The following is a 72,089-nucleotide window of genomic DNA, read 5'->3' as shown; positions in this document are numbered from 1 at the left end:
TCTTGCGTGTCGTGAGTGATATGAATACGAGACCCAGGAATACCGTGACTCCAGATATACTCTTTGATTGGTAGTTTAACTTGGAGAATTCAGAAAGACTTGGCCTCAACATGAAATGGCTTCGTAAGAAAATAAACGTTATCAAGGATTCATGTGAGAAGAACATACCCTTTCCAAACGATGTTGTGAAGGAGAAGGAGGACAAGATTGCCAAGATGACCGAGGAGTTGAACAAGGAGAGGGCGGCTTTGCAAATCTTGAAGGATGCTGATGAGCGAAAGCCTTTTCTTGCTGATCTCTTGAGCTTTTGAACTTCTGAGAGATGTGAGGTTTATACTTGGGTTTTGATATTTAGATGGTTTTGGATTAACTGATGGTTAAGGATTTTCTTGTAGATTTGATAGATATTTTCTTTTACGAAATATGAACTGAATTTTGATAAATTGCTGAATTCAAATACTGATTGCAAGTATTGCAAATGTTTCGGAGGAATTGAAATACCAATGAAAGAAAATCCTAAATGTTAAATCCCAACGCCACGAGTGTTTCAAACGCCCAATACCTTAAATATCCAATAATTTCAGATAAACGCCTTGGGCCAATTTTCGTGAATTACTGGTAGGGTTCTGCTATCTGTGTTGGTCAATTTGTAGTATCCTCCGGCCACGGATTCAACGACCATGAATGGTCCTTACCAATTGGAGTTCCTTGTAGAATGAAGACCGCGTTGAACTGCTTTGAGAACCAGGTCCCCTTCATGAAACCTGTTGGGATTGGTCGATCGTGCCTTGAATATCTTCTGCTGATTCGGAATTCCCTGTTTGATGGAATTCCACAATTGTGGCTCGTATAGACACTCGCGCGGAAGAGAGTATCCAGCATAGTGTTGATCATGCTTAGCCAAGTCTTCAGCAATAAACCTCTCGATGGAGTGACCGATTTGAAGAAGTTCTGAACCCAACCATTGAGTAAAATATTGCTGAGGTGAAGTTACCCCACTCGTAGCTTTTGATGACTGCTAAATTATTCATGGGGAGAAGTCCCTGGACCATAGTAGCGTATTTGAACATTGGTAATATTGGAGCAAGAGGAGGAATAAGACTTGCATGAGCTCGAAACCTTCTGACAAAGGTGTGCGGATTATCTCCAAGTTCTTGCCTAATTCCCATCAGAGTTTTTACTTCTTCCAGATGCTCAAGCGGTAGTGCATCCTCTGCTTCGTCTTCCGACTCGGAATCCTTGTCGATGACAGGATGTGTTGAAGGTATTGTTGTCCTTTCAACATGAATCCAAGTTCTCCCAAGGATCATGTCGTATCCAGGGTCTTCCCGGATTATGAAAAACTTGGCCTCATTGCAGATCGATCTTTCCGTAACTTTGAGAGTGATGAGGCTGTATGCATTTCTTGAGATTCCTTCGTGGTCCCTGATTGCTATGGGAGCGTGGGTGGCTTCCCGTCGAGTAATACCAGCAGCTCTGAGAGTTTTAAAAGGGATGATGTTGGCGGCGGTACCAACATCGATGAACGCCCTCTTGAACTCATTTCCTTTAATGTGCACTGTGGTGAGCAGTCCCCAGTCATACATTTCTGTGTGGGTGGACGAAGGTCCGGTGGTAGTCTCTTGGATCAGCGGACGTCTTCCGGATACGATGTGGTTTAGTGCAGGAAAGATGTCTTTCCTTTGAGCTTTCGAAAGATACAACAACTCGCAGACATGTTCGATCAGAGATTGGACCGTTTCCTTGAAAAGAGGTTTGGAGATGGTAAAAGTTCTGACTGGGAGGGGTTTTTTGTTCACCCCCTCAGTCCCCAGGTTACGCTCTCCTGATTCGACCTTTTCTTTGAATATGCGCTTCAAAATTTTGCAATCACTCGTGGGATGGCTGACGTATCTGTGAAAGCGACAATACCGAGGATTTTCCATGGCCTCTTCAGTTGGTTCCTTCTTGACATAAGGCAATTTGATTGCACCGTCTTGAATCCAGGCATCGTGTAGTTCATTAACTTCTTCCATTGAACAGGGAAAATCAGGTGCTTCTGGATCTTCCGTATGGTGAGGAGGGATTTTAGAATTCTCCTTCTTGTGTGTCTTTGAAGGGGTGGAGGAAGTCTTCTTGTATTGTGGTTCTAGTTTTCGCTTACTCCCTTCCGCGACAGCATTTATTGAAGGTTGCAGGTTATACTGCTTGTTGATCAGACGCCTACTTCCTCGAGTGTCTTTTGAATCTTCAGTCTTTGTAGACTTTGCTCTTTCCAAAAGGGAGGGTGCGGTGGTTTCCGACCTCTTAGAAGATTCGTGAAGCTCTGAGAAAGTATGGAATCGAAGGTTTTCTAGAAAGGCCCTGTAGACCGGGGTAGCATGCCATTGATGCACAAGTCCACCAGTTGTTTTTCCATGACGTTTGGGTCATGACAATCCAGGGCTTGGATTGTGAACCTTTTCACATAATCATTGGGATTTTCACTGACCCTTTGAAACATTCTTCCAAGGTCGGAGAGGGTGACTTGTTCTGACACGAAGAAGTATTTCCTGTAAAATGCGTTAACCATTTCTCCCCAATTGTTGATGGTCCCTGGTGTGATGCTGTTATACCAGGTGTACGCCATGCCTTTCAGAGATTTTGAGAATTCCTTGAGACGGACGACATGATTATGTTCATGTTCTCCCAAGGCTTCGAGAAAACGAGAGACATGTTCCCGAGCATTGCCTGTTCCATCATACAAGGTGAAAGTTGGAGAAACGTAACTTTTAGGGAGTGGAATCCTCTGCGCAGCGGCAGGATAAGGAGGTTGATGACGAAGAAATCACATTTTCAGGGAGTAAACATCATCAACAATTCAAAGACATGAAAAGAGTGAGAGAAAAATTAGTTGTTGTGGTGAAATTTAAGGAGAAAATGGAAGTTTCAGTGGAAGATTTTCATGTTCAGGAGAAGAAGGCAAATATGAAAGAAGTTAAGGAAGGACGAAGAAAAGATAAGAGGCAGATGCTGCAATTTCTATCACAAACAGAAATTCGCACATATGGTTTGAGCTGGAGCGAATAAGCGATAGGTCACGGGTTCGAATTTCACAAAGACACATATTTTTCATTTTCTTCTCATTTTCATGGGAGAATAAAAGAATAAGAGAAAAACATTGTGCGTTTATTTCGCAAAGAGATTCTTGAACAGTTGGTCAAGAGAACAATATGCACGTTCGTGGTCGCAAGTTCGAACTTCCCTGCGAGCATTGTTTTCTTCTTTTTACAGATAGCGAAAAAATGAATAATTTCACAATATTGTTTCATTAGTTCGCAAACAATAGGTAGCACAGTTGGTCAAGCTTCTCTAGAGTGAGTTGTAATACTCGAGTTCGAATCCCTCATCAAGCTTAATTTTCCGTACATTTTTGAAATCCTAAAGGCGAAGAAATGGAATAAAGTACAACATTGTGTGTTTATTTGGCAAGCAACAAGTAGCGCAGATGGTCAGAGAAGGAGTATGCAAACTAGAGGACATGGGTTCGATTCTCCCTGCGACCAAATAATTTTTTCTTCGCAAATATTCATTTCGCGGAGTTGATATTTGATTACTTCGCACAGTATTTTATTATTTCGCAAGAGAGGGTTAGCATAGTTAGTCAGGAGGCATGAATGCAAGCAGCAGGTCACGGGATCAATTCTTGCTTCTTACATGTTTATTTTTATTATGCGAAATTTATACAGAATTGCCTCTTACACAGTTGGAATTTGATTACTTCGCAAGAACTTTGATTATTTCGCAAAAGAGGCTTAGCACAACTGGTATGGTGCGAGAAAATCCAAGATGCAGATCAAGGGTTCAAGTCTCACTTCTCACACTTCTTTTTCCTGCGCGAAATTCATACATTTCAAGGCATTTATTCACTTCTTTGACAACAACAACGACTCACATGAAAGATAAGTACCACTTCCTTGAACATTTTACTTTATACTAAGAACGAATAAAAAGATTTTTGATTTGATTTACAAAAAAGCGATTCAATCGCACAATTAAAAAGATTTCAAGATTATAAAGATTACTAAGATTTCAAGATTACAAAGACTTCAAAATTACAAAGATTGCGAGATTTCAAAATTACAGAAAACTGATAAAATTTAATTTATATGTTTCTCTAGAATATTTCTTTTACAGAGAATAAAAAGATTTTTGATTTGATTTACAAAATGCGAAACAATCGCAGAATTACAAAGATTTCACAATTACAAAGATTTCAGAATTATAATGTATTAGAACTTCTCTTGAATATTTACTTTGCTTCAAATGATATGATATTATGAGAATGAAAGAATGAATGAAAGAATAAAAGAACAAAGAAACGCGAAAATTTCGCAAGAGACAATCTAAGATCCATAAAAATCTAAGATTAGAATGGGGCGAACCTTTATGGCGTACACCCTAGTTCGCGAATAAAATTTCGCAAGAGGAAAATGTAAGACCTAAAGTACGTCATAGAAGGGGGTACCTGTAGCATGACTCAGGGAAAAGGTTACACCGCCCCTGGAACCTGAGTCATGGAGATTTGGGGTCAATAAAGCCCATCCGGGAGAGGCACCTTGGATTCTCAGCCTAAGCATATGACTTAGGTTGGGTGACTAATGTAATAAGGACTCTCCCAAGGAGTGCAGAATCTGATCAAGGCGCCGAGGTACACGGTTGAGTCAAGAGTGCCAGGGGCGTTTGAAGCGTCCTTGCCATTCTTGACAAGCCTTGGCTTATACTGCACTCGGCCCGAAGAAAACACCACTTAGGGTGCAGTCTCGTAACCATAAGCCCTATAGGTAAAAGGGATAAGAGGCTGCGAAAACAATTGGTTGTTGTTAAGACCGGATGGGAGGAGCTAACCTTGTATGGTAGAAGTACGCCTCCTTGAAGGGGAAACCAGGGGGGAGATAAGGGCGGCACCCTCCATTAGGGAGCTGATAAGTGTCTTAAGACGCAAATGTCATGAGTCTTTTTACTCGCAAGGGTATTAAGGCTTGTCATATTTGTGCAACAATCCTGAAGAGGCAATAATACTAGAGAAAAAGATAAGACGAGATCAATGGGTCATTACATGAAAGTGTGAAGACGTCCTGCGATTTCGTCGCAAGAATATTTAGGCCCGTCATGTTGTCGCAACAATCCTGAAAGAGGCAATAATACAAAAGAAAAAGTTAAGGCAAGATCAATGGGTTTTTGCATGAAAGTACAAAGACGTCCTGCGATTTTGTCGCAATGACAAGAGGTGGCAAAATAAGACCTTTATCTAGGAAGGCAAAATAAGACCACATAAGAAAATGAGTAAGCAAGTAAGCTTGCGAGAATGATTATATATAAGCAAACAAGCTTGCGAATATGTGCATGAAAATGCCGCAGACTTGATATTATGATCATACTGTTATGAGATACTAATAGTGCAGGAAAAAGGAAAGATGAAACACAAATAAGAACTTGTGAGGAACAATAACTACACGAAGAGGAATGCACACACTAAAGCAAAAGCCAGAGAAATGGAGAATGGAGGCAATTTAAAGCTACATCAATTTTAGCGTGCAAAATGAGCTAAGTAACGCAAACATTAGTTATACATTGCAATAGATAAGCATTCTCATCATACAAGCATCATACTCGCATCATAAAAGCATTGCATAAGCATTTCATGGCATAAACATCGCATACACATTTCATAACATAATCATCACATAAACATATATTCGCACAAGTACTTTACAAAACTGTACGGAATAATATTGCAGAACTTCGCAATAATATCGCAGAATTTAGTAGAACTATTCAGAATTTCGCAGGTGTATTCAGAATTTCGCTTGATTATTCAGAATTTTGCAGGAGTATTCAGAATTTTGCATGATTATTCAGAATTTCGCAGAACTATTCAGAATTTTGCAGGAGTATTCAGAATTTCGCAGGATTATTCAGAATTTCGCAGAGTGTGTCTGAATTTTGCAGAATGTGATTATTTCGCAGAATGTGATTATTCCGAATGATATGATTATTTCTCTCAATTATTTCTCACAATTATAAGCAACTTGAAAGATTATACTATCGCATGAGCACAAAACATGAGACAGAGGCAAGATGAGAATGAAGAAACAATTCGCACATTCAACATTTTCTCAAAGATTCTACCCTCATAGATAAAGAACAGAGGCAACTATGGATTACCAAGAAAATATTCTATGTTCTTTATCTCCTCGGAAAGAATCATTTCCAAAGTGGACGTTCACTAATGAACAACAAGAATCCTCACCAAAAATGGAATAATAATTTCGCACGAATAGAGGCAATACTTATTATTCTCATTCAAGGACGAATATTTCTTACATTGCGAGAATTGAATTTTCTTATACTTCATCAAGGATACTTCATGCTTCTTATACTTCTTCAAGGATACTTCATACTTCGCATACTTCAAAAGATGATACTTCTTATTTACTTCGCAACATTCCGGAACTTCACAAAAGAATAGAGGCAAGTACGTACTTTTCAAATCCAGTATTCTTTCGCTCGTTCCTTCATCAACAAAAATCAAAGACTACTCCAAAAACTACAACAATGGATTTTTTCCTGAAGATCGCTCTTCAAGCAATATTCAAAAAAAAGAGGCAAGATGTAGGATCAAAATTTCGCGAAAACGATACGCTCGCGAAATTCTTAACTACGCATTACAAAAATGTCGCAGAGAACTTTGACAAACGATACAATAGGTGATATTAGCTTAAACATAAGAAAAATGTAATAACTTTGCGAAGATTAGAAGATCTGCGAAATTAACATTTGTAAGGGAAATCTTAGCTGCATATGAGCTGTCACCCACTAAGTAGAATCCTATATAAAGAGAAAGGAGAGAGATAATCAGAAAGAGAGACACACTTTACGGGAGGATACATTCTGTAGAGAGAGAAAGTAGAATTGGTTGTATTATTATTATCTCCTTCTTCTTCCTCCTTCAAGAACCTAGAGCTCCAAATACTCATTAATGGAGTCTCCATGTAATCAAGATGTAATTACAAATAATCATAGTAAAACCTAACCCCGTGGATGTAGAAAATTGATCGAACCACGTAAATATTGTGTCTTATTTCTATTTTCATTATCTATATCTTTATTTTCATATCAAATAAGTTTAGATCTAGAAATCATAGTCATGATAATACAAGGGGTGTGTTGTAGGATTTCCTGCAACTACATAATGGCGCTAGAAACAGGGACGAGTAAAGGATTTATCCTTCCTGTAACTTGTTGATTCAAGAAATTTCATGAAGATTAGCTAGTGTTCATATTTTCTAGATCTACAAAATTTAGGTTCAAAACTGGAAATTTTATGGAAGAAATCACATTTTCAGGGAGTAAACATCATCAACAATTCAAAGACATGAAAAGAGTGAGAGAAAAAATTAGTTGTTGTGGTGAAATTTAAGGAGAAAATGGAAGTTTCAGTGGAAGATTTTCATGTTCAGGAGAAGAAGGCAAATGTGAAAGAAGTTAAAGAAAGCCGAAGAAAAGATAAGAGGAAGATGCTGCAATTTCTATCACAAACAGAAATTCGCACATATGGTTTGAGTTGGAGCGAATAAGTGATAGGTCACGGTGTTCGAATTTCACAGAGACACATATTTTTCATTTTCTTCTCATTTGCATGGGAGAATAAAAGAATAAGAGAAAAACATGGTGAGTTTATTTCGCAAAGAGATTCTTGAACAGTTGGTCAAGAGAACAATATGCACATTCGTGGTCGCAAGTTCGAACTTCCCTGCGAGCACTGTTTTCTTCTTTTTACAGATAGAGATAAAATGAATAATTTCACAATATTGTTTCATTAGTTCGCAAACAATAGGTAGCACAGTTGGTCAAGCTTCTCTAGAGTGAGTTGTAATACTCGAGTTCGAATCCCTCATCAAGCTTAATTTTCCGTACATTTTTGAAATCCTAAAGGCGAAGAAATGGAATAAAGTACAACATTGTGTGTTTATTTCGCAAGCAACAAGTAGCGCAGATGGTCAGAGAAGGAGTATGCAAACTAGAGGACATGGGTTCGATTCTCCCTGCGACCAAATAATTTTTTCTTCGCAAATATTCATTTCGCGGAGTTGATATTTGATTACTTCGCACAGTATTTTATTATTTCGCAAGAGAGGGTTAGCATAGTTAGTCAGGAGGCATGAATGCAAGCAGCAGGTCACGGGATCAATTCTTGCTTCTTACATGTTTATTTTTATTATGCGAAATTTATACAGAATTGCCTCTTACACAGTTGGAATTTGATTACTTCGCAAGAACTTTGATTATTTCGCAAAAGAGGCTTAGCACAACTGGTATGGTGCGAGAAAATCCAAGATGCAGATCAAGGGTTCAAGTCTCACTTCTCACACTTCTTTTTCCTGCGCGAAATTCATACATTTCAAGGCATTTATTCACTTCTTTGACAACAACAACGACTCACATGAAAGATAAGTACCACTTCCTTGAACATTTTACTTTATACTAAGAACGAATAAAAAGATTTTTGATTTGATTTACAAAAAAGCGATTCAATCGCACAATTAAAAAGATTTCAAGATTTCAAAGATTATAAAGATTACTAAGATTTCAAGATTACAAAGACTTCAAAATTACAAAGATTGCGAGATATCAAAATTACAGAAAACTGAGAAAATTTAATTTATATGTTTCTCTAGAATATTTCTTTTACAGAGAATAAAAAGATTTTTGATTTGATTTACAAAATGCGAAACAATCGCAGAATTACAAAGATTTCACAATTACAAAGATTTCAGAATTATAATGTATTAGAACTTCTCTTGAATATTTACTTTGCTTCAAATGATATGATATTATGAGAATGAAAGAATGAATGAAAGAATAAAAGAACAAAGAAACGCGAAATTTCGCAAGAGACAATCTAAGATCCATAAAAATCTAAGATTAGAATGGGGCGAACCTTTATGGCGTACACCCTAGTTCGCGAATAAAATTTCGCAAGAGTCAAATGTAAGACCTAAAGTACGTCATAGAAGGGGTACCTTAGCATGACTCAGGGAAAAGGTTACACCGCCCCTGGAACCTGAGTCATGGAGATTTGGGGTCAATAAAGCCCATCCGGGAGAGGCACCTTGGATTCTCAGCCTAAGCATATGACTTAGGTTGGGTGACTAATGTAATAAGGACTCTCCCAAGGAGTGCAGAATCTGATCAAGGCGCCGAGGTACACGGTTGAGTCAAGAGTGCCAGGGCGTTTGAAGCGTCCTTGCCATTCTTGACAAGTCTTGGCTTATACTGCACTCGGCCCGAAGAAAACACCACTTAGGGTGCAGTCTCGTAACCATAATCCCTATAGGTAAAAGGGATAAGAGGCTGCGAAAACAACTGGTTGTTGTTAAGACCGGATGGGAGGAGCTAACCTTGTATGGTAGAAGTACGCCTCTTTGAAGGGGAAACCAGGGGGGAGATAAGGGCGGCACCCTCCATTAGGGAGCTGATAAGTGTCTTAAGACGCAAATGTCATGAGGCTTTTTACTCGCAAGGGTATTAAGGCTTGTCATATTTGTGCAACAATCCTGAAGAGGCAATAATACTAGAGAAAAAGATAAGACGAGATCAATGGGTCATTACATGAAAGTGTGAAGACGTCCTGCGATTTCGTCGCAAGAATATTTAGGCCCGTCATGTTGTCGCAACAATCCTGAAAGAGGCAATAATACAAAAGAAAAAGTTAAGGCAAGATCAATGGGTTTTTGCATGAAAGTACAAGACGTCCTGCGATTTTTCGCAATGACAAGAGGTGGCAAAATAAGACCTTTATCTAGGAAGGCAAAATAAGACCACATAAGAAAATGAGTAAGCAAGTAAGCTTGCGAGAATGATTATATAAGCAAACAAGCTTGCGAATATGTGAAAATGCCGCAGACTTGATATTATGATCATACTGTTATGAGATACTAATAGTGCAGGAAAAAGGAAAGATGAAACACAAATAAGAACTTGTGAGGAACAATAACTACACGAAGAGGAATGCACACACTAAAGCAAAAGCCAGAGAAATGGAGAATGGAGGCAATTTAAAGCTACATCAATTTTAGCGTGCAAAATGAGCTAAGTAACGCAAACATTAGTTATACATTGCAATAGATAAGCATTCTCATCATACAAGCATCATACTCGCATCATAAAAGCATTGCATAAGCATTTCATGGCATAAACATCGCATACACATTTCATAACATAATCATCACATAAACATTATATTCGCACAAGTACTTTACAAAACTGTACGGAATAATATTGCAGAACTTCGCAATAATATCGCAGAATTTAGTAGAACTATTCAGAATTTCGCAGGTGTATTCAGAATTTCGCTTGATTATTCAGAATTTTGCAGGAGTATTCAGAATTTTGCATGATTATTCAGAATTTCGCAGAACTATTCAGAATTTTGCAGGAGTATTCAGAATTTCGCAGGATTATTCAGAATTTCGCAGAGTGTGTCTGAATTTTGCAGAATGTGATTATTTCGCAGAATGTGATTATTCCGAATGATATGATTATTTCTCTCAATTATTTCTCACAATTATAAGCAACTTGAAAAGATTATACTATCGCATGAGCACAAAACATGAGACAGAGGCAAGATGAGAATGAAGAAACAATTCGCACATTCAACATTTTCTCAAAGATTCTACCCTCATAGATAAAGAACAGAGGCAACTATGGATTACCAAGAAAATATTCTATGTTCTTTATCTCCTCGGAAAGAATCATTTCCAAAGTGGACGTTCACTAATGAACAACAAGAATCCTCACCAAAAATGGAATAATAATTTCGCACGAATAGAGGCAACTTATTATTCTCATTCAAGGACGAATATTCTTACATTTCGAGAATTGAATATTTCTTATACTTCATCAAGGATACTTCATGCTTCTTATACTTCTTCAAGGATACTTCATACTTCGCATACTTCAAAAGATGATACTTCTTATTTACTTCGCAACATTCCGGAACTTCACAAAAGAATAGAGGCAAGTACGTACTTTTCAAATCCAGTATTCTTTCGCTCGTTCCTTCATCAACAAAAATCAAAGACTACTCCAAAAAACAACAATGGATTTTTTCCTGAAGATCGCTCTTCAAGCAATATTCAAGAAAAAAGAGGCAAGATGTAGGATCAAAATTTCGCGAAAACGATACGCTCGCGAAATTCTTAACTACGCATTACAAAAATGTCGCAGAGAACTTTGACAAACGATACAATAGGTGATATTAGCTTAAACATAAGAAAAATGTAATAACTTTGCGAAGATTAGAAGATCTGCGAAATTAACATTTGTAAGGGAAATCTTAGCTGCATATGAGCTGTCACCCACTAAGTAGAATCCTATATAAAGAGAAAGGAGAGAGATAATCAGAAAGAGAGACACACTTTACGGGAGGATACATTCTGTAGAGAGAGAAAGTAGAATTGGTTGTATTATTATTATCTCCTTCTTCTTCCTCCTTCAAGAACCTAGAGCTCCAAATACTCATTAATGGAGTCTCCATGTAATCAAGATGTAATTACAAATAATCATAGTAAAACCTAACCCCGTGGATGTAGATCAAATTGATCGAACCACGTAAATATTGTGTCTTATTTTCTATTTTCATTATCTATATCTTTATTTTCATATCAAATAAGTTTAGATCTAGAAATCATAGTCATGATAATACAAGGGGTGTGTTGTAGGATTTCCTGCAACTACATAATGGCGCTAGAAACAGGGACGAGTAAAGGATTTATCCTTCCTGTAACTTGTTGATTCAAGAAATTTTCATGAAGATTAGCTAGTGTTCATATTTTTCTAGATCTACAAAATTTAGGTTCAAAACTGGAAATTTTATGGAAGAAATCACATTTTCAGGGAGTAAACATCATCAACAATTCAAAGACATGAAAAGAGTGAGAGAAAAAATTAGTTGTTGTGGTGAAATTTAAGGAGAAAATGGAAGTTTCAGTGGAAGATTTTCATGTTCAGGAGAAGAAGGCAAATGTGAAAGAAGTTAAAGAAAGCCGAAGAAAAGATAAGAGGAAGATGCTGCAATTTCTATCACAAACAGAAATTCGCACATATGGTTTGAGTTGGAGCGAATAAGTGATAGGTCACGGGTTCGAATTTCACAGAGACACATATTTTTCATTTTCTTCTCATTTGCATGGGAGAATAAAAGAATAAGAGAAAAACATGGTGAGTTTATTTCGCAAAGAGATTCTTGAACAGTTGGTCAAGAGAACAATATGCACATTCGTGGTCGCAAGTTCGAACTTCCCTGCGAGCACTGTTTTCTTCTTTTTACAGATAGAGATAAAATGAATAATTTCACAATATTGTTTCATTAGTTCGCAAACAATAGGTAGCACAGTTGGTCAAGCTTCTCTAGAGTGAGTTGTAATACTCGAGTTCGAATCCCTCATCAAGCTTAATTTTCCGTACATTTTTGAAATCCTAAAGGCGAAGAAATGGAATAAAGTACAACATTGTGTGTTTATTTCGCAAGCAACAAGTAGCGCAGATGGTCAGAGAAGGAGTATGCAAACTAGAGGACATGGGTTCGATTCTCCCTGCGACCAAATAATTTTTTCTTCGCAAATATTCATTTCGCGGAGTTGATATTTGATTACTTCGCACAGTATTTTATTATTTCGCAAGAGAGGGTTAGCATAGTTAGTCAGGAGGCATGAATGCAAGCAGCAGGTCACGGGATCAATTCTTGCTTCTTACATGTTTATTTTTATTATGCGAAATTTATACAGAATTGCCTCTTACACAGTTGGAATTTGATTACTTCGCAAGAACTTTGATTATTTCGCAAAAGAGGCTTAGCACAACTGGTATGGTGCGAGAAAATCCAAGATGCAGATCAAGGGTTCAAGTCTCACTTCTCACACTTCTTTTTCCTGCGCGAAATTCATACATTTCAAGGCATTTATTCACTTCTTTGACAACAACAACGACTCACATGAAAGATAAGTACCACTTCCTTGAACATTTTACTTTATACTAAGAACGAATAAAAAGATTTTTGATTTGATTTACAAAAAAGCGATTCAATCGCACAATTAAAAAGATTTCAAGATTTCAAAGATTATAAAGATTACTAAGATTTCAAGATTACAAAGACTTCAAAATTACAAAGATTGCGAGATATCAAAATTACAGAAAACTGAGAAAATTTAATTTATATGTTTCTCTAGAATATTTCTTTTACAGAGAATAAAAAGATTTTTGATTTGATTTACAAAATGCGAAACAATCGCAGAATTACAAAGATTTCACAATTACAAAGATTTCAGAATTATAATGTATTAGAACTTCTCTTGAATATTTACTTTGCTTCAAATGATATGATATTATGAGAATGAAAGAATGAATGAAAGAATAAAAGAACAAAGAAACGCGAAAATTTCGCAAGAGACAATCTAAGATCCATAAAAATCTAAGATTAGAATGGGGCGAACCTTTATGGCGTACACCCTAGTTCGCGAATAAAATTTCGCAAGAGTCAAATGTAAGACCTAAAGTACGTCATAGAAGAGGGTACCTTAGCATGACTCAGGGAAAAGGTTACACCGCCCCTGGAACCTGAGTCATGGAGATTTGGGGTCAATAAAGCCCATCCGGGAGAGGCACCTTGGATTCTCAGCCTAAGCATATGACTTAGGTTGGGTGACTAATGTAATAAGGACTCTCCCAAGGAGTGCAGAATCTCATCAAGGCGCCGAGGTACACGGTTGAGTCAAGAGTGTCATGGGCGTTTGAAGCGTCCTTGCCATTCTTGACAAGTCTTGGCTTATACTGCACTCGGCCCGAAGAAAACACCACTTAGGGTGCAATCTCGTAACCATAATCCCTATAGGTAAAAGGGATAAGAGGCTGCGAAAACAACTGGTTGTTGTTAAGACCGGATGGGAGGAGCTAACCTTGTATGGTAGAAGTACGCCTCTTTGAAGGGGAAACCAGGGGGGAGATAAGGGCGGCACCCTCCATTAGGGAGCTGATAAGTGTCTTAAGACGCAAATGTCATGAGGCTTTTTACTCGCAAGGGTATTAAGGCTTGTCATATTTGTGCAACAATCCTGAAGAGGCAATAATACTAGAGAAAAAGATAAGACGAGATCAATGGGTCATTACATGAAAGTGTGAAGACGTCCTGCGATTTCGTCGCAAGAATATTTAGGCCCGTCATGTTGTCGCAACAATCCTGAAAGAGGCAATAATACAAAAGAAAAAGTTAAGGCAAGATCAATGGGTTTTTGCATGAAAGTACAAAGACGTCCTGCGATTTTTTCGCAATGACAAGAGGTGGCAAAATAAGACCTTTATCTAGGAAGGCAAAATAAGACCACATAAGAAAATGAGTAAGCAAGTAAGCTTGCGAGAATGATTATATATAAGCAAACAAGCTTGCGAATATGTGCATGAAAATGCCGCAGACTTGATATTATGATCATACTGTTATGAGATACTAATAGTGCAGGAAAAAGGAAAGATGAAACACAAATAAGAACTTGTGAGGAACAATAACTACACGAAGAGGAATGCACACACTAAAGCAAAAGCCAGAGAAATGGAGAATGGAGGCAATTTAAAGCTACATCAATTTTAGCGTGCAAAATGAGCTAAGTAACGCAAACATTAGTTATACATTGCAATAGATAAGCATTCTCATCATACAAGCATCATACTCGCATCATAAAAGCATTGCATAAGCATTTCATGGCATAAACATCGCATACACATTTCATAACATAATCATCACATAAACATTATATTCACACAAGTACTTTACAAAACTGTACGGAATAATATTGCAGAACTTCGCAATAATATCGCAGAATTTAGTAGAACTATTCAGAATTTCGCAGGTGTATTCAGAATTTCGCTTGATTATTCAGAATTTTGCAGGAGTATTCAGAATTTTGCATGATTATTCAGAATTTCGCAGAACTATTCAGAATTTTGCAGGAGTATTCAGAATTTCGCAGGATTATTCAGAATTTCGCAGAGTGTGTCTGAATTTTGCAGAATGTGATTATTTCGCAGAATGTGATTATTCCGAATGATATGATTATTTCTCTCAATTATTTCTCACAATTATAAGCAACTTGAAAAGATTATACTATCGCATGAGCACAAAACATGAGACAGAGGCAAGATGAGAATGAAGAAACAATTCGCACATTCAACATTTTCTCAAAGATTCTACCCTCATAGATAAAGAACAGAGGCAACTATGGATTACCAAGAAAATATTCTATGTTCTTTATCTCCTCGGAAAGAATCATTTCCAAAGTGGACGTTCACTAATGAACAACAAGAATCCTCACCAAAAATGGAATAATAATTTCGCACGAATAGAGGCAATACTTATTATTCTCATTCAAGGACGAATATTTCTTACATTTCGAGAATTGAATATTTCTTATACTTCATCAAGGATACTTCATGCTTCTTATACTTCTTCAAGGATACTTCATACTTCGCATACTTCAAAAGATGATACTTCTTATTTACTTCGCAACATTCCGGAACTTCACAAAAGAATAGAGGCAAGTACGTACTTTTCAAATCCAGTATTCTTTCGCTCGTTCCTTCATCAACAAAAATCAAAGACTACTCCAAAAACTACAACAATGGATTTTTTCCTGAAGATCGCTCTTCAAGCAATATTCAAGAAAAAAGAGGCAAGATGTAGGATCAAAATTTCGCGAAAACGATACGCTCGCGAAATTCTTAACTACGCATTACAAAAATGTCGCAGAGAACTTTGACAAACGATACAATAGGTGATATTAGCTTAAACATAAGAAAAATGTAATAACTTTGCGAAGATTAGAAGATCTGCGAAATTAACATTTGTAAGGGAAATCTTAGCTGCATATGAGCTGTCACCCACTAAGTAGAATCCTATATAAAGAGAAAGGAGAGAGATAATCAGAAAGAGAGACACACTTTACGGGAGGATACATTCTGTAGAGAGAGAAAGTAGAATTGGTTGTATTATTATTATCTCCTTCTTCTTCCTCCTTCAAGAACCTAGAGCTCCAAATACTCATTAATGGAGTCTCCATGTAATCAAGATGTAATTACAAATAATCATAGTAAAACCTAACCCCGTGGATGTAGATCAAATTGATCGAACCACGTAAATATTGTGTCTTATTTTCTATTTTCATTATCTATATCTTTATTTTCATATCAAATAAGTTTAGATCTAGAAATCATAGTCATGATAATACAAGGGGTGTGTTGTAGGATTTCCTGCAACTACATAATGGCGCTAGAAACAGGGACGAGTAAAGGATTTATCCTTCCTGTAACTTGTTGATTCAAGAAATTTTCATGAAGATTAGCTAGTGTTCATATTTTTCTAGATCTACAAAATTTAGGTTCAAAACTGGAAATTTTATGGAAGAAATCACATTTTCAGGGAGTAAACATCATCAACAATTCAAAGACATGAAAAGAGTGAGAGAAAAAATTAGTTGTTGTGGTGAAATTTAAGGAGAAAATGGAAGTTTCAGTGGAAGATTTTCATGTTCAGGAGAAGAAGGCAAATGTGAAAGAAGTTAAAGAAAGCCGAAGAAAAGATAAGAGGAAGATGCTGCAATTTCTATCACAAACAGAAATTCGCACATATGGTTTGAGTTGGAGCGAATAAGTGATAGGTCACGGGTTCGAATTTCACAGAGACACATATTTTTCATTTTCTTCTCATTTGCATGGGAGAATAAAAGAATAAGAGAAAAACATGGTGAGTTTATTTCGCAAAGAGATTCTTGAACAGTTGGTCAAGAGAACAATATGCACATTCGTGGTCGCAAGTTCGAACTTCCCTGCGAGCACTGTTTTCTTCTTTTACAGATAGAGATAAAATGAATAATTTCACAATATTGTTTCATTAGTTCGCAAACAATAGGTAGCACAGTTGGTCAAGCTTCTCTAGAGTGAGTTGTAATACTCGAGTTCGAATCCCTCATCAAGCTTAATTTTCCGTACATTTTGAAATCCTAAAGGCGAAGAAATGGAATAAAGTACAACATTGTGTGTTATTTCGCAAGCAACAAGTAGCGCAGATGGTCAGAGAAGGAGTATGCAAACTAGAGGACATGGGTTCGATTCTCCCTGCGACCAAATATTTTTTCTTCGCAAATATTCATTTCGCGGAGTTGATATTTGATTACTTCGCACAGTATTTTATTATTTCGCAAGAGAGGGTTAGCATAGTTAGTCAGGAGGCATGAATGCAAGCAGCAGGTCACGGGATCAATTCTTGCTTCTTACATGTTTATTTTTATTATGCGAAATTTATACAGAATTGCCTCTTACACAGTTGGAATTTGATTACTTCGCAAGAACTTTGATTATTTCGCAAAAGAGGCTTAGCACAACTGGTATGGTGCGAGAAAATCCAAGATGCAGATCAAGGGTTCAAGTCTCACTTCTCACACTTCTTTTTCCTGCGCGAAATTCATACATTTCAAGGCATTTATTCACTTCTTTGACAACAACAACGACTCACATGAAAGATAAGTACCACTTCCTTGAACATTTACTTTATACTAAGAAACGAATAAAAAGATTTTTGATTTGATTTACAAAAAGCGATTCAATCGCACAATTAAAAAGATTTCAAGATTTCAAAGATTATAAAGATTACTAAGATTTCAAGATTACAAAGACTTCAAAATTACAAAGATTGCGAGATATCAAAATTACAGAAAACTGAGAAAATTTAATTTATATGTTTCTCTAGAATATTTCTTTTACAGAGAATAAAAAGATTTTTGATTTGATTTACAAAATGCGAAACAATCGCAGAATTACAAAGATTTCACAATTACAAAGATTTCAGAATTATAATGTATTAGAACTTCTCTTGAATATTTACTTTGCTTCAAATGATATGATATTATGAGAATGAAAGAATGAATGAAAGAATAAAAGAACAAAGAAACGCGAAAATTTCGCAAGAGACAATCTAAGATCCATAAAAATCTAAGATTAGAATGGGGCGAACCTTTATGGCGTACACCCTAGTTCGCGAATAAAATTTCGCAAGAGTCAAATGTAAGACCTAAAGTACGTCATAGAAGAGGGTACCTTAGCATGACTCAGGGAAAAGGTTACACCGCCCCTGGAACCTGAGTCATGGAGATTTGGGGTCAATAAAGCCCATCCGGGAGAGGCACCTTGGATTCTCAGCCTAAGCATATGACTTAGGTTGGGTGACTAATGTAATAAGGACTCTCCCAAGGAGTGCAGAATCTCATCAAGGCGCCGAGGTACACGGTTGAGTCAAGAGTGTCATGGGCGTTTGAAGCGTCCTTGCCATTCTTGACAAGTCTTGGCTTATACTGCACTCGGCCCGAAGAAAACACCACTTAGGGTGCAATCTCGTAACCATAATCCCTATAGGTAAAAGGGATAAGAGGCTGCGAAAACAACTGGTTGTTGTTAAGACCGGATGGGAGGAGCTAACCTTGTATGGTAGAAGTACGCCTCTTTGAAGGGGAAACCAGGGGGGAGATAAGGGCGGCACCCTCCATTAGGGAGCTGATAAGTGTCTTAAGACGCAAATGTCATGAGGCTTTTTACTCGCAAGGGTATTAAGGCTTGTCATATTTGTGCAACAATCCTGAAGAGGCAATAATACTAGAGAAAAAGATAAGACGAGATCAATGGGTCATTACATGAAAGTGTGAAGACGTCCTGCGATTTCGTCGCAAGAATATTTAGGCCCGTCATGTTATCGCAACAATCCTGAAGAGGCAATAATACAAAAGAAAAAGTTAAGGAAAGATCAATGGGTTTTTTCATGAAAGTACAAAGACGTCCTGCGATTTTGTCGCAATGACAAGAGGTGGCAAAATAAGACCTTTATCTAGGAAGGCAAAATAAGACCACATAAGAAAATGAGTAAGCAAGTAAGCTTGCGAGAATGATTATATATAAGCAAACAAGCTTGCGAATATGTGCATGAAAATGAAACTGAGGCAGTGAAAATGCCGCAGACTTGATATTATGATCATACTATTATGAGATACTAATAGTGCAGGAAAAAGGAAAGATGAAACACAAATAAGAACTTGTGAGGAACAATAACTACACGAAGAGGAATGCACACACTAAAGCAAAAGCCAGAGAAATGGAGAATGAAGGCAATTTAAAGCTACATCAATTTTAGCGTGCAAAATGAGCTAAGTAACGCAAACATTAGTTATACATTGCAATAGATAAGCATTCTCATCATACAAGCATCATACTCGCATCATAAAAGCATTGCATAAGCATTTCATGGCATAAACATCGCATACACATTTCATCACATAAGCATTATATTCGCACAAGTACTTTACAAAACTGTACGGAATAATATTGCAGAACTTCGCAATAATATCGCAGAATTTAGTAGAACTATTCAGAATTTCGCAGGAGTATTCAGAATTTCGCTTGATTATTCAGAATTTTGCAGGAGTATTCAGAATTTTGCATGATTATTCAGAATTTCGCAGAACTATTCAGAATTTTGCAGGAGTATTCAGAATTTCGCAGGATTATTCAGAATTTCGCAGGATTATTCAGAATTTCGCAGAGTGTGTCTGAATTTTGCAGAATGTGATTATTCCGAATGATATGATTATTTCTCTCAATTATTTCGCACAATTATAAGCAACTTGAAGAGATTATACTATCGCATGAGCACAAAACATGAGACAGAGGCAAGATGAGAATGAAGAAACAATTCGCACATTCAACATTTTCTCAAAGATTCTACCCTCATAGATAAAGAACAGAGGCAACTATGGATTACCAAGAAAACATTCTATGTTCTTTATCTCCTCGGAAAGAATCATTTCCAAAGTGGACGTTCACTAATGAACAACAAGAATCCTCACCAAAAATGGAATAATAATTTTGCACGAATAGAGGAAATACTTATTATTCTCATTCAAGGACGAATATTTCTTACATTTCGAGAATTGAATATTTCTTATACTTCATCAAGGATACTTCATGCTTATTATACTTCTTCAAGGATACTTCATACTTCACATACTTCAAAAGATGATACTTCTTATTTACTTCGCAACATTCCGGAACTTCACAAAAGAATAGAGGCAAGTACGTACTTTTCAAATCCAGTATTCTTTCGCTCTTTCCTTCATCAACAAAAATCAAAGACTACTCCAACAACTACAACAATGGATTTTTTCCTGAAGATCGCTCTTCAAGCAATATTCAAGAAAAAAGAGGCAAGATGTAGGATCAGAATTTCACGAAAACGATACGCTCGCGAAATTCTTAACTACGCATTACAAAAATGTCGCAGAGAACTTTGACAAACGATACAATAGGTGATATTAGCTTAAACATAAGAAAAATGTAATAACTTTGCGAAGATTAGAAGATCTGCGAAATTAACATTTGTAAGCTTGCGATATCATCGCAAGCCAGATCCGAAATTAGGGGAAATCTTAGCTGCATATGAGCTGTCACCCACTAAGTAGAATCCTATATAAAGAGAAAGGAGAGAGATAATCAGAAAGAGAGACACACTTTACGGGAGGATACATTCTGTAGAGAGAGAAAGTAGAATTGGTTGTATTATTATTATCTCCTTCTTCTTCCTCCTTCAAGAACCTAGAGCTCCAAATACTCATTAATGGAGTCTCCATGTAATCAAGATGTAATTACAAATAATCATAGTATAACCTAACCCCGTGGATGTAGATCAAATTGATCGAACCACGTAAATCTTGTGTCTTATTTTCTATTTTCATTATCTTTATCTTTATTTTCATATCAAATAAGTTTAGATATAGAAATCAGAGTCATGATAATACAAGGGGTGTGTTGTAGGATTTCCTGCAACTACACCCCACAACATGCGAGATCGAGACAAATGTACAATTCGGATAATATAGCGGACCCCCAATCATAAGTGGCATTCTTTTCCATATCTTGCAGCGCCTCTAGGCACGTCACTTGAGTGGTAGACTTTGAATTGGGGAAAAAACATGAACCAAGTATCCATAAAATAAATACCCTAGCAATTTATGTATATTTAGAAGGGCCATACCCTTCTAAATCAGGATCGTTACCACCACGCAATTCGTTGAATATAAACACTTTTAAGCCGGAATTAGCAATTCTACCATTTTTTAAAGCTAAATGATTTTGTTGTGTTGTTACTTGAAAGTACAACATAAGTGCATCTTGGTATCTTTTTTCGGCCAACCAACCGTCTTGGTCAAATGGAGCATTATCTCCTGCCCAGAACGTATCCCAAGTAGGAAATACAAATCTAATAATGTTATGCCTGAAAAAATTTCAATTTTGTTAGAGCACTGCTCGGTTGAACCCACTAGCGTTGGTATGTCAAGTTAGTTGTAAATTTTAGTTGCCAAAATGCATTCAGCATACTAAATATAGTTTCGGACTAGTTTAGGTCTAAGAAGTTGAATCGAAGCTATCCTTAAAGGATGAAGATTGAAGATTGAAGGCTACAAGAATACATCAACAAGTACTTCATCAACAAAGGTATGTGATTGATTTCATTTGGATTTTTGTTCAATTCTACCTTTCTAAAATATCGAGATAAATGCGCACTCTATGGAACAATTCCTATGACGGTAAATGTACATTTATGTATTTATACTTGAGGTTATTTGATTCATGACTTTGGTGATAATAACCTTTATCCCTATAAAGGATCTCATGTTATAGTGAATGAGCTTGCGAATCCAATTAGCCAAGAATCACTCAATTCCGAGTTAAAACGACAAAGTTATGAGTGATTTAAATTCATTAGTAGGAAACATTCCATGGGATTTGGAGTGGTCCACGAACTTGGGCCCAATACGTGACTAAAAGGGATTTTTGGTCAAGTTGGTGATGTTTCCTTATCTAGGCAAGTTAGCTATTGGTCCAAACACTTTTGATTACCATATTAAAGTGTTTGTGATTCCTGCCTAAGTTAAAATGTGATTTATTCACATAAATATAATTTTTGCTAAATAAGTTATTTATTTAATTATTTTGGCAAGAGTTTTAACTTAGGAAAGACTCTCATATTTAGGAGAGTCTTGTAAAAGGAAAATAGCTTTGCTTAGCTTCCAAGCTATTGTTCATTATAAATAATGAGTTCGCGAGTTTACACGTTTTTCATCCCTTTAGAAAATTGGCGTAAGCTCTGCAGGTTGTTTTCCACGTCTTCCGTTCTTCGTGAACGGGAGTGAGATAAAAGTCTTTGTATTAGGGATCACAAAGCCAAGTTGGATTTAGTCTTCGTGATTGATCATACAACTTGTAATCTAGGTTTTTCACCTCTTGTCTATTCTAAGGTTTTCTCTTTTGATATAAAAACCATTCAAGAGTTGTTGATCATAAACCCTAGGTTTTGGTAGATTTCAGTTTCCGATCGTATACCAACACTTGTTAGTCGAAATCGGAGACTAGAAAGAAAAACTTCTTTTGAGGCATCTCGTAAAAATCCTTGAGAATTTTTAAAAAAGATATCTCTAGATTTATTCTAGTTGTTATTGTGGTAGATTTATTAAGGTTTTCTTAACTTGGAAATTGATCTTTGGAATCACCCAAGTTTACTTACGGAAATCAGGTTCACGGACTCCTTGTGTGTACGCATACTGATTTTAAGTTAAAACCCTAATCTACAAGTTTGTTTTGATATTACTTTTACCTAGTAATTGTTTTTATCAAAATAAACACAAGATTTCCAAAACCTTGATTCACATCTAAAGGGAAATCAAACTGGTGTTTTGAGCAAACAAAATATCAAATCGTATCGATCGTTGTGGTGTATCTTCTAAAGAGAACTTTGGGTTATGCTAGAAGATTTGTGTGAAGAGTTTCTAAAGAAAATCAGTATTCTAGGAGTTCTACAAGTGCTGAAGAAGGTATTACATCTAGTCTGAATAGGTAGTAGGAATTTGGTGTAACAACTTATCATCAGTGTGTGTTTATTCTGGACTAGGTCGCGGGGTTTTTATGCATTTGCGGTTTCCTCGTTAACAAAATTTGGTGTTTGTGTTATTTCTTTTCCACATTATAGTTTATTTATATAATTGAAATAATACAGGTTTTACGTTAATCAATCATAGTTTTTAAATCCGAACTTGTTTGTTGGATAATACTTGATTGATCTTGAACAATTGATTTTGTTATTTTCACATTGTTAAACCAGTCTGGACTAACCCTATTTCAAGTGGACACTGTGTTGAAATATTCCTTTAGTGATTGTTGCTTAAAGAGGTTATACACGGTGGATATTGAATAGGTTGTGATTAAAACAAAAGACTTCGTTTCAAGAGATTCACACTAAAATCAGGTTTACGGATTTGTTTCTGTTTAACTTTGATTGTGTTGAAATAGAGATATTAAACTCTTTGATATACTTTACTCTAGATTGAATCTGACTGTCTAGTTGATTCTCTAGAAAGTATATTGGAGTTTGTCTATTCAGATTTCCAAACGAAACATTGGGTGGTCTTGTTAGACCCCCTCTTTTTAAATTGGTATCAGAGAAGGAAAACACGCTAAGACCTCATAAGTCTGTGTTTGTAGTAATCTGATTCTATGGACAGAGGTGTTATCTCTACAAACGTACCACCAACCTTCGATGGCGCTAATTACTTATGGTGGAAAATTGTTATGCGAGCTTTTCTTCAATCACGTGATTTTCAATCATGGGTACATATAGTTAATGGCTATGATGCTCCCGTTGTGGCAGTTGGAGATGTAAACGTTCCCAAGAACATTGGTGAATACAGTCCTGCCGAGATACTTGCTGCAAAGCAAAACTCCGACGGTTTGAATGCAATCATCCATGCCATTATCCCATATCTTCAGCACCACGTGACTACGTGCAATAAGTCTAAAGATGCTTGGGATATCTTAGAAACCGTATTTGAAGGGAATGCCGCATAGAAAGAAGCAAGGCTTCAAAATCTAGCTTCTGACTGGGAAAACCTTCACATGTCTGATGATGAAACCTTTGGTGAGTTTAACCAAAGACTTTCTCAAATAGTTAACTCCTCTTTTTCATTAGGAAAAACTATTCCGGAGAAAGATATTGTGTGCAAAATTCTCAGGTCTCTACTATCAAGATACGAGTCTAAGAAACATGCCATTGAAGAAGGAAACGATCTTTCTACACTCTCCAGAAGTACTCTTGCTGGAAAGTTAAATATCTTTGATAATGAACACGCAAGAAAAGAGGTGATTTATCTTAAAGCTGCAAACAATTCTGAATCCTCTAAGGATAAATCTGGTTCGCCAGATACTAAGGATGTTACTCCACGACAATTTAAAAAATTATTGAGAGACAGGAAAAAGAGTTTTTCTAAAAGTGTAACATCTCCTAAGGATGATGCACAATGTTATAATTGTCGTGGTTTCGGGCACTTGTCTGCAGTATGTCCTAGCTGGAGTCATAGACAATCGGCATATGCAGCAGACTTGCCTACTCTTGATGACAGACCAGAATATTATAATCCTCAAAAGCTCATATGCGAGGTTGCATTAGCTTCTGGAAAAATTCTTTCTGATACTGATTCTGATTCTGACGAAGAAGTGTTCCATGATGATTCAGTAGCTAATAATCTTCTTAAATAAAGTCATCGGAAACTCTCGGAGGCTGAAAACACCATTTTCTGTGAGAAAGTTAAATATGACAGACTTCGTAGTTGGAATAAAGACTTGCAAGACCAACTTGATTATATTGGTGCAAGAGATTATCTCAACGAAATACGAAAGCTTAAAGAAGAAATTTCCGAAGGTCGAGATCGGGAAGTTACTCTTCAAGCAAATCTAGCTAACTTGGAGAATATTGAGATGAACATGTTATTTGATTCGGAACGAGAATATCTCAAAGTTCAATGTGAATCATCTAAGAATGATCTAGTTATTGCACTTGAGAAGGTCAAAAGTTTGGAAGAAGAAAACTTGAGCTTAAAAGAGAGTTTGTCTAGAAATAGCAGCTCAGATAAATTAACCTCGATATTGGGAGCATGTAGAATTCATCGCGATACACGAGGATTGGGTTATGAAGGAATAAACGCTCCTAGTATTTGCAAAGAGGTAAATTTTTTCAAAGATAAATATTCTTCTCAACCAAAACCTTCCACGGTTGACAAAAGTAAAGTATCTCTACAAAATACGGATGGTGAAAGGAAGAAATCCTGCCAAGCTCCAAAGAAAGCACATACACATTCAGGTAATACTAAACATAACTTTTTCCATTATACTAAACATTGTTTTTATTGTGGAAAACCAGGTCACTTGCAAAGGAATTGCAGATTTCTTAAACGAGATAAAACCAGATATGATTCTGTTAGGATGACAAGATCTGATGTTCCAAACTGGAGAAAAACTGAGTCTCATAATATCAGTTCTTTCAGTATTCCCCCAAAGAAGTTTCACAATTATATTGGGGAGAAAAAGAAATACGTTGCTCCAAAAACTACTCAGAAATGGGTACCAAAGAAGACCAATAAAGCAACGAGTTCTATTAAGAAGGAACTCCCAGACAAGAGTTTGACAAGGGATAACATCTTAAAAAGGTATGGAACATTTATTAAAAGTTTTAAGGAAGTTTTTAAATTCCTAGAGTCCATGCATGATTTTGTTTCGAATACCTATAGTGAGTAAGATTTTGCTCACCTCAGCACAACCTGATTGTGTTGAAAGTGCATCCTTGCCAAGAAGCCCTAATAAATGCGGTGAGGATTGCAAAAGAATTGGGGCGCACATATTAAGTTGGGAAATTTCTGAATATGTGGAATAATTTATTGTTTCGAGCTGAGTTTAACTCGCTTATATATTCCTCGAAACATGTGTTCGTAAGCTTTCACTTCAATCAAGTTTATCTTCACCTAGTGACAAAAGTCATGAAAAGTTTCAATTACTTTGAGAATTGCTCTGACGTGAAACGGTCTGTGAATAACGACTACATAGCGTCCTCTGAGAATGTCTCAATGATTGGAATGAGAGTTTAGATTACATAACCATGTATTCCTTGAACCTAAGTTTTCAAACTTTGTTGATCAAGAGAAATCGGAAGGATTGTGGAATTGGCTTTCCAAGTCCGCGAACCCAGTCCGCGAACTCAGTCCGCGAACTATCGGAAATTATCGATCGAGAATTTCTGCTGGATTTTCCAAAACTCGTATGTGTGCTAAGTCCATGAACTTAGTCCGCGAACCCAGTCCAGGAACTCGCGGAAGTTCTCTTTCTGAGAAAATCTGTTGAGTTTGGAAAACTCAACCGGTTTACTTAAGTCCGCGAACTTGTTTGTGAACTTAAGAGGTTATGATCTAAAGATGTTTTCTGAACATGAAACATTAAATTACTAAGGAATGCTTTATGCAAACCGTGGCTATAAACTTCATGAGCCGATTAATCGAATCGAATCATCTTTGTTTCAATTGTGTCTTGTGTAGTTACATAATATCTCATAGCAATTGAACAACTCCCTAACTAGTTCATTTGAGTCAATTGAACTAGTTATGGTGAAGAAGAATATGGTTTATATGGAAGTGATCATATGGCTAGATACCACATGTATGAGTCTTAATTACCTAACTTGATTTGTGATTGAAATTCTTAAATTCAACAGGTTAGAAGCAATTATCAAAGCCATGGATGTTGGTTTTTATTGTCAAAGAAATTTTTTCATACTCTTACGGTAACCATTCTTGGTGTAAATCCTTGTGGAAAAGTTTATTATTCCTTCTAAGCATATCAAGTCTTGTTTATACAAGTTTGCATCTTAAAAAAGATGATCAAAATACTTGATCTTCATGATCACATATTGTGTATTGTTACCATGAGATAATTTTAAACTTTTTTAGTAACATGATCTCATGAGAGACTTTCAATGATTGGTTCTTAAATCATATCTCCTTGTGGATTTTCTAAAATCCAATTTATAAATCCTTATCTCTGGAGTAAGGTCGCTCTTGTTGTTCTTTCGGGAATGACATCAAATGGGGGAGAGTTCTTTTGAACCTGTGCTTAATGGTAATATCTTGCGGGGTGTGCGGCTGTGGAATTTTATAGGGGTTATCTTGTATCTTAAAACTTCTTGATGAATGCATTTAGCTTCGGCTTCATGATTGCATCTAAATTAAGTTGGTATGTATTTTTTTTCTAAGTTTATGAAACGTCTCTTCTCGGAAATTTCATTAGGATCCCGTTCTTGTACCTTTGCCAATTTTATTGACAAAAAGGGGGAGAATTAATGTGTAGTTCTACTATATATACAAATGGTTTTCGGATCATTGTGTAAGGGGGAGTGGTTTCCATGTGAGATGGAGTATTGACTAAGGGGGAGTGATACATATCACGTAGTATTATCGTCAAAGTTGTGATACAATAAAACTTTGATGCTGCGTAATAATACTATGATGGATCTTCAACAAGTACAGGATGAACACATGAAGAGTTGAAGAACCAAGGATTTACTTTTAACAAGTACAAGCCATATGTAAAATGGTTTTGTCACTAAAATTGACAAATGGGGAGATTGTTAGAGCACTGCTCGGTTGAACACAGTAGCATTGGTATGTCAAGTTAGTTTTCAATTTTAGTTGCCAAAATGCATTCTTGATTTAGCATACTAAAGATAGTTTCGGGCTAGTTTAGGTCTAAGAAGTTGAATCGAAGCTATCCTTAAAGGATGAAGATTCAAGATTGAAGGCTACAAGAAGACAGCAACAAGTACTTCATCAACAAAGGTATGTGATTGATTTCATTTGGATTCTTGTTCAATTCTACCTTTCTAATCTATCGAGATAAATGCTCACTCTATGGAACAATTCCTATGACGGTAAATGTACATTTATGTATATATACTTGAGGTTATTTGATTCATGACTTTGGTGATAATAACCTTTATCCCTATAAAGGATCTCATGTTATAGTGAATGAGCTTGCGAATCCAATGAGCCAAGAATCACTCAATTCCGAGTTAAAACGACAAAGTTATGAGTGATTTGAATTCATTAGTAGGAAACATTCCATGGGCTTTGGAGTGGTCCGCGAACTTGGGCCCAATACGTGACTAAAAGGGATTTTTGGTCAAGTTGGTGATGTTTCCTTATCTAGGCAAGTTAGCTATTGGTCCAAACACTTTTGATTACCATATTAAAGTGTTTGTGATTCCTGCCTAAGTTAAAATGTGATTTATTCACATAAATATAATTTTTGCTAAATAAGTTATTTATTTAATTATTTTGGCAAGAGTTTTAACTTAGGAAAGACTCCCATATTTAGGAGAGTCTTGTAAAAGGAAAATAGGTTTGCTTAGCTTCCAAGCTATTGTTCATTATAAATAATGAGTTCGCGAGTTTACACGTTTTTCATCCCTTTAGAAAATTGGCGTAAGCTCTGCAGGTTGTTTTCCACGTCTTCCGTTCTTCGTGAACGAGAGTGAGATAAAAGTATTTGTATTAGGGATCACAAAGCCAAGTTGGATTTAGTCTTCGTGATTGATCATACAACTTGTAATCTAGATTTTTCACCTCTTGTCTATTCTAAGGTTTTCTCTTTTGATATAAAAACCATTCAAGAGTTGTTGATCATAAACCCTAGGTTTTGATAGATTTCAGTTTCCGATCGTATACCAACACTTGTTAGTCGAAATCGGAGACTAGAAAGAAAAACTTCTTTTGAGGCATCTCGTAAAAATCCTTGAGAAGTTTTAAAAAAGATATCTCTAGATTTATTCTAGTTGTTCTTGTGGTAGATTTATTAAGGTTTTCTTAACTTGTAAATTGATCTTTGGAATCACCCAAGTTTACTTACGGAAATCAGGTTCACGGACTCCTTGTGTGTACGCATACTGATTTTAAGTTAAAACCCTAATCTACAAGTTTGTTTTGATATTAATTTTACCTAGTAATTGTTTTTATCAAAATAAACACAAGATTTCCAAAACCTTGATTCACATCTAAAGGGAAATCAAACTGGTGTTTTGAGCAAACAAAATATCAAATCGTATCGATCGTTGTGGTGTATCTTCTAAAGAGAACTTTGGGTTATGATAGAAGATTTGTGTGAAGAGTTGCTAAAGAGAATCAGTATTCTAGGAGTTCTACAAGTGCTGAAGAAGGTATTACATCTAGTCTGAATAGGTAGTAGGAATTTGGTGTAACAACTTATCATCAGTGTGTGTTTATTCTGGACTAGGTCGCGGGGTTTTTATGCATTTGCGGTTTCCTCGTTAACAAAATTTGGTGGATGTGTTATTTATTTTCCGCATTATAGTTTATTTATATAATTGAAATAATACAGGTTGTACGTTAATCAATCATAGTTTTTAAATCCGAACTTGTTTGTTGGATAAGACTTGATTGATCTTGAACAATTGATTTTGTTATCTTCACATTGTTAAACCAGTCTGGACTAACCCTATTTCAAGTGGACACTGTGTTGAAATATTCCTTTAGTGATTGTTGCTTAAAGAGGTTATACACGGTGGATATTGAATAGGTTTTGATTAAAACAAAAGACTTTGTTTCAAGAGATTCACACTAAAATCAGGTTTACGTATTTGTTTTTGTTTAACTTTGATTGTGTTGAAATAGAGATATTAAACTCTTTGATATACTTTACTCTAGATTGAATCTGACTGTCTAGTTGATTCTCTAGAAAGTATATTGGAGTTTGTCTATTCAGATTTCCAAACGAAATATTGGGTGGTGTTGTTAGACCCCCGCTTTTTCAAATTTGTTCATTTCATTTGTAATCCTCGTATTGATTACATAAAAATATAAATCAACAGATATGATATACCTATTTCGAAGTCATGAAAATGAAATGTGCGTGTAGTATACCACCAACGCTCCATCAATATACCCACTAGTTTGGGTGAATTTTTATGCGCTTGGATATGGTACAAAGTAATCCAAGAAAATCGATCGACAATAGATTTAACACCAAGAAGAAGTTTTTCATAAACTTTATGAATTTCTTACCAACCACCTCCTGTTTTCTTTAAAGAACTATCCCGCTCTATTTTTGTGGACAAATGATCTTCACTAATTCTTAATTTTGGACATGAGACTAGTCGGGCATTGTTATCTTCCTCCGAATCATCTCGTCTTCCGGGTAGATCTTGACTGTGTTTATTTTTAGGTGGTTTTGTATTTCTTTGACGACTAATATCTTGAGATTGAGGAGGCATGGTAATTAAATTGGTGATGAATTTTTGTTTGAAAAGATGTATAAAAGATTGAATTTGTGCTGAAAATATGTAGAGAAAATTGGATTTGAGTTGAAATTATGTAGAGAAGAAAAGAAGTTGTTGTAAGTAGAGAAGATTGAAGTTGAGTCGAATTTATAGAGTGTTCAAATATGGATGTTTTTTTGCTATTGGAATGTTACTATTTGTGATCCAGTTGGAGTCGAGTCTCGATGTAGTTGGAGCCGAGTCTCGGTCCAGTCTGTGTTGTCCGGACCCAACTGCAACGGTCGAATTTGTTTGCTTTGTGATGCGCCTTCTCCACTGCACGAAATTAACTTTGACCATCCACCTGACCTGCCAAATACTCAAATTCGGTATGGACCATTGGAGTTGCTCTTAGTTGTTTGCCTTTTATGGGCAATTTGGACTAATAAAAATAAGATTGTTCACAATAGAAAATCCGAAGAAACACCACCTCTAATGGCAAGAGATAAATCGATACTATAATTATATTTACGTCCCATATATAGAGCTACTCCTCTCAATCGAATCGCTACGATCGGTGCAAATCATCAAGAATCCCCTCCTTGGGAATCTCCTATAAAAAGTTGGATAAAAATTAACACGAATGGAGCTTGAACCAAATTCTAGCAATGGGGGAATGAGTTTGATTATCCGAGACTCAACGCATTCATTCATCCAGGATGAATCAACTAACCTAGTTTGTTTCTCTGCAGAAGAAGCATAAGTGCAGGCAATCAGAGAGGCGCCAAGGATAACTTTGATAAAGAAGGATGAGAAGGTTACATTGGAAAGTGATGCAGTTGGAATTATTGATCAAATTTACAAGAAGAACTTTCTAGGGGATCAACGTACTCATCCTTTCTTTGAAGATATCAAAACCCCGAGTCTGAAATTTTAATTCCTCTCTTTCGTTTATGTAAATCGTATGTAAATCGTTTGGGAAAAAATGTAACCCATGAACTCGCCCAGTGAGCTCAAAAAAACTCTGACCATATGGTATGGATTGTCCCATCTGTATGGGTAGTGTCGACCCTAAGTGTCGATCATAAGGAAAGTTATTGTGTTTCCGGTTATTTGCTTATAAAAATAAAGTTAGCACATAATGTTCTTTTAAGCTATATTACTCTATTAAACATTGAATTAAAGGTCTTGAGAGAATCATCAAATGGTCTGATGGTTCTCATGTTCCATCCAACTTCGAAAATAGGGATTCAAACCCGAAATTTCCAAACAAATTCCATTTGAAAAAGTTTGGATGTAGTCTAGGGACCACTATTCTACCTTATCAACAGAAAAAAAATTAAAAGTCTTGTAACCGAAAATAAAGAATAAAAGGATTGCACTCCTACGTAAATTAGAACCCAATTCTCTCACATGTTGGCCCCAACTGCGGCAGCAATATTTACTCCCTCTGTTTAGGGAAAAATAGTTAATGTCATTTTTCCAATTTGGCATAGTTTTAGGCAAAAATGAAAAAAATGATAGAAATAATGATAGTTCCGAGTAGTTTTGTACTGCGAATCTGCCGTAGCAGTCGACACACTCAGAGGAGGTTTAGGGTGCACCAATTCATGCAGATGAAGCCATAAAATTTTGGCCTCATAGATTTAAATAGAAACTTATTACTGGGGAGTTTTGGGTGCACCAAATCATGCGGATGAAGCCATTAGATGTTGGACTCATAGATTTAAATAGAAATCTATTATTGGGGGGTCACACTCCTTTAGAGGGGCTTCACTTGGATTCTCAGTGTCTAAAAAAGTGGTTATGGGATATCCTTCACTTAGGTACAAAATGTCTAGAATACTCTTTAACTAAAATAAAAACATAAAAATCTAATCTTTTCTAATCTAATCGTAAAAAAAAACTGCTCCTCTTCCTTCCTCCATCTTTCTTCTCTTCCTCTCCTCCACTGTTAGTGCTACGTCTAGGTTCGCCAACCCTAATATTGGTTTATGAAGAACTTACGTCCAAGTTGGATAAATTCCAACCATATAAATAGTTTGCATGTTGGTTTACGTTCGGGTTCCCTTAGTTCCAACCGAAGAATTGAATTTACGTCTAGGTTTATCTTATAGGCTAACCTAGACGTAATTGTTCCTGTATCTTTTGAGAGTTTCACTCATATTGGATTACGTCTAGGTTTTGTGAATTGATTTTCCAGACGTAATTGTGTACGTCTAGGTTCGTGGCTTATTTTTTCTGGACGTAATTATCTACGTCTGGGTTTTTGAAGAAAATCTAACCTAGACGTTTTAGATTACGGTTGGAAATCCAAAAATCTAACCTAGACGTAAAACGGGTAATAAATACCCATGCAAAACATATTAACGATTGGGTTAGGGAACCCAGACGTAATTCAACTTTTTTCTTATTGGAAACCAGTTACGGTTTGGAGTTCTTCCAAACCCAGGCGTAAAATTGAATTACGGTTGGAAACGAAGCCCAACCCAGACGTAATTTGCCATGAAATTTTAAAAATCTGAAATTTTTTACTTATTTAAGCTAGTTTTGAGCGAAATTGAACCCATGGAAGATAGTTTAGAGGTGTACATGTCGATTTTCAACCATTGGTTCTTCACTTTGTTGATTTATTTCTTCAATTGGTGGAGATTCATCATCACTTTGTGTTAAACCCTCTCTACCATCTAACAAATTCATCTTCTTAATTTGATTATTATCTAATTGAATTAAAATTAACTACATAAGGTTGTTTGGTCATCACAAAATTATTTGAGATAAGGGGTTTTTGATATTATTTGTGGGTGACTCATTTTTGTCTTATTAGGTGACGCCCCTCCAATAAGATGTGATGCCCCAATCCTTCTTTAAATAATTAGAGGTCTGTTTAATCTATCTAAATTCTTATATTTTGAGTTGTTTGGGCTATATTTATGTTTAATAACCAATTCCACACGGGTTTGATTGTCTTTCCTGTTGATTTTTCAATTAGATAATGAGGAGACAGCTGGAAGGTCTAAGAAGTATGGTTTGAATTTGAATTACGCAATTTGTAAAGTCATGGATTTGTTGGGGTAGTGATATCTGGTGACAATTCGAAGTGATCGAGGTATGTTCATTTTGAATTTAGTACTCAATTTTGTGTTATTATGTGATGTGAAATGTGTAGGTGCACACAAAGTGTTTGATAATTTGGGGGATATAAATGATTTTGGTTACTTTCAACTTGTTAATGGTTTTTGTGTTGATTTGAAACTGTAGGATCAGAATCTCGCAATGACAATGTTTCAGCGAAATTATCAATTACACAGCACAACAGCGTCGCAGAACAATTTCAGAAATGATAAAATAAATGATGTCAGCAAAGATCACGAGAAAGATATGATAGTTCTGCGAAAATTAAAGAGTTTGCGAAATTAACATTTGTAAGGTTGCGAAAATGTCGCAAACCATACCCGAAAATAAAGGACAGATTAACTGTCATCCACTATGTATTTCCTTATAAATAGTTGTTCGAGTTGTAAAGAAAAGGAGAGATCTCTTTTGAGTAAGAAACAAGCAAATAGGAGAGAGAAAGTTCATAGTAGAGATCATTCTTGATTTCTTATCTTTTCTTGTAAGAACATTCAAAGATTAATCAATAAACTAAGAGTGTAAACCTAAAAATGAGTTGATTAACAATGAAATCATATGAGGGGTGTAGTGTAGGATTTCCTGCAACTACATAATGGCGCTAGAAACAGGGAAATTGAAGATCGAAAGTTGAAGATTGTTGTTGAGAATATTCAAATCAAGAAAGTGATTAAATAAATCAGTGAATCAGTTAGAAGAAAGATGAATAGAATTAATGAAGATGAAAAAATATTGGAGTGTAATATGATAACAAAAACGATGATTAATGAATTCCATGAAAACATCAAAGGAAGAATACATAAACGAAATTTTGAAGGAAGGAAAGTTATGGCGGTAGAAAAAACATCACCTTTGAAAGATTGGGAAAAACAAAAAATAACATTCATGGCGGCAGAAATACCAAAAGAAAATTTGAACCACCCATCTTCGTTGGTTATCACAGTACCTATTACGCGAAAAAAGAAGGAGACAACGACAAAATCCACAGGAAAATGGATATTGAACAGAAATTTAATCGATGCAGGAAGTTCAGTGGATATAATATTTTATCACGCATTCCGGGGAATGGGATTTAAAGATGAAGAAATGTCCAGTTCAACATATTTTGTTCACGGATTTGGAAAATCCACAACAAAACCTAAAGGAGAGATAGGGGTACGGATTCCACTTGGAGAAATTGAAACACATGTAACGTTGCGCGTGGTGGATATGGAATCACCATATAATATGTTATTAGGAAGACCATGGATACATACGATAAAAGTTGTGGTATCAACGTTAAATCAATGTATTAAATTCCCTACACCAAATGGAATAGGTGAAATCAGAGGAGATGTTGACAATGCGAAATTATGTCATCAAATTGAAGTAAAGCATTATGAAGGACAAGCAAAAAAGTAACAATTTCGCAGAAAGTTGGCAAAGGAAGCAAAGAAAGAAGAATAATTTAGAGTATATATGATAAGGGAAAAGGAAGGTAAAGGAATACCCAGCGAAATTTCGGAAGAAGGAGAAGGACCTATGAAAAAATAAAAGAACCAACACCAATGGGAGAACCTAAACCCAGTTACACTGCCGCAGAACCAACAAAAGAAATAAACGTTGGGACTATAGAGAACCTCTATATTGAGAATTGGAACCAAAATGGATATGGAAGAAGAAGAAAGAACTGTTAACTTGTTGCGAGAATATAAAGATGTTTTCGCAGGAAGCATGGATGAGATACCGGGAATAGATCCATCAATTGCATGCCACAAGTTGGAGATTAACAAAAATGTGAGACCATTTAAACAGAGAATAAGAAAAATTGCAACAACTTACCATTCCCAAATAGAAGAAGAACTACAGAAAATGCTTGAGGCGGGAATCATAAGAGAAGCTAAATACCCAGAATGGATAGCGAATATGGTCATTGTCCCAAAGAAAAACAAAGGAATCAGGATTTGCATAGATTTCACTGATTTAAACAAAGCTTGCCCCAAAGATAGTTTTCCGTTACCAGATATTCCTCAAATGGTGGAATCCGCAGCGGGAAATGATAGGGTATCATCTTTAGATGGGTACAAAGGGTATAACCAAATCCCTCTCGCTGAAGAAGATCAAGAACATACTGCTTTCTTTCCCCTAGAGGTTTATTGTTACACGAAAATGCCATTTGGTTTGCGAAATGCGGGAGCGACATACCAAAGAATGGTAGAGAAGGTGTTCGCAAAATGGATACACAAAACATTAGAAGTATACGTGGATGACATGTTAGTAAAGAGTAAAGAAGCTAAAGACCATGTACAAGACCTGAGGGAGATTTTTGAACAAATGCGGCAGTATAACATTAAATTGAATCCTGAGAAGTGTACTATTGGAGTTGCATCGGGAAAATTTTTAGGCTACATTGTATCAAAGGAAGGAATACAGGTTGATCCAGAAAAAGTGCAAGCAGTTCGTGACATGCCAACACCAGCAACAATAAAAGATGTACAGAAGTTGAATGGGCTTCTAGCTTCGCTGGGGAGATTCATTTCGCGATCATCAGACAAATGCAAATATTTTTTCGATATACTCAAGAAGGGTGCGAAATTTAAATGGACTGATGAATGTGAAAAAGCTTTTCAAGGAATCAAAGAACATCTTATGAATACAACTATTTTAAAAAAGAATCAGGAGAAGAATTATTGATCTATCTTGCGACGACGTCGCATGCATTAAGTGTTGTGTTATTGCGAGTAGACGCAGGAGTGGAGAAACCCATTTATTACATTAGCAAAACTTTTAATACTGCTGAGAAGAATTACTCAAAGATTGAAAAGTTAATCTTAGCATTAGTTTATGCATCATTTAAGCTCCGCATATACTTTCAAGCACACAAGATAAAGGTATTAACAAAAGTACCAATTGAATCAGTGATGAAGAATTCTAAAAGATCAGGAAGAGTGGAGAGATGGAATGCACAAGTAGGCCACTTTGATATTAAATATGAAATTTTGTCTTCACCAAAATCACAAGTTGTTGCAGATTTCTTGGCAGAATTTCCTTTAGAAGAAGATGAAGCAGTAGTAGAGAAATGATGGATGTAGAAGAAGAACATGGAGATCCAAAAGATTTATTAACAGAACCAAATAGATGGGAGATATTGGTAGATGGATCATCAAATGGAGAAGGAAATGGAGTTGGAATTGTTTTAATTTCGCCAGAAGGAATAAAATGGCTTTTTCATTCAGATTGGAATTTGCATCCACTAATAATGAAACAGAATATGAAGCTGTGATACATGCCTTAAAATTCGCAATAGAAATGAAACTAGAAAATGCCAGGATCACTAGTGATTCGCAGCTAGTTATTCGCCAAATAAAGGGAGAGTATACTACAAATGAACCATCCTTGAAGAAATACAAGAAGCTGGTTGAAGAATTGTCAGCGAAAATCCCAAAAATAAAATGGAGGCACATTTCAAGAAAGGATAACAGACTCGCAGACGCTTTTGCTTTCATCTCAAGCATGATGACAGATCCAACTGCGAGATGCATAAAAATACAAACACTTCTGTCACCATCAATCAATAAAGAAGAAGAAGACGTGGACGTGATGATAATAGACAATGAAGAAGAAGAACAAATGAACAATATCGCAGACTGGAGAATGGAACTTCATGCATATTTGGCGAAAGGAGAAACACCAAGAAATAGATTGGAAACACACAAGTTAAAAAGCCGTGCAACGAATTATGAATTAAGAGATGGGTTGCTATACCGAAAATCCTTTAATGGACCATCACTCAGATGTTTGACACGAGAGGAAGGAGAAAAGGTGCTAAAAATGTTACATAGTGGGGATGCTGGCAATCATAGTGGAGGAAGATCTTTGGCACATAGAGCAAAAATGCAAGGTTATTACTGGCCATACATGCATGAAGATGCAAAACAAATATCAAGACGTTGCGAAGATTGTCAGCGGCATGGAAAGAAAATACATGCACCTGGAGCACCATTGTCATCTTCAACCAGTGTGGCCTTTTGGAAAGGGGGCTTAGATATTGTGGGGCCATTTTTACCAGGATCTGGACAAAGAAGATACTTAATAGTCGCAACAGATTATTTCACAAAATGGACAGAAGTGAAGGCAGTACACATATTCGCGACAAAGATATCTTTACATTCATATTCGAAAATATCATTTGCAGATTCGGAATTCCTGCACAGTTGGTATCTGATAATGGGAAACAATTTGAAGGACAGAATATAGAAATGCTACTTAATGCATTCAAGATAAAATGTGGAAAGTCTACTCCTTTGTATCCACAAGCTAATGGGCAAGTAGAAGCAACAAAAAAAACAATTGCAGATATATTAAAGAAGAAATTGGAAGGACATCACAGAGCATGGTGCGAACAAGTACATAATGCAGTATGGGCTTATAATACAACTAGAAGAGAAGCTACTGGAATGTCACCTTTTTGTTTAACATACGGAGTTGAAGCGGTGTTACCAACAGAAGTTGTTATTCCGACAACAAAAAGAGAAGCTTGGGAGAAAAATCTTAGTGCGGGCTTGATTTTAAATAAACTTGATGAATTAGAAGAAAGAAGAGAAAAAGCTTTACAACATATGGAGAATTATCAGCGAAGATTAGCCGAGATATAATAAACGTGTCAAAATACGCGAATTTCAACCAGGAAGTTTAGTTCTGCGAAACACCAATATATCAGCGAGAAAATGGGAAAATTAGCGAAAAAATGGGATGGACCTTACATCATTAAGGAGATAGTTGGAACAGGAGCTTATAGATTAATGGATCCAGAAGGAAGAGATGTTGGTCATAGATTAGACAGACCATGGAACAGGTTGTACTTAAAAAGATATTATCCGTAAGAAGCTTTGAGAAGTTATGGATTCTGAAAGAATAATTGCAAGATTACTCATATCAAAACAAGATCATGATGTGCGAAATTTTCGCAGAGATAATCACAGAACAATGACATAAAAGAAAGGGGCGAACCTTTATGGCGTACACCCTAGTTCGCGAATAAAATTTCGCAAGAGGCAAATGTAAGACCTAAAGTACGTCATATTAGGGGGTACCTGTTGCATGGCTCAGGGAAAGGCTACACCGCCACCGGAACCTGAGTCATGGAGATTTGGGGTCAATAAAGCCCATCCGGGAGAGGCACCTTGGATTCTCAGCTTAAGCATATGACTTGGGTTGGGCGACTAAGGTAATAAGGACTCTCCCAAGGAGTGCAGATCTGATCAAGGCGCGCGAGGTACACGGTTGAGTCAAGAGTGCCAGGGACGTTTGAAGCGTACCTTGCCATTCTTGACAAGTCTTGGCTTATACTGCACTCGGCCTGAAGAAAACCCCACTTAGGGTGCAGTCTCGTAACCATAAGCCCTATAGGTAAAAGGGATAAGAGGCTGCGAAAACAACTGGTTGTTGTTAAGACTGGATGGGAGGAGCTAACCTTGTATGGTAGAAGTACGCCTCCTTGAAGGGGCAACCAGGGGGAGATAAGGGCGGCACCCTCCATTAGGGAGCTGATAAGTGTCTTAAGACGCAAATGTCATGAGGCTTTTTATTCGCAAGGATATTAAGGCTTGTCATATTTGTGCAACAATCCTGAAGAGGAATAATACAAAAGAAAAGATAAGACGAGATCAATGGGTTTTCGCATGAAAGTGCGAAGACGTCCTGCGATTTCGTCGCAAGACGGCAATGTCATGGGGCTTTATTTTCGCAAGAATATTTAGGCCTGTCATATTGTCGCAACATTCCTGAAGAGGCCATAATACAAAAGAAAAAGTTAAGGCAAGATCAATGGGTTTTTGCATGAAAGTGCAAGGACGTCCTGCGATTTTGTCGCAATGACAAGAGGTGGCATAATAAGACCTTTAATTAGGAAGGCAAAATAAGACCATGATAAAAAAATATTATAAGTATTCGTAACAGATTATTTTTTGCAAGAAAGATAATGAGAGGCAAGTATGGGAATCAATACACAAGAAGCATTATCTTTCTCATCAACAAATATTAAAAGGAAAAGTTGACTCCAAAGTTGGTTGAAAAATGTAACTCGAAAAATGATAAAAATAAGACAGTTCAAGAAGACAAAGCTAGATAAGAAGCTCAAGCTTCATATTAATTCAGTAGAGAGTAGCAGGAGATAAAGAAATTCTTCGCCAATATTCTCGCAAGCCTCTCCTTCATTTCGGTTTTGATCTTCGCCTTGACTAGCATCTTGATTATCGCCAGCAATTACTTCTTCAGGAGAAATTTCTTTCTCATTTGATTAACACCAGCAGATGCTTCTTTAGAAGGAACCTCTTCTTCATCTTCCAAGAAATTATCCTCTGCACCGCTTTCGTAATCATAATCACTATCAGCAGGACGAGGAACTTCATCATCATCTACTTCTAAAGGATCAATTGATGTAGGAGGAAGAGGTTGGACAATAAAATGTCATTTACAAGGACTTCAGCCCGGAGATGAACTTGGCGGAAAGAAGTGCTCTCTGATGATTCCTATCTTGAATATCCTTAAAATAAGCAAGATAATCAAGTCTTCTTTCTGCTCGGTCGCGAGAACCAGTAAGGGTAGAGACGAGCAATGCATTTTCTTTGCGAATTTTGGCATATTTAGCCTCCAAAACAGAAATGGAAGAATGAAGATTCTTCTCAGACTCTGCGAAAAGATAGAATACAAAATTTTATTAAGATAAGGAATTCAGAGAGATATGAAAAAAAAGATAATTAAGGCAGTCAAACTATTATGACTACCTTCCTTTTGCGAAATAAGGTGTTGAATCAAGGACAGACAACTATTCTCCCAACGGTCCATTGCGTCATCAAATTTATCTCCAACTAAACCTTTAAGTCGAGACTGAAGATTTTTCTCTTAGAAATAAGAAAGGCATTTTTCTTCGCAAGAGAAGAATAAGATTCTTCTAATTTGGAATATTGTTCTTTAAGTTGATTCGCCTTTACACTTAAAGCTATTCTACCTTGAATGAGTGTATCTCTTTCAGCGATAGATGACTCTGTTACTTCTTTAAGTTCATTTCTCAAAGAGAAGAGATTGCTCTTGGTCATCACATACTTTTGAAGAATACTAAGTTGTTGCGAAGATATCGCCATCTTGTTTAAATAAGTTCGCTTCTCTTGAGATAAGGTTTTATTCTCATCTGATAAAGTTTCCATCCCTAAATTAGCTTTAGTTAAAGAAAAAAAAAACGAGATACTTCATTACTTAATAAATCTTGTCTTTGAACTAATTGGGTATTTTCATTGGTAAGATTATTTATATGATCAAGAGAATATGAATAGAGGTTATCTAATTGGTTATATTGATCCATCAAGATTTCTTTATCAACACGGGCTTCTTCAACAGCAGATTCAAATTGATATCTCTCCATTATTCGTTTCTGGTTTAAAGCTTAACATGCGAAAGATGGATTTCAAGGATAATTAAATATGGGAAGGATAAAACCATTAAAAAGGCAAATTAAAGACACAGATAAGAAAATCATACCTCTCAATTCATCATTCTTCTTGCGAAGATTGTCACAATCCAGTAAAACATTCTGAAGTTTCTGATTTTCGAGACGAAGAGCATTACATTCTTTTTCCAAAGCTGTCTGCGAAGCAGCTCTGTCAGAACCCAAATGCTTGCTCAGAATTTCGCAAACATTAGACTTGATAGGATCAATAGAAGACTTCTTGACATCATCCAGAACTTCAGATAAAACTTTGAAGGCAATATATATCCCCTCCACGGTTTCTTTCGAAAGAGAAAGAGATTTAGGTAGAGAACTGGTGGAGATAGAAGGTTGAGAAACATTCTCAATGGGAAGAGAAGAGGTTTCATTCATAGCAGGATCAACAATAGGAGTTTCAATCATTGAGAGGTCAGCTGAAGAAATGAAGTCTGAGGCAGCTTTTTCGCCAATTGGAGATAAAGGTTTATCTTGCGAAGATGTCGCAGAAGATTTAGAAGAGATGAGTAAATGGAAGGGAACAGAAGTTGGAACAGTTTTAAGGTGGCGAGATTTCTTGGGAGGTTTATTAACATCTTTATCACCCTGCGAATTACAATCCAGATAAGAAACAGAGGCAACAATATTGTTATTATAAAAGGATAGTGTTTCTTACTACCTTCTCATTCACAGACTTTCTTTTATGCGCAACAACCTTATGCTGCGACTTGGGAATGTTAGGGTTCTGAACTGTAGATCTAGTGTTGGAAGCGCTTTTGCTGAAATAACAAGAGTATGGGAATCACATAAACAACATCAAATAAAGCAATAAACAAGATCAGCAAAACTCATAAAGAAGAAAAAAGAAAACTAACCTTGATGAATCCATGGAAGATAATAGCAGGGAGATTGTTTCGAAGAAAATTATGAACTATGAAGATTTGCAGAAGAAATAGTATGAAGATGAAGAAGAACTTAAAAAGATTGAAGAAGAAAGAAGAAAAGTTGCAATAATGGAATTTGCAGAAGAACGATGAAGTTGCAGAAAAGATAAAAAGAAAGAAGAAGAGACTGAAAAGGAATATATATAGAGGGAATTTCTCCTCGACAAAATAAACACGATTAATACGGAAAGATATAAGCGGTTAAAAAGTAACGGTTACAAAAGAAGCGTCGAGAAATAAATGGAAGACAGAATACGTGTGATAAATGCAGAATATGAAAAGATGAGCAGCTGCGGCATTTCTCACATCATTCTCTACTTTGCAGAGAAGATATGAGAAGAGGCAAGATGTAGGATCAGAATCTCGCAATGACAATGTTTCAGCGAAATTATCAATGACACAACACAACAGCGTCGCAGAATAATTTCAGAAATGATAAAATAAATGATGTCAGCAAAGATCACGAGAAAGATACGATAGTTCTGCGAAAATTAAAGGGTTTGCGAAATTAACATTTGTAAGGTTGCGAGAATGTCGCTAACCATACCCGAAAATAAAGGACAGATTAGCTGTCATCCACTATGTATTTCCCTATAAATAGTTGTTCGAGTTGTAAAGAAAGGGAGAGATCTCTTTTGAGTAAGAAACAAGCAAATAGGAGAGAGAAAGTTCAGAGTAGAGATCATTCTTGATTTCTTTATCTGTTCTTGTAGGAACATTCAAAGATTAATCAATAAAACTAAGAGTGTAAACCTAAAAATGAGTTGATTAACAATGAAATCATATGAGGGGTGTAGTGTAGGATTTCCTGCAACTACAGAAACCTAGGTTTTGGTAGAATTTGTGCCTGTATTTGTTAAGGAAGTAATGAAATTGGTTGTTGAGCTCTCTTTACCCCTCCATGAAGATTATTTGATTAGACAGGTGCATTTTTTCAATCTACATCGCCTGATCTCTCCAGTTTGGGAAACTGACACTGATCTACGATGTTTTTTCATTGTCATTGGCTATATTTGGATCTGAATATAACTGGTTAAAATGTCTCTTTCTGTACAAAAATATGTTATTGGCTGAATATTGTTTATAGCTGATTCACTAAACATTTTCTTCTGCAAACCAGGGTACTTCCACTATGGGCTCAGTATACACCGAATGGCTCAAGATCCTGCAGTTCAGATTCAGATTCTAAAATCAAAACACCACTTAAGAGGAGAGATGTGGTTGCGCCGCTCAGCAGGCATTCCCAAAACTGAAGCTCTAAGAAGATCAAGACAGTGTCCATGGATGCTTTTTTTCCTTCACTTTTTATTCAGATACTCCGATTAAGAAACCAAAGCTTGCTCCTCTGCAAGAGAGAAGGAAGATGGACAGATTGAGGCTTTGGGATAAAGGAGGAGATGGAGGCAATGGGTGTTATAGTGTTCGCCTCAGTCGAAGCGAACGTCAAGGCACACCTGATGGTGGAAGTGGTGGGAGAGGAGGTGATGTGTTCCTAGAATGCTCTCCTAAAGTTTGGGACTTCAGGAATCTTCAGCATCATATGAATGCAAAAGAGGTGGACATGGAGCACCTAAGAATATGTTAGGAAGCTGAGGGGTGGACAAGGTTGTTCTAGTCCCTGTGGATACTGTTATTCATCTTGTGTACGGTGAGATTCCTTCTGCTGTTAAAAATGGTTCATTGAAGGCTTTGGATCCCTGGGAAATCCCTGGTGCGCATGAGGTTGATACCTCCGGCTCCAATCAGAGAACTAAATCTCACTCCTCCGATGCAGTGGAAGTTCTGAACATGGAAGATCCGGATGCCTCAACGTTTACCCTTAAAAGAAGCAAGGGAAGTTCGGCTAGCATGCGTGAAACTTCGTGTGCTTCTTCCACTGAATTTCAAACTGCATCATCTTTTAGTAAATGCGGACCTAGCATCAACATGGAAGAACTGATATCCCATTCCGAAATTGGTGAGATTGAGAATAAAGACCTAGAGAATATTGATGGTACAAATGAAACTGAATTAGATGAAGATAATATGGAAGAACAAGAAGAACTTCAATACAACTTTGCAGAACTAACAAAACAAGGCCAACGAGTTCTGTTGCCCGTGGTGGAGATGGTGGCCGAGGTAATATTTCTTTTAGGAAGCATTCCAAGTTCAAGAGTGAAGTGTCAGATGATGAAGATCTGCCTTTGGTTTGCCTGGTTCAGACTCTGTGCTTGTCTTAGAACTAAAGAGTATTGCTGATGTGGGTCTTGTTGGGATGCCAAATGCTGGTAAAAGTACACTTCTAGGGGCTATACCGAAGGCTAAACCTACAGTAGGACATTATGCATTTACAACTTTAAGGCCAAGTATAGGAAAATTGAACTACAATGACTTCTTCTCTGTCTCAGTGGCTGACATTCCTGAAATTATAAAGGGATCTCATGAAAATCGTGGACTTGGGCATGCATTTCTACGGCACATTGAGCGAACAAAAGTTCTGGCCTATGTGATAGACTTGGCAGCAACACTAGATGGTAAAAAAGTATACCTCCATGGGAACAGCTTAGAGACTTGGTTTTAGAGTTTGGGTTTCATCAAGAGGGTTTATCCGATCGGCCATCCTTCGTAGTAGCCAATAAATTCGACGAGGAAGGAACAGAGGCTGTTTTGGAAGAACTAAATATTAGAGTTCAAGGAGTGCCCATTTTCCCTGTTTGTGCAGTCTTGGGAGAGGTTCTGGCCGAGCTAAAAGTTGGTCTTAGATCACTTGTTAGGTGGAGAGTATCAGAAGCTGGAGTTGGATAAAATTGATGTCAAATAGGCTTTCATTGGGATCTCATTGGAACTGATGGCATTCCATAATTTTTGGGGTAAAGAAAAAGAAAGAATATCGTTTAGCTCAGTTTGGGTTTCATTTCCTGGGAAGTAGGTTCCGATGCATAAAATGTTAGGTCATTTGTTTGTCGAATCTTCTGTTTGTTTGGTCTTTTAGTTATCAGTTTATGATTAGAGTTATACTGGTGTTTGTATATTTCTAGCCAGCTCAAAACTTCCATGAGGGTTTTCTGTGTATTTTCTTAAATGTTGGGACATAAATGTGCTTGGTTTAGATAGAATTATCAAAGTTATGTAATGTATTTACTACCATCAGATTCCCAATTTCATACAGGTACGATTGCGGGGTATGGACAGTCATCTGGGAAGGTATTTCTCCATCTGAAGTTGTCTGTATCAGAATTTTAGTATGTTTTGGTGACACCTGTCTTACTTGTATCAACGCTGCTTGCTAGTTACAAGGAAATACATGTATTTTATGAAGAACATATCTGTAATGTCGTCTTATTGGTTTGGTTAGCTATAACTCAGTTATGTTGAGTTTTTGAGTTATCTCTTTGTTTTTTTTTTCAGGGAGTGGCATCTTCACTAAACGAGTTATCGTTGGTGCTTGTCACCATATGTTTGGAAGATTCTCTTCAAATTTTTCCAAAGAACTTCTTCTTAGTAGACAGAAGGTTGTAGTTGTTCATTGTGAAGAGATCTGTGTTTCTGGTGGTCTTGTTTGTCAGAAGATGAAGTACTATCTTTTTTTCTTAAGGCATTGGATGAACACTAAACCATCTCGTGGTCCTACGCTCCTATTCATTTCAGGGCTCTTGCTAAGATCCTTTGGAGGAGTATCCGTGGGTAAGTTTCTCTTAAAAAACCTAACCTAAGTTTGATTTTGATTTTTGGATTTGATATAATGTTTGGCATTTTTTGTAATTTGTTTGTTTCTAGTATGATTCCCACACAAGACCAAGCGTGGGGCTGCTGCCTTGCTCGATTTAAGGCTTATGAGGTTATCCCACCACAATATGACAAAATCCAAAGGATGGGTTATCCCTGATGTTTTTTAAGTAAGATCTGGTTCCTGAAATTCATACGGTTATGTTTTTTTTTTTTGGTGTGTTCCAGATGGATTGTTTTTCTGTTTCTAATTTAGACTTCAACCTAGGCCGGACTTCTTCGAGATGAAGTAAACACAACGGCAGAAGAAACAATGGTTTCAGGGAGTGACATCTGAATTAAACTAGTTGTCGTTGAGTCTCGTTACCATATACTTTGAAGTTGGAAGATTATCTTCAATTACTGCCAAAAAAATATGTAATCAACAGAAAGTTGTGGTTGTTTGTTGTGAAGAGAAAAAAGCCAGGCTGAGATGTTTGCTTTAGAAGACAAAACAAGGTAATACTGCATTTGTTCTTGTGATTGTGTTTCATTTGCCGCTATACTTGTTGGGGAAAATGTAAGCTGGGGTAGTTCATTATCCTGTAAAATTCTCAAGCTTCTATAGTCAACTTTAAAGTATATGCTAGGTTTGATTTTCTTTAAGTTGTATAATCTTGGTACACACTATTAAGTATTAACTTAAGTTTTACCGGGATTCTGCCTTAGCAGTTGCAATCTCACTCAGAGTAGGTTTTTGGGTGTACCAATGCATGCAGATGGAGCCATAAAATGTTGGCATCATATATTTAAACAATTAGAGGTCTGTTTTGTCTATTTAACTAGTTAGCATGTTAAGGTACCGACCCTAAACTCGTCATAAGCCCATGGGTATAACTCAACTCGAAAACCGGTTGACTAAAAGAGGGAAAACATTGACTTATAAACTACCAATTAAACCCCATCTAACCAATGTGGGACTAGGATCCCAACATAGCATGTCCCTTTCTGTACAAAAATTGGGTGAATATTTATAGCTCAGATCGGGTTTCATTTCCAGAGAAGTAAGTTTGGAGGCAGAAATCTGCTAGTTCATTGTTTTGATTTGTTTGTCTGTTTGGTCTTTTAGTTATCAGTTTATTGTTAAAGTTATACCTGATCATGGATACTGGTGTTTGTATATTTTTTAGCCAGCTCAAAACTTCCATGAATGTTTTCTGTTTATTTTCTATGTTGGAACAAAAATGTGCTTAGTTTAGATAGAGTTATCAAAATTATACTCCATATAACTACTTTCCATCCCAATTTCATGCAGGTACTATTATACGGGGTGTGGACAGTCATCTGTAAAGGTTTTTCTCTATCTGAATCATAATTTTACTATGTTGTGGTGACACCCGTGTTACTTATATCAACAGTGCTTGCTGGTTACAAGGAAAAACAGGTAATTAGAGGACTGGTGCACCATGTGTACGAATAAAACCTTGATTAGTTTATGAGTTTTATTGGTACACAAAAAGGAAACCTGGACCGGACACAGCTTAAAGCCTTCAACCGTGTCCAACCAGCACGGCCCGATCTCAAAACCATACAATATTAGTATAGGGTTTCTGCAATATTTTTCTGATAACAATGGAAAACAAACCAGAAATAACGTATTACATTCCACCGTTCAGAAGAACCCAAAAAAAACCAGAAGTAAACATTCCACAGCTCAAAAGACCACAAAACAGACCGGAAGTAACGTATGACATTCCACAGTTCGACAGAACCCAGAACAAACCATAAGTAACGTACGACATTCCACAATTCAAAACTCATGGATCACCAACAAGAAAAACTGTGAAAGAAACTAGCAACAAAAGTACTGTCAATTCATGTATAAAACTAGTCGAAGATATCTGGTTAAAAGAATCGAAGAACAAGAATTTTGTATTCTCTCCATTCTCGATAGACACTGCTCTAGGTTTACTAGCTTCCGGAGCAAGTGGTGAGACCTTGAAACAGATAGTAGGCTTCCTCAACTATGAAAGCCTCGACAATCTGAATTCTGTTAATTCTAAACACATTGACACGTTATGCAAAACACAGAAGGAACCTAAGCTTTCTTTTGTTAGTGGTGCTTGGGTTGATGAATCTTGTCCTGTTAAATCTTCATTCAGAGAAGTTGCCACCGCTTATATAAAGCAAAATCCGAAACTGTGGATTTCAAAAACCAGGTAAGCTAGAAAATTCCATTGCTTTTTTTTTAGGACTTGTGTTTTTGTGATTCTTATTAGGCTTGTCTAAAGCTACTATTTTTTGTTGTTTTAATGATTTTAATTTATTTTATGTAGAGCGAAAATGTGCGGATCGAGGTGAATGAGCGGGTTAAACAGAAAACAAATGGATTAATTCAAAATATTCTTCCCAACGGATCAGTGGTTGCGCATACAAAATTTTTACTGGCGAACGCACTCTATTTCAAAGGATGTTGGAACCGATATCAATTTATTAAGTCCCTAACAAGAAGTCGAACTTCCATCTCTTTGATGGGAGAACAGTACAAGTACCCTTCATGTCATCTACTGATGCAAGTCAATATATTAATTGTTACGACAGCTTCAGAGTACTTAAACTCCCATACAAATGTTTTGAAAGTGCTTGTGCTCCAAGTTTTTCTATGTATATAATTTTACCTGAGCGACGAGATGGGCTTGGTGAGCTTATATCAAAATTGAGTTCTAATCCCGCTGGTTTTCTGCATAAATATGTCCTAGTCAATCAGAAAAGTGTGGAAACGGGGAAATTTAAGGTTCCGAAATTGAAAATCGTTTTTGACTTCGAAGCATCCAGAGCACTCAAGGAATTGGGCGTAGTTTTGCCATTTGATTAATCAAAAGCAGAGCTGACGGAAATGGTGAATATTGATGGTACTAGTGAGCTTCATGTTTCGAAAGTTTTTCACAAGTATTTTGTTGAAGTTGATGAAGAAGGAACTGTAGCCACTGCTTCTACTGCTTTTATTGGTGGGGAAAGTTGGGCTCTCGCTGCTCCAAAAGTCTATTTTGTGGCCGATCATCCTTTCATGTTCATTATACGAGAGGACAAAAGTGGTGTGGTGTTGTTCATGGGACATGTCCTTAATCCATTGTTAAATTTGTGACGCCGATATTGGATTTTCTCCCTAACCAGTTCTCTTTTTAGTTTCATTCCGTACGTAAATCGGAATTTCTCCATCTGAAGTTGTCTGTATGACTGTATCATAATTTTACTATGTCGTGGTGACACTTGTGTTACTTGTATCAACGGTGCTTGCTGGTTAAGGAAAAACAGGTATTTTATGAAGAACATGATGCTTTGGTTGTCCGATCTGCTTTTCTGTTGAATTAAGCTTGTATGAGTTTTATGGGTACAACGAAAGGAAATTTATAAATCTTCGACCGGCCACAGCTTAAAGCCTTCCACCTTGTCCAGCCACCATGGCCCAATCTCAGACCTCTTTGTTTTTTAGGAAGCCGGAACAAGTTTGGAAACTCCGATCGAACAAGTTCTCTATATATACACACACGTAAAGGAGAGATTGATACAATGTAAGATTTTCTGATAACAATGGAAAACAAACCAGAAGTTATGTATGACATTCCACCAACAAGTGAAACTGCGACAGAAGCTAGAAACGAAAGTACAGCCAATTCATGCATGGAACCAGCGCAAGATGGCTGGATAATCGTATCAAGAAAAACTGCCAAACAACCTAGAAACAAAAGTACTGCCAATTCATGCATGAAACTAGTCAAGGATCTCTGGTTAAACGATTCAAAGAACAAGAATTTTGTATTCTCTCCATTCTCAATAGACACTGCTCTAGGTTTACTAGCTTCTGGAGCAAGCGGTGAAACATTGAAGCAAATATTATGCTTCCTCAACTCTGAAAGCCTCGAGAATCTAAATTATGTTAATTCTAAACACATTGACTCGTTATGCAAAACACAGAAGGAACCTAAACTTTCAGTGAAGGATCCCAAACTTTCTTTTGTCAGTGGTGTTCGGGTCGATGGATCTTGTCCTATTAAACCTTCATTCAAAGAAGTTGCCACCGCTGTATATAAAGCAGAAGCAGAAACTGTGGATTTCAAGAATCAGGTAAGCTAGAAAATTCTTATTAGCATGGTTTTACTGCTCGTATGTATTTTTTCTATTCTCAATGACCTGATCTCGAAACTCATCAGCACTAAATTCCCAGTATTAAAAACAAGAGAACATGTGTAAAGGTACTTTTTTTTTGTTGTTGTTGTTCTAATGATTTTAATTTATTTTATGTAGAGCGAAAATGTGCGGATCGAGGTGAATGAGTGGGTTAAACAGAAAACAAATGGATTAATTCAAAATCTTCTTCCCAACGGATCAGTCGCTGCGCATACAAAATTTATACTGGCGAATGCACTCTATTTCAAAGGATGTTGGAAGGTAGATCAATTTACTAAGTCACTAACCAAGAAGTCGATGTTTCATCTCCTTGATGGGAGAACAACAATACAAGTACCTTTCATGACATCTACTGCAAGACAATATATTACTTGCTATGACAGCTTCAGAGTACTTAGACTCCCATACATATGTTCAGCAACAAATAAAAGTGCTTGTGCTCCAAGTTTTTCAATGTATATAATTTTACCTGAGCAACGAGATGGGCTTGGTAAACTTATATCAAGGGTAAGTTCTAATTCCGCTGGTTTTCTGCGTAAATGTGTCCTAGTCAATCAGAATACTGTGTCAACGGGGGAATTTAAGGTTCCGAAATTCAAAATCGTTTTTGACTTCGAAGCATCAAGAGCACTCCAGGAAATTGGGCATAGTTTTTCCTTTCGATCAATCAAAAGCAGAGTTGACGGAAATGGTGAATATTGATGGAACTAGTAACCTTCACATTTCAAAAGTTTTTCACAGGTGTTTTGTTGAAGTTGATGAAAAAGGAGCAGTGGCCGCTGCTTCTACTGCTTTTGTGGGGTCAAATTGGGCCTGCGCGGCTCCAAAAGTTGTCCATTTTGTGGCAGATCATCCTTTCATGTTCATTATAAGAGAGGAGAAAAGTGGTGTGGTGTTGTTCACGGGACATGTCCTTAATCCATTGTTAAATTAGTGATGCCGATATCAGATTATCTCCCTGCTAGCTGTCTTTTTAGTTCCATTCCGTACATCAACTCGGAACATCCCATTTCTCCTTTTCGACTATTTTTTTTTTAAAATCACATTTCAGTTCATTCAAACCAAAATAGTGATTACATGATTGCTTACAAGATTATCAAAAACACCAAAATACAAGATAATCAAAACCCAAATACAAATGATGACACCAATTGCAAATACATCGTGAAGAGAAAGAGCCATGCACCACAAAAATATCCAATTTTTGTACCAACAGTATTGACGAACCATGGTGTGAACCGGAATCAACTCCGACCACTTGAAATAATTATCTTCTTCTATAAGAGATACTCCAATTAAAATGGAGTAATTTTCCCAAAATCTTGTAGATCCAAACGAATCTGGATGCCCTAAATCCCTCTTGTTTAAGATGAATCCAAAGCGAATCCGAGCAAAATCATTGATGTTCTTGATGAATCGAGAATAACAAGCCAAGAAACACCATGGAGATTTGAGAGAATCGCTATTAAAGCGAAGAGAAAATCGTCCGAAAGACGAAGAAAATATCGCCCAAATAGCGAAGAAATGTGTCCATAGACACCAAAAACAACAAAAACAAAACCTAAAACTACAAATTAGACTATTTTTATTCATAAAAACTAAATATCCTTGCTCAGATCTAGCCCAAAAGGACTAAATCTGAGCAAGAAGAAGAAGAAACTCTAGAGTTTTTTTTCTTTCTTCGTAGGAGAGAGAGGAGAGAAGAAGAGGAGAAAAAAACTGCTAGACTGGCAATTTTTTCGACTTTTTTTCTTTTCCTTTGTTTGAAGTCTCAGATTTTTTATAAGTGATTTTAGTCGACTGAAGTATCTCTTATTCAACTGCAATTTATACAACAACTATGTATGGTTTATTTTTTGGGATAATTGGTGTTTGGTACTCGGGTTTAGACCAACACTAATGTTTGGTCTAACATTTGTCCAACGTTAGGGCGTGGTACCTGGACCGGACGTTGACTAATGTGGACTGCTTATGACTTGACTTTAATTAATTTGTAAAATAAAAAAACAGTGAAAATACTGAATTTACAAGTCTAGCCTAAAGGAGCTCAAAGATCCAACGGTCAAGAGAAAAAAAAAGCAACGGCTCGGATGTAAGAGACAATGAACCCTAATACTACTTAACTTTTCCTCCGCCTCCATACCCGACTCAATCTCCGTCTTCATCCTGTTCATCACTGCAACTCACATCAAAACCCTAACCTCCCCCATTGATTCTTCAATTTACAGCAACAAAGCATCTTCTTCTTTATACAGATCGAAGGCATCCTTCCTCTTCACTGCGTTCGTCAATTTCAGACAGAGAGGCTTCCATTTTTCCCTTTCTCAGTTTCAGGTGTGAAATCCAAATAAAAAATGATATAACAGGGGTTCAATTATGGAATTGAGTTGGAATTTCGATTGGGATTTAGGGTTTCAATTGCTTCACAATAGAATTGATTCAACGGGGTTTAATTATGGGTTTGATTGAGAATTTTTGTTGGGATTTTATTAGGGTTTCAATTGGATTTGATGAAAGAAAAAGAAATGATTTTATTATTGCAGATTTACAATCTAATTTGGGTTTCAAACGGGTATGGTGGAGATTCTTGGAGAGATTGATGATTTAGAACAAGGGTACGGTGGAGATTCTGGAACTGGTTTTCAAAAAAAAAAAAAAAAACTGCAACTGCTACTGTTTGTTTCCACTCACTAATGGTGGTCGAACTTGAGTTAATATGGTTGTTCATGAAGTTAATATGTGATTTTGGCCGAAAACATGCAAGAAAAAAAGAAGATGTTTGATGTTTGATTCTGATGATGGACGAGATTTCAATGACGAGAAATAGTAGTTTGATGTTTATGAAATCAAATATGGTTCAGAGATGTATCTACTGGGTTTTTGTTTAAATCTGAAATTGGAATTTAGAAGTGAAATTTTTGGTTTGCTGGTTTTGTATTTTAATGGCGGATGAGCTGGTGGTACTGTTTTGTTCTCTCCGATAGTGGTTGCGGCGACGGTTTGGAGGAGGAGGAGAAGAAGGTGAAACAATTAGGGTAAATGAATGTTTATTGTGTAAATATTAGTAGAGTAAAGGATATTATTGTAATTTAATTAAATAATTATATTTTATATAAACTTATTAATAATTACTAAACAGCATTGATGACTTACCCTGGTCAACGCGGGTCAACGTCAAGTCCAGATATCAAAGCCTAACGTTGGACAAATGATAGACAAATACTAGTGCTGGTATAAATTCGAGAACCAAACATCAATTATCCCTTTATCTTTTATAATGACTATATCGAATCAATTTGCCACATTCCACCATGGAAGTACACATTTAATTAATTGTCTCCAGAGCATAGTCACTTCACTCATCATCAACTGCATGACATCTACATCTCCTTCCTCTTAAATTATCTGCACTAATTGGTGTTCGTCCACCATATGCTTGGAAGATTATCTTAAATGTTTTCCAAATAACTTACTCTTAATGGACAGAAAATTGCAGTTGTTCGTTGGGAAGAGAACTGTCTTTCCGGTAATCTTCTTCGTACTTCTTAAAAAGATTTATAAATTTTGGACCGGACACAGCTTAAAGCCCTCAAACCGTGTCCAACCACCAAGTCCCAATTCAGATTTTTTTTTAAAACCGGAACTAGTTTGGAAACTCCGATTGAACAAGTTCTCTACACACACACGTAAAAGGAGAGTTGGATACAATTTAAGTATAGGGTTTCTGCAATATTAAGATTTTCTGATAACGATGGAAAACAAACCAGAAGTGACGTATTACATTCCACCATTCAAACGTCATGGATCAACAGAAAACAAACCAGAACCGACGTATTACATTCCACCAACAAGAAATACTGCGACAGAAATTAGAAACGTAACTACAGCCAGTTCATGCATGAAATTAGTGCAAGATGTCTGGTTAAACGAGTCGAAGAATTAGAATTTTGTATTCTCACCATCTCAATAGACACTGCTTTAGGTTTACTTGCATCTGGAGCAAGTGGTGAAACCCTAAAACAAATATTAGGCTTCCTCAACACTGAAAGCCTCGACAATCTGAATTGTGGTAATTCTAAACTCATTGGCTCGTTATGCGGAACACGGAAGGAACCCAAACTTTGTTTTGTTGGTGGTGTTTGGATTGATGAATCTTGTCGTCTCAAACCTTCATTCAAAGAAGTTGCCACTGGAAAATATAAAGCAGAAGCTGAAACTGTGGATTTTTAAAGGGATAATTGGAGTTTGGTACTCAGGTTTATACCAATACTAGGTTTTGATCTAATATTTGTCCAACGTTAGGACTTGGTACCTGGACCAGACGTTGACACACGTTGAATGTTAATGACCACATTTTAATTAAATTTATGAAATAAAAATCTGTAAAATACTAAGATTACAAGTATATCCCTGAGGTGGGTCTAAAATCCGATGATTGAAAATAAAATCATTTATTCAACGGCTAGGATGCAATAATCATAATACTACAACTCTTTTTCCTCCGCCTCCATATCCCACTCAATCTTCGTCTTCTTCCTCTGCCAGTCTGCCTCAGTTCTGCATCTCTCACTCTTAGCAACTCACATGTCAAGTAGAGGTTCGAATCATATCCAAGTTTCGTTTACTAGTTATTGCTTCATCTTCTTCTTTTTCTCTAATTTGTTTTTGTTTAGTTGATCAATCCAGTTTCTCTGATTTCTATCAAGAACCCAAACGCCGCAAACTTTATTAACTTCTTCCCTGATTTCTTCAGTTCACAAATCCATTAGATGAATTACTCTCCCAAATCAAAACCCAACTTTTAAATCAAACAAAACCTAATTTACCGAATCAAACAAAACCTAATTTACCGAATCAAACAAAACCCTAATTTGGCGATTCAAATCAAGATCTCAATTTTACTAAACTGTAACCTAATTTCTGAATTGAACAAACAATTATTTACCGAATCGAACAAAACCCTAGTTTACCGATCAAATTATAATCTCAATTTCATTGAATCAAAACTAAAACCCTAATTTCTACCCAATTTTGCTAACTCAAAACCCTAACTTCTGTACACGGAAACCCAAGTCTATGTTGTTATTTTGTTTTCTGGTGTTTGATTAGTTGGGGAGCTGTTACATCGGTGGGGGATATGGCGATGTTAAGGGACAAATGACAACGGAGAATAAAAAATATGAAATTGTAATGAAGAATTTTTTTCCACTTACCCTACTTATGTATAATAAGCTCTGATGGTGTTTTTATTGTCTATTTTTAGTTAAGAAATTAAGAAATTGAAATGGATTGATGTTTTCTGCTGTTAATAGAAAGAAGCTGTGATTGTGTTTTTCCGATCCTGTGGGCACTGAATTAGTTGCTCCGGTATGGAAACTTGATGGTGATAGACATAGTGGTTGAACTGGCAGTGATAGAGAGACAAAAATGGGGATGGACCGATGGTGCTGATGGGTTTAGAGAAAGAACAGAAGATGATTCCCTTCCTTGGATGGTTTTGATGTAATTGTTGATAAAATTAAGGGCATGATTGTAAATTGGTTTGGCAATTTTATTTTATTTTTTTGTTTGGCAATTTTTTAATAATATTTGGATAGAAATCAAGACTTAAAACAGTCAACCCGGGTCAACGTCCAGTCCAGATACCAAGCCCTAACGTTGGACAAATGTTAGACCAAAGCCTAGTGTTGGTCTAAACCTGAGTACCAAACTCCAATTATCCCTTTCAAAAATTAGGCAGGCTAGAAAACTCTTAACCTGTTGTTGCTGCTTGTTATATCTTTTTCTATTTGGGATAATTGGACCAACACTAGACTTTGGTCTAACATTTGTCCAACGTTAGGGCTTGGCACATGTACCAGACATTGACCTACGTTGACTAGATGAAGTCCTAACTTCTGCTAAGTAATTATTAATAAATATATATATAATGTGATTATTTAACGAGATTACAATTATACCCTTCACTTTGCTAATATTTACACAATAACCCTTTCACCTTCTCCTCCTCTATACCGTCGCCTCCACCACTAAGCAAACGGCTTCTGTACTGAACTTCCGGGAATAAACGATCTCTTAAATTTACTTACCATGCGAACCCAAAATCCCTCTCATTCTGAGCCTCTTGAAACCCTGTCCTAACCCTCTGAAAAGACTCGCAAAACCTAGGGAAAATCTGGCTGTGCATGACTTATGCTTCAGGCATTTCCTCAAACACCCAATGTGCGTTTCGAGAACTGATCAGGGCTGGGTACTGGTTGACTACCCAAATCGATTCCTTCCCTGCACAGAATTCACATTCAAAAACAAAGCCATGGCTAATCATTCAGACACACAAAACATTTCATTTTCTCATCCACTTAAAATCACATAAATAATGGCAGGAACTGTCGTTCTTTCTCCCTATTTCCTCGTTCCAAAACTCTCCATTTCGAGCAAACCAGAGAACCACTATGTTTCCATATTAAAGTTCAGATCAAACCCATTCTTACATTTGTTTACAAACTCAAATCCTGCCTTTAATCTCCTACATCCACCTCTTCTATCAACGACTGCATTTCACTTTCTTTCCTGGTTTTTCTCATGTTTCCGAGTCCAAAAACGACCGAGTCTTGAACAATCTCTGCTCCATTGGTTCCTTGTTCTTCTTAGTCGTTAAACCTTGTTCTAGTCCATCGAATCAACACCGTGAATCAGTGGAAGCAACAGCTTCTTGTTCGTCTTTCTCTATCAGTTTCTCGCTGCCAAAACCCATGTCTAAATCCTTGTCTTCTTCTTGATTCATATTAATTTAATTTCATATTAATTTAATTATAATTTTAGTAAATCTTAGGTAGAAGGTTATATTAGTATATTTGGAATTTAATTTCATATTAATTTAATTATAATTTATATTTAATATTTTTTAAACATAAATCAATATTTAACCTAGTCAATGACAGTCAACATCTATTCCAGGTACCAAGCACTAACGTTGGACAAATGTTAGACCAAAGCCTAGTGTTGGGCAAAACCTGAGTACTAAAGTCCAATTATCCCTTTCTATTTTCTTTACATGCCTAAAGTTCTAAGTATGTTAGTTACCTTTTCTTTACTGCTAAAGAATGTGGTGTTGATGAGTTTTGATCTCTAATCACCGGTATTATCGTAAAAAATATTAATTTACCACTATATTACAATGACATCGGCAAATATGTTATTATTGATGCCATTGTAGTAACGTTGTAAATTATTTGGGTGATTATGCTACTAGGACTGAGGTTTTTGTGATGTTTGAAATCACGACATGTTTAAAACTACTTTCTTTTTCTTGTTTTAATGATTTTAATTTTATGTAGAGCGGAAATGTGCGGATCATGATGAATAAGTGGGTTGAAAAGAAAACGAATGGATTAATTCAAAATCTTGTTCCTGCCGGATCAGTCACTCCGAGTACAAAATTTATACTGGCGAATGCACTCTATTTCAAAGGATGTTGGAAGGAAAATCAATTTATCAAGTTCCTAACCAAGAAGTCGAGTTTCTATCTCCTGGATGGTAAAACAACAGTGCAAGTACCCTTCACATCATCTACAACAAAACAATATATTACTTGTTAAGACATCTTCAGAGTACTTAGATTCCCATACAAATGTTCAAAACCATATGGAAGTGCTTCTGCTCCAAGTTTTTCTATGTTTATAATTTTACCTGAGCGACGAGATGGACTCGGTGAACTTATATCAAAGGTGAGTTCTAATTCCGCTGGATTTGTGCATAAATATGTCATATTCAATCAGATGAGTGTGGAAACAGGGGAATTTAAAGTTCCGAAATTCAAAAAAAAAATTGACTTCGAAGCATCAAGAGCACTTAAGGAACTGGGCGTAGATTTTCCTTTTGATCAATCAAACGCAGAGCTGACAGAAATGGTAAATATTGATGGAACTAGTAATCTCCATGTTTCGAAAGTTTTTCATAAGTGTTTTGTTGAAGTTGATAAAAAAGGAACTGAAGCCGCTGCTTCTACTACTTTCCAGGGAGGGGTAATTATGGCCTACGTCGCTCCAAAAGTTGTCGACTTTGTGGCAGATCATCCTTTCATGTTCATTATACGAGAGGAGCAAAGTGGTGTGGTGTTTTTTATGGGACATGTTATTAATCCATTTTTAAATTAGTGATGCGGATATGGGATTATCTCCCTCCTAGTTCTCTTTTTAGTTCCAATTTCTACGTAACTCGAAACATCCCATTTCTCCTTTTCGACTTTTTTTTTCTTCTTTTGAAGTCTCGGATTTTTTTGTAAGTGATTTTTTTGTAAGTGATTCGCCACATTCCACCTTTCTAAAGAATTGTTTTTGGACCATGCCATCATGGAAGTTGTCACACGCCCATTTAATCACCTAAAATTTTCATGGGACATGACCGGCAATGATTGTGGTTCAGTGAATCATCTTCACCCGCAATCACTCATCCTTGCAAACTTGCATCAAAGTACGCATCTGCCTTCACTCATAAGGCATTGCACAACGGAAGTCTTTTCTTCTTTCGCTCTAACTCTTCATGCCCCCATAAGCATAAGAGGTTCTGCCATGTACTTAATCAATTCTCACACAAGCCAGAAACACAATGAACACAAAGATATACTGAAACAAACCCATTTTATTTCACTAAAGGAAGATTACAAAACTTATCCATCACATGGACCAAAACAGGCCATTCACCCTCTTGGTGAATGCCTAAAACTCTCTCTACATTAGTAGTTCTTCTCTCAATTTAAAGACACTAACATTATTGATTCCTAAGTTATTTATACATGCTTGGATCAGTCCAAAACTCTGTGCAACCGCTTTCACTTGCATGAAACAGCCATGTGTCCCAAAAGTGGATTCCATAACCGCCAACTAACTGCCACCTTTTGTGTTGTCTCGCCAACTGGTGCCACACTTGTTATTGGTGGTTATGAATGGTTATAAACTCCTTTTATAACCGACTTCTCTTGTCTCACTTCATTGCATGCTCGTTAAGCCAATAACCAACTCCTAACCTTCACTTGACCCTTTTGCACACTTATTGTGCCATACTGGATTCTGTCTTGCACCAGCGTTCATCTCTCTTGGCCCTGCATGTTTGTCATTCCAAACTCATGCACGGACAATCCTTATTCTTCAAACATTGAGGACATCTCCTTATTCTCACTCTAGTTACTCATGCGTCATATATGCTTCACTTCGCCAATTAGCTTGACAACATCAACGCAACTCTTGCATTACCAACTTGTTTGCATTTTTCAAGCTTTGGCCATCCTTGAACTAATGCCATAGACCAACTCTTGATTTATAATTCACTCTTGTATCATCCTTGAGCTTGGGCCAACTGAATTTCGGCGGCGCCAAAAATTGATGAGACTCAATAATGTTGTAGTAAGATGATTCGTTCACTCAGACTTGTTGAAATTGTTTTTAGGATTAATAAAGGAAAAACACTAAAAATATACAAATTATGTCACAAGATGAAGAGACGCTGAGGCGCGGGATTCCACTACTTTTCATATTGTTATGGTTCAGTCATTAACTCTAGACAATATAGATCAAACAAAAAAAGTTGTGACTCTAGTTCTTTGCCAAAAATAGATTTCATAAAATATTATTTGTAAGTTAAAAGCATGACGCATCTAAAGTATTTAGAACTAAGCATGCGACATCTAACAAAATAACAAATAATTAATAGAAATCATAAAGCAATTAAATCTATGCAAAAAGTCAATAAAAGAATTAATTCATTTACCACAATCATGAAAAGTTGCTTCCTCCGTTGTCCCAGTGATGGGGTCTAGCTCCACATGGTGAAAACACACTCAATGGAATTTTTCATTGCTCAAAAAGGTGTTTACAATGAGAAAATGGAGAAATAATTCAAAATCGGATTTGTAACAATTATATTTGTTACAAACCAGAGAACGACGACCCTCGGCTGTGGGTCGTATCTCTGTAGCATATAAGATTGTCCAGCGACTGTGGTATACACTGTAGCATAAACCACTGCTTCTTGTGGTCTTATTTTCTTTGTATGTTCTTCAATGGCAGCAGCAGAGACAATCTCTGCAACTCCCGATTCTCTGCTGTATTCTCACCCCTAACTCTCCATCCCCTTTCTCTGAGTTCCCAGCAAGCTATATATACTCGCCAGCACCAAGAACAACTCGTAATAACAACACATAATCCTCCATTACTTGATATTATTCTCGCCTGCCCTGTTAAGGAAATAATCTCTTATTCTTCTCGCTCATGCGTCTGTGGCAGCTGAAACTTTCTAACATGTTACTATCACGCCAAAGATTGAGTGAAACTCTCTCCGATCACACGCCATTATTCAGTTATACACGGGGAAGGAAAAAGACAACATGAGATATTCTCGTGCTCTGATTCACCTAAATCCACGTAACCAACTCATTTTGTCAAATCAAATCTCATTACCATCCCTGTTTGGATAAAACAGTCCCAAATCAAACAAAATCCGAGAGAAAGTCCAACACAAACTCTCTCGAAATCATGTCAGAATTCATCGCTGGTGAAAGCTAGTTTCCGTGTCTTCCCTGTTTTACTTCGAACTGATCATCCAGCCAAATCTAATTGATTCTAAATCCCATACCATCTCTGTTATGCTCAAACAGAACTTCCCAAAGAATTTCAGCCATTGAACCGCACTGGAACACCTTCAAAATCCGAACCCTAATTCTGGTCGTATGCTGCAAAAGTTCCCGCCAAAAACTAAAATTTGAATGAAGAAGATGGTGTCCCCCTATCCTGTTATGGGGTGCGAATAGCATGTGCCCAACTGAGGTGCCCCTTAGTATTTGAGGTGTCCCTTAACCAAAATGAGAGTCCGCATAGCACGTGTCCTCCGGGTGCCAAAATCAACTTTTCGAGCCGAATTTTCCAAAAATGTTTATTTCCCAAAAATACCTACAAACACGAAAAACACCATAATAAGTACAAAATCTAGTGCCAACAATATATAGTATTGAGATCAAATTAGACACAAAAATGTGTCTATCAAATACCCCCAAACTTATTATTTGCTAGTTCTCGAGCAAATTTATTCTAGAAAAGAAAAAGACCAAGTTGTATACTCGGGAGGGTTTACCAGAGGTGTACCCACAAAACCATGACTTCTAATTGGTCACAAGTATCCAAAGAGCTATGAGGACATACAAATTCTCAACCTATCGCCAAGTAACTAGAATTGCCAGAGAAATTAAAGGTGCAGCTCTAAAGCTGACTAAAGAAAAGGGGAGACACATCTGCAACACTGCTAGATAAAGAGATATCCGCTACACATCTAGATAAACATTGTAAGATGCGTCCGCTGATTTACAGCTGGATAAGATTAGGAGAGAGATAAAGATGAGAGGGACATCTGCTACACAGCTGGACTAATTACGTGTGATGAGTTAAACCAGTGCTAGAAAGATCGTGTGCCAGATTGAAAGCGGACTAACAAAGCAACCAAATGTATCTTTCTTCGACTCTCTCATAGTGCTCAGTAGAAACAACGTCTTCTTCGGTCTTCAACTGTTGATGATAAACTATTGAACCTCATAGAACCTTTACAATTAACTCTTCTCTTCGATTTCTTCCTTGACTTATAAATTTCTACTTCCCTTTGGCCTTATTGAACAAAACGTAACGATGATTTTTTTGTCATTTTTGTCATTTTTTTTTTCAATTTTTTTTTCAATTCTTTTTTTTCATTTTTTTTTCATGAAAACAAAAATTACAAGACAACAATTTACATGGCCATGAGAGAAGGACTTTCAAAACTTGGATCTTCGCAACTTGTGATGTCTTGGTATCATGGATTCTAACAACTTATATCATTTTCTCTTATAACTTCAACTTTGATTTTTGAATTATTCTTTTCTATTGTTGCTTCTAAACTTAAAACGTCTTCAACTTTCTTCATAGATTTTGATGTCGCTCCGCGTGTTGATGATGATAAGTTTCTACTGAGAGAGAGTCGCAATCCAGTACTAAGACTACATTGTGAGGTTGCTTTGTCTTTCTGGCATTTCCTGACCTACTTGCCTTTCCATCATGGATGGTTAGGTCCATCACGGTTACCCTCTAAAAGGAACAAGTTCTCTCCTGAATTTCAAGGATCTCAATGTCTTTTTCTCTAATGTCTCAATAGGTTGTTATCTCTAGCATTCCAATTTCTATCTTTTCGGTGAGAAACAATATGTAAACTTAGCTAATCGGGTATTATGTGACGCTAGAAGTTTCAAAAATGCAACTAAAAAGTTCTTCCCCACCCCCAAACTTAAATCTAACATTGTCCTCAATGTTCTAAAGATAAAATTAAAAGCATGAACACGGAGAAACTGTTACCACTTGAAGCAAAAGAGATAAGGAAACATATTACCGTGTCGCAAGAATATTGGGTTACCTCCCAAGAAGTGCTAAGTTTAAAGTCTTCAGCCAGACTTAGGAAAGGATTAATCAACTCGAACCGTATAACAGTAGCCGGAATAACTGTGGGTCTTCAAAACCAAATAGAGCTGACCAAAGGAAACTGCAGTAAACCAAAAAAATGAACAAGACTAGCATGCCCTTACCTAGTTTCATGATTAAGACAACTACATCTAATTGTGGTTCAGGTTCAGGTTCTATAAAAGGGTCTAAATATATTTATTTAGGCTGCAACTCCTCAAAAGTGAGATCCGAATTATTAGGTCCTAGAGTCTGTAAAAACTCAAATAAAAATTTAGAAGCACATAATAATAACCTAAATAATTGAGGATCCTCTAAGTTAATCAGGTTTGACTTACAAAATTGACCACAGTGAGGGTAGTAGTCATTCTTAAGAAAATGTGTTGATTCTAATTTCCTAAAGCATTTAGGTTTAGTCTCACAACTAAATATTCGACACATTTGAAATATAAACGTTCCCACATTTGGAAGAAAACTATTGGTGGGAAAACAAAGTCAATAAGGGTATCATAGCCTAGGCAAACAACATCAACCAGAGGATGGGTTTCTAATGACTGAACTTCTTTCTGGACATTATTAGGTTCGGGAAAACGTGTATGGAGATAATCTTGTACGATGGTTGAGGCACCAATGTCAATCCCTACACGAGGGAACTTTCTAAGAGTTAAAGGTAAAGCACATGGAGAATGATAATCACCCCCAAACTTAGAGTTTTGGGTGTCTCTAGGTAGACTAACTACAATTTCCCTAATTTCTAGATCATCAGAATCCTGAAAATGGTCAATTGCTTCTGTTAGGTTATACTCAGGTGATGCATCCTCACTTATATTTAAAAGCTCTACGAGTTCATCTTCTTCGTCTAAGACTATTGTTTCTAAATCGCTACTCTAAAACATTAGTCTCAGAATAAACTCGTTCCTCTAAATCATTATCGGCTTTGTAAACAGGAAATACTACATCGTCTAAAACGAGGGTATCTCTAGTCAAATCCTCGTCCTTTTGAATAGGTGAATAATTATTAAAATTATTTTGGTTTGAAATAGAAATAATATTATTATTGTAAAGCTCAATTGGAGTATCCATTTCCTGATCACTATTCCTACATAAATATGATTCTCCATCAACACTATCCTCATCATAATAACATGAAAAAGATCGAACCTCATCAAAACAAGTAGTGTTGCCAATTCTAACCTTGTTATCTTGATTATGTAAATAACTATCTTCATTCTCAAGGGTATTATTGGATACACTATATTGGCAATTCAAGTAATTTCGAGCAATTCTTTCGTTCGTCTCAGCTATCCGCTTTAGGTGGTCTTCTAAAGAAGGTTCACTCATTATTGTAGTTCTTTCGTCGATAATTATATTATTCATCTCATCTAACTTATGCGTCGACTCAACTAACTTCCTGAGGGACTCTTCTAAAGGAGGAATAGGAACAGAGAGATCATAAAAAGTACTACTTTTCAATAGTTTGATTGTATCCTCTAGAGACGAAGAACTAGTACTATAATTTTCTTGCTCGTAAGACTGATGCACGTGCGGATAGTAATTGGGCTCACCAGGGTATGACCCATATCCTTCCAAAGGTTGGCGTTCCCAACCACTATTCACACTATGGTAAGAGTAATGTCCATATTTCTCAGTTGGATAATCATATTCATTGTGATGGATATTATAATACCAGTTTGACATCCTAACTGCAAGGGAATTCTAAACAAACACAAAGAAGGCTGACTCGACCACAACAAGCCTAATTTATCTAGCAAACAAAAAGCATGATGGCTCCACTTAGATTGTTTCTAGACCAGCTTCTAATCCTTCGAAAGGGAATTCGTTACAATTTAAGCAAACCCCTCTGGAATCAATCCGAGTCAAAGTAAGTTGAATAGAGGCGAGGGAAGCTGCGTGGAGCTTTGATACCCAAGGCCTCACCGCATTACAAGGCGGCGCAGTCACGCATTCAACTCACAGAAACCATCATGAACTTTGAAGTATGCTTAAAAGAGTAACCAATATTTTTCGAATGACTTTCCTATTAAGCTCGTTACCCTATCGGTCTCGTTCTAGTCAGTATTTTAAGCTTAGGTTCGCGTAGGTTACGTGTTCCTAAGGCGGGCAAGAAGGAAACGGTGATGAAATCCGAGTCCTTATCTTGATTTGGACAGGCCTTGCCCTTTACTAGAAAATTAAATCCGATTTCAGGTCCTCAACATATATGCATACAAAATCATCCAGTAAACCCGCTGACAGGGGATTCGCGGGTGTTTAGAATTCTTACCTCCCGTTCCAGACGGGGGATGAACCGTTGAAGTCGACTCGGGCCACGACACCTATGTCATGTACGAACCCGAGGGGCCGAGACGATATCGTAATCGTCGTCCTTCTCTGCACACAGTTTATATTTAAAACTACCCTTCTGTAGGGTTTAAAAAAATAAAGTTCAATGTCCGAAAATAAAAAAAAAATGTCCAAAAATAAAAGATTACAAAAATAAAAACCTTAATTACAGTTTCTAAAAAAATAAAAAAATAAAAAAGAATATCTATAAACAAAAAACTTCTTCTTCACTCCTTTTGGATTCCTCCTTCTTTTTTTCTTTGACTTCGCTTTTGTTTTAAGCACTTTCTCCCCTTTTCTTTAGCTCAGTTCCAAATCTGAAAGCAAACAAGAAATACCAAAAGGCGTAAAAAGGAACAAATAAAAAAACTAAAAACAAATTTATAAACAAATCCGCGTCGGCGGCGCCAAAAATTGATGAGACTCAATAATGTTGTAGTAAGATGATTCGTTCACTCAGACTTGTTGAAATTGTTTTTAGGATTAATAACGGAAAAACACTAAAAATATACAAATTATGTCACAAGATGAAGAGACGCTGAGACGCGGGATTCCACTACTTTTCATATTGTTATGGTTCAGTCATTAACTCTAGACAATATAGCTCAAACAAAAGAAGTTGTGACTCTAGTTCTTTGCCAAAAATAGATTTCGTAAAATATTATTTGTAAGTTAAAAGCATGACGCATCTAAAGTATTTACAACTAAGCATGCGGCATCTAACAAAATAACAAATAATTAATAGAAATCATAAAGCAATTAAATATATGTAAAAAGTCAATAAAAGAATTAATTCCTTTACCACAATCATGAAAAGTTGCTTCCTCCGTTGTTCCAGTGATGGGGTCTAGCTCCGCATGGTGAAAACACACTCAAAGGAATTTTTCATTGCTCAAAAAGGTGTTTACAAGGAGAAAATAGAGAAATAATTAAAAATCGGATTTGTAACAATTATATTTGTTACAAACCAGAGAACTACGACCCTCGGCTGTGGGTCGTATCTCTGTAGCATATAAGACTGTCCAGCGACTATCGTATACACTGTAGCATAAACGACTGGTTCTTGTAGTCTTATGTTCTTTGTATGTTCTTCAATGGCAGCAGAGACAATCTCTGCAACTCCCGATTCTCTACTGTATTCTCACCCCTAACTCTCCATCCCCTTTCTCTGAGTTCCCAGCAGGCTATATATACTCGACAACACCAAGAACAACTCGTAATAACAGCACATAATCCTCCATTACTTGATATTATTCTCGCCTGCGCTGTTAAGGAAATAATCTCTTATTATTCTCTCTCATGCGTCTGTGGGAGTGGAAACTTTCCAAACATGTTACTATCACGCCAAAGATTGAGTGAAACTCTCTCCGATCACACGCCATTATTCAGTTATACACGGGGAAGGAAAGAGACAGCACGAGATATTCTCGTGCTCTGATTCACCCAAATCCACGTAACCAACTCATTTTGTCAAATCAAATCTCATTACCATCCCTGTTTGGATAAAACATGCCCAAATCAAACAAAATCCGAGAGAAAGTCCAACACAAACTCTCTCGAAATCATGTCAGAATTCATCGCTGGTGAAAGCTAGTTTCCGTGTCTTCCCTGTTTTACTTCGAACTGATCATCCTGCCAAATCTAATTGATTCTAAAGCCCATACCATCTCTGTTATGCTCAAACAGAACTTCCCAAAGAATTTCAGCCATTGAATCGTACTGGAACACCTTCAAAATACGAACCCTAATTCTGGTCGTATGCTGCAAAAGTTCCCGCCAAAAACTAAAATTTGAATGAAGAAGATGGTGCCCACTATCTTGTTCTGGGGTGCGAATAGCAGGTGCCCAACTGAGGTGCCCCTTAGTATTTGAGGTGTCCCTTAACCAAAATGAGAGTCCGCATAGCACATGTCCTCCGGGTGCCAAAATCAACTTTTCGAGCCGAATTTTCCAAAAATGTTTATTTCCCAAAAATACCTACAAACACGAAAAACACCATAATAAGTACAAAATCGAGTGTCAACAATATATAGTATTGATATCAAATTAGACACAAAAATGTGTCTATCACGTAATCATTGTGAGTCACTTGCAGTACCGTAATATACCTCGCCCACCTAATCCGTTTAACGCCCTCGTTGAACGCAACAAAGTATACTCGTTATACTTGTTCTCTGGCCTTATACGCTTCTGACCCCTTCTCAGAAATCAGCAAACTTTGTTTGGCCTTTAACCTTGCCAAAACTTCTCTGCCTAGTACTTTATTCCATCACTTAGCTTCACTTCTTTGCCATTAATCTCATATACTTGAGCCACTTCTCGGCGTCATGCATTACGCTTACGTGGCTACTCAAATCATGCATCAATACCCAAATGCAACTTGGAAATTCGTCTTTCCAACTCCCTGAATTAGACTTGAATTTCACTTGAATCATTTGCGCCTAAGTATACGCAAGCAATGATTCTTCCCAAATGATCATTTTCATTGTCTTATGCCTCCATTTTCCGACTTTAGTTGCACCACGCAACATAACAGGACTTATATAAGACTTTGACTCAATTCTTCAATCATATGCGCCTACGCCAAATCATGCCATGCCTTAAGGCATGAACCCTATGATTCCGTACAACTCTTGGTATGCGCCAAAATCTATAACCTTTCTGCACTTTGCAAACTTCAGGACTTTCACTAGATTTGTCCCCCAAATCATGTTGCAATCTTCACCTTCTTGGACTTGCATCATTTGTATGTCAAAGAACCCGCAGCTTGTTGTTCTTTTCTTGCATTGTCACAACATCATGATTGAAATGCATGACTCTGGTATAGTCATGACTTAGGATACCCCTGACATCATACCGTCTTTTTAGACCATGCATCCTCTTCACGCGCCTTTGAAACCAGCACTTTAAGCATCACTTGCTCTTTCAAACTGCTACGCTTTAATGTAGCGGAAAAACAACATCATGTTCTTCCTAACAATGAGTTACTCTTAACTCATATACTTGATGGACTTACATATTCATTCTTGCTGCGCTACTCCATGCCTTCACTGCCAAATGCCTTCGCACTTCCACATAACCCGCAATAGCAAACTCGACTATGCCACCAACTCTTCTATTTGCTTCTTTCAGTTTCAGCGTCTTCTATTGCATATTTTGTCTTAATATGCTGTGTAGCATCTTCCACGCGAACTAGCTTTACTTTGAACGAAAGAGGGAAGATCTTTCACTTCAAATACCCTCATTCACTACTACCTTCCATAGACAAACTTCATTCTAACACCAAGGTCCACTCGACCCAAACTGAAAGTATACTCAAACTTGAGCAAATACTCGCGCCAACTGATTGCAACTTGTAAGACCTAACAAGCCTTGCAATACTAACTTCATCTTCGCTTCTAAGCAACAAAGGAAGCGAGACAACCCCTATTGTCCCCAATGTAGCAATTGACTTTGCCACATGCACTCTCCCAACTATCAACGTTCTTATGCAACCCCCATAACGAAGCACAATATAATTGTCACTTAGTTGAATACTCCTTTTAGACTGATGTTATCATTTTTCTTTTAGCTGTCATGAAGATTTCTTTAATAATGGCCACATGCCATTCTTATACATCACCACTACTTTGTCCTTCTTCTCCATGCATCTACAATTCGCGTAACTTGCTTCTCCAACCGCATCATGCATCTTGGTCATGCCCAAATATCATTTGGCGCATGCTACTGTTGCATACATGTTATGCCAATTAGCACCCAAATCTTGACACAAATTTGTGCACCTTTGCACAACTGGAACAGACTTAACTAGGTGATTCTGAGCATCACCATAGAGCTCAGCAAAGTCATATCACTCAATAACTTCCGCGGATAAACAATTTGGACAGTTGCAAACAAGGTCATCATCCTTGCAAATGAGGCGCCACTGCCTACGTTCCATGAAGCAAGAATGCCGCATTCTTCTTCAAACTTGGAACTTATTTTTATTTCCCATGCACATCTGGTTACTCTTGTCTTTCCCTTTCTCCAAAATCAACTTCAGTAGCAACAATTGTTGATTTACAGTCGACAAGAACATCTGCTTGTGGTTACGATCAAATGCAGGTCTTTGGACACCCTTGTCCAAGCATATTGATCCCACTCATAAAGCAGGTGCAAGCACATTCCTTGTGCTCATCTAGCATCAATGAAGAACTCTTTGCAAACGCAAGACCGTGGTGTATCGGGTTTTCCCTAAATTGCGCTCATTTCTTCAGCCTTTCAATAAGCTTTATGCTAGATAAGAATTGGCCATCCAATTCTTCTTTTATGGCATCACATTGCCACAAACTTTGCTGGTTCGCAACCAGACTTTGCATTACCACCAAGGTACATGCTTTCGAGAGAGATAACTATAATCTTCCATCAACTGGCTACAATGAAAACACCTTCAATCTATCGCATAGATATGTTCTTTATCTACTTAGCCACTGCAAAGGCCATCAACTTCTTTGAGTTCAGGAATTTTCACAAAATTCCCATTACAACTTGTAATGTACTCGCTACTGATAACACTACGAAACAATGCATTCCCAATGCATTATCTTCGCATACTTGTGAGAAAAATGGACTTTAACACCTGACTTGCACCATAGAAGTTAACATACTCCTTAGTTTTGTCATGCCATCACTTGAAAACCCGGTTTTCAATGATTCTTGCACGTTCGTCTAATACTTTGGGATGAAATTCAGGCACCTTTGCCATGAACTTTACTAGCCTTTTGCTACTTCAACCTTCAAAGTATATTCCAATTGATGTTTCCACACAAGAACAACTTCTTCTAGTCTCCATACTAGCGAAACCCAAACAATTCTTCACTGAATTTGACAAACAAATGACATTAACTTGAGTAAAAGAAATAAAAATCAGCAAACTGTGTCCCCTAACACAGCTCTGATACCGGCTGTCACACGCCCATTTAATCGCCTAAAATTTTCAAGGGACATGACCGGCAATGATTGTGGTTCAGTGAATCATCTTCACCCACAATCACTCAGCCTTGCATACTTACATCAAAGTACGCATACCTTCACTCATAAGGCATTGCACAACGAAAGTCTTTTCTTCTTTCTCTCTAACTCTTCATGCCCCCATAAGCATAAGAAGTTTTGCCATGTACTTAATCAATTCTCACACAAACCAGCAACACAATGAACACAAATATATACTGCAACATGACGAAACTGGGAGAATTTATAATCCCAATCTAACCTATTTTATTGCACTAAAGGAAGATTACAAAACTCGTCCATCACATGGACCAAAACAGGCCATTCACCCTCTTGGTGAATGCCTAAAACTCTCTCTACATTAGTAGTTCTTCTCTCAATTGAACAAAACTAACATCATTGATTCCTAAGTTATTTATACATGCTTGGATCAGGCCAAAACTCTGTGCAACCGCTTGCACCTGCATGGAACAGCCATGTGTCCCAAAAGTAGTTTTCATAACCGCCAACTAACTGCCACCTTTTGTGTTGCCACGCCAACTGGTGCCACACTTATTATTGGTGGTTATGAATGGTTATAAACTCCTTCTATAACCTACTTCTCTTGTCTCACTTCATTGGCATGCTCGCAAAGCCAATAACCAACTCCTAACCTTCACTTGAGCCGTATTGCACACTTGTTGTGCCATACTGGATTCTGTCTTGCATCAGCATTCAACTCTCTTGGACCTGTATGTTTATCATTCCAAAATCATGCACGGAAAATACTTATGCTTCAAACATTGAGGCCAACTCCTTAAGCTTACTCTAGTTACTCATGCGTCATATATGCTTCACTTCGCCAATTAGCTTGACAACAACAATGCAACTCTTGCATTACCAACTTGTTTGCATTGTTCAAGCTTTTTCCAGCCTTGAACTAATTCCATAGACCAAATTTTAATCTATAATTCACTCTTGCATCATCCTTGAGCTTGGGCCAACTCAATTCCATGGATATGCATGGATGCCAACATCGCATGTTGCATCTGTCACTTTGGCCTCAACTTGCCTTTCCCTCAATGAAGCTTCATTGTGTCGGACAATAAGCTTCATTACTTAGACAATGTGATTTATAGTGTAGCTCCACTCTTGCGCTTCACTGGCCCTGCAAGGGGCCACTATCTCAGTGTTTGATGGTCTATAGAGAATACCGCTATTATGGCTTCGTTGCGCTATTATGGCTTCGCATTGCACCATTACAATGGAACTCTGACTTGGCATGCAACTCTGTAACGCTTAATCATTGTGAGTCACTTGCAGTACCGTAATGGAAGTCCATATTCAATTGTCTCCAGAGCATCATCAACTTCATGACATCTCCTTCCTCTTACTTGGAAGTGACATTTTTCTTAAATTAAATTTATGGTTCAGATCCCAACTTGTGGCATGCACAACTCGGCAAAGCAAGTCATTATACAAAAGATGAATGAACTAAATGAAAATGATACTGATCTACGATGTTCTTTCATTGTCAGTCTATATTTGTATCTGAATTCTTCTTTCTGTACAAAAACGTGGCATCTGCACTAATCGAGTTGTCTTTGGTGCTCGTCACCATATGCTTGGAATATTATCTTCAATTTTTTCCAAAGAACTTCTTCTTAATGGACAAAAAATCGTAGTTGTTCGTTGGACCGGACGCAGCTTAAAGCCTTCAACCTTGTCCAGCCACCACGACCCAATCTCAAACCTCTTTGTTTTTTAGGAAACCGGAACAAGTTTGGAAACTCCGATTGAACAAGTTCTCTATATATACACACACACGTAAAGGAGAGATTGATACAATATAAGTACAGTATAGGCAATATTAAGAATATCTGATAACAATGGAAAACATACCAGAAGTAACGTATTACATTCCACCATTCAAACGTCATGGATGAACAATGGAAAACTGTAAACACCCAAATATTATTATAGGGTAATGTGGAGACTAATCCCAGAACACAACACAATTATCTGGAGAAGCCTCTCTCTTTTGGGGGAATTCCTCCTTTTATAGGCAAAGCCTGACATGTTACCATACACGCGTACTTTGATACCTTTCTTAGTAAGTCTTCCATTATTAGTCGTACACATGTACTATCACACTTGGGGGTACTTAGATACCCACTAGTTATTTCTTCCGAGCACCCCACCATTGGGGCACCCTATCCGCGTAGCACCATTGCTCATAACATCCCCAATCTGTCTGATGATAACCCCGGCTCTGTTGATGGTGACCCCGATTCCACTGATGGTGACATCGATTATGGCCCGAAGCTCCCTTTCTCGTTCTTAGCTTATGGTTAGATTTCCCCTGTTCACAAAAACAAACCAGAAACAACACCAACAAGAGAAACTGCGACAGAAGTGCAAGATGACTGGTTAAATGTATCAAGAAAAACTGCGAAAGAACCTAGAAACAAAAGTACTGCTGCGAAAGAAACTAGCAACAAAAGTACTGTCAATTCATGTATGAAACTAGTGCAAGATGTCTGGTTAAACGAATCCAAGAACAAGAATTTTGTATTCTCTCCATTCTCGATAGACAGTGCTCTAGATTTACAAGCTTCTAGAGCAAGTGGTAAAACCTTACAACAAATATT

The 72,089-nt window shown here is 36.9% G+C and overlaps 1 protein-coding gene and 1 pseudogene across 1 annotated transcript; both read left to right on the top strand.

Annotated features, from left to right (window-relative positions):
- Positions 1-42,937: 42,937 nt before the first annotated feature.
- LOC113311647 lies at positions 42,938-44,585 on the top strand (annotated as a pseudogene).
- Positions 44,586-49,060: 4,475 nt separating this feature from the next.
- LOC113311646 (serpin-ZXA-like) lies at positions 49,061-57,813 on the top strand. The gene is made up of 5 exons (XM_026560457.1): positions 49,061-49,594; positions 49,775-50,164; positions 50,277-50,549; positions 56,995-57,210; positions 57,436-57,813. The coding sequence occupies exons 1-5, from the start codon at positions 49,061-49,063 to the stop codon at positions 57,811-57,813; spliced, it is 1,791 nt and encodes a 596-aa protein (XP_026416242.1).
- The last annotated feature ends 14,276 nt before the right edge of the window (positions 57,814-72,089 follow it).

The sequence above is a fragment of the Papaver somniferum genome, chromosome 9 (genome assembly GCF_003573695.1).
Source record: "Papaver somniferum cultivar HN1 chromosome 9, ASM357369v1, whole genome shotgun sequence".
NCBI lineage: Eukaryota > Viridiplantae > Streptophyta > Magnoliopsida > Ranunculales > Papaveraceae > Papaver > Papaver somniferum.
The sequence above is the reverse complement of the archived record's forward strand: the minus strand, read 5'-3'. Positions and strand labels throughout refer to the sequence as shown.

Coding starts and splice junctions, on each gene's coding strand:
- LOC113311646 (XM_026560457.1), top strand. CDS start 49,061: ATGGAAAACAAACCAGAAGTTATGTATGACATTCCACCAACAAGTGAA. Junction 49,595..49,774: donor CTGTGGATTTCAAGAATCAG/GTAAGCTAGAAA, acceptor TATTTTATGTAG/AGCGAAAATGTGCGGATCGA. Junction 57,211..57,435: donor ATGGTAAAACAACAGTGCAA/GTACCCTTCACA, acceptor ATATTCAATCAG/ATGAGTGTGGAAACAGGGGA.